General features: G+C 42.0%; 2 protein-coding genes across 3 annotated transcripts in view; one reads left to right on the top strand and one right to left on the bottom strand.

The window, feature by feature from the left end:
• The window catches only part of wrnip1 (WRN helicase interacting protein 1), a 7,467-nt gene extending 4,958 nt beyond the window's left edge, over nucleotides 1-2,509 (bottom strand). For both annotated transcript variants that reach the window (XM_061693192.1, XM_061693191.1), the window contains exons 1-2: nucleotides 1,894-2,509; nucleotides 291-485 (exon numbers count right to left, since the gene is read on the bottom strand). In XM_061693192.1, the coding sequence (XP_061549176.1) occupies nucleotides 291-485; nucleotides 1,894-2,508 (810 nt within the window). In that variant the 5' untranslated portion in view covers nucleotide 2,509. The remainder of the gene's footprint in view (nucleotides 1-290; nucleotides 486-1,893) is intronic.
• Nucleotides 2,510-13,458: 10,949 nt separating this feature from the next.
• Nucleotides 13,459-24,364, top strand: mylk4a (myosin light chain kinase family, member 4a). The gene is made up of 15 exons (XM_061693185.1): nucleotides 13,459-13,920; nucleotides 17,571-17,708; nucleotides 17,882-17,966; nucleotides 18,473-18,875; nucleotides 19,432-19,793; nucleotides 20,185-20,290; nucleotides 20,734-20,827; nucleotides 21,134-21,243; nucleotides 21,948-22,089; nucleotides 22,176-22,246; nucleotides 22,326-22,454; nucleotides 22,887-23,039; nucleotides 23,114-23,192; nucleotides 23,372-23,426; nucleotides 23,873-24,364. Exons 1-14 carry the CDS (start codon nucleotides 13,459-13,461, stop codon nucleotides 23,423-23,425), a joined length of 2,388 nt encoding a protein of 795 aa, XP_061549169.1. The 3' UTR covers nucleotide 23,426; nucleotides 23,873-24,364.
• The last annotated feature ends 47,725 nt before the right edge of the window (nucleotides 24,365-72,089 follow it).

The raw sequence follows: 72,089 nt of genomic DNA on the forward strand, positions 1-72,089 counted from the left end.
CGTCGTTTCGAAATATAAGGATTTTCAAAAGAAAAGGCCCACAACAGGTGCGTATACATTTTAAAACAGCATACGGTGGTCTCTGTTGACATGCCTCGTGTGACATTTGGAGCGCTTATATAATATAGCTCAATACCTGTGTACAATCTAATGAAGTAGGCCATCACAAAGTTCAGTTTGGATCGACACCGTCAGAGAGGAATTCTGTTGCCTTGTAGTCGTTAACTAAGACAACAAACACCAGAGGGAGCGGCGTGTATTTCTGGCCCACATACAGTACCGAACCCCACCTGTTGGGATTTGTTGAAGCGGTGGATTTCGTCGATGAAAAGGATGGTCCTGCGCTTGCACAGCCGCAGCTCGTTCTGCGCCTGCTTGATGACCTCTCGCACGTCGGCCGTGGACGCGCTGGTGGCGGAGAGCCTCACGAAACGAGCCGTGCCTTTCTTCTTGCTGTTGCTGCCGATGATGTGAGCCAGAGTGGTCTGACACGGAGAATGCAATGTTAAAAAAAAAAAAAACATGCACAGCATTGAGAACCAGCAGACAGAAAAAGCAAAAGCATCCCTCTTCATAAGAATTTAAGGTTACAATTGAACATTGGAGCTAAAATGGTCTTTTTGACTGGGACTGCATATAGAATTTAGAGCAAGGCCGCCTTGGATTTTAAAAGCTCCGACTGACATCGTGAAAACTTTTATTATCTGACCAATATCGCACAAGCTGGAACTTATTTTTGAATACAATTGCGGTACGGCGTTGGAATCTGGATCAACAACAGAAGTCGCTCCTAAAATTGTCAAAGAAGATTCCTTTCCTTTCCAACCATTGCATGGATTTTCAAACAAATAACATTTCTTTTCTCCCAAAAAAAGTACAATAAACAAGCATTACACCCTTTGTTTTTGGCTTTTCAGAGATGTCTCGTAAAAAAAATTTAGTTTTCAAGGCAGCGTTATTCAGCTGAGGAATAAAAGCCACTGCCTCAATCTGAGCCAGAAAAAAAATGCAACACTCCCCCCCCCCCCCCCCCTAACCTTTACTGTATAAACAAATAGCATAATGTTATGCAGTGGTGGGAAGTAAAGTAAAAATTGTTTGTTTCTGTAGTTGAGTGTTTATTTTGCTGACTTTGGACTTTTAATTCTATATATTTGAAAATAGATATCTGTACTTTCTATTCCTTAACTTTGTCAAAACAGGCTTGTTGCTTTTTGGTTTTTCAGCCGCCGCGGATGACGGCACTCGGTTGAGATCTTGACTGAATCGTTGAGATCTTGGGGAATTATCAGGTGGGAAAAACGGGGACAGCAGCGACACGGAGGAACGTGAAGGAGGGCGCATTCATGACAACATTCAGAGAAACAAGATATTCCCCATCCGTGGCTTTATGAAAAAGAATTGCCTGACGTTATCGGTTCCGAGAATAATTCCTGGCGAATGCTTGTCTTGTGCCACCCTGAAAACCACCAACTTCCAGCGTTCATAAATTCTCCAGCTAATGTTAAGAAAAAGAAAAAAAAAAACACATAAATTGTATGTTTCTAGTTGGAACATTTTGTTTTGATATCATGTCTAGTGCTCTTGTTTTTTCTTCTCAGTACAAGCATTATACAAGTTCATAATGGGAAACTAAAGTATTTTGTGTGTAGGTTTTTTTAATTGTACTAAATTAGTTGTACATTATACAATACTGTATGGTATTGTATTTTATTGACAAAAAAATATTTTTTTTACCCGTGTACATTTCAGAGGCTGGACTTGAACTTTCACTCCAGTGATAAAGTTCTATCGGTACGTCTACTAACATCAGTCTTTTGCCTACATAAGTATCTTTGACTTTTGTACTTCTGATATTGATGATTCCTAATGGCGATAAGGTCACCGTAGCACCTTTCCACATCCTGGTGGTCCCCAGAGGATGAGCGAGGGTATTTCCTGGCAGTCCAGCAGGGACCGCAGAAGGGTTTGTTCGCCGACAACTTTATTCTGACCAAAGTATTCCACCAGCGTGTTCGGCCTCAGCATCTCCGCCAGCGGTCTGTTTGACGTTAGCAGTGTCCGTAGGCACAAAGCACGTGTTGCGTTCAAGTCCTGCGTCGCGTTCAAGGTCTGTCCGCCATTCTTCTGCCGCGTCCCGGAGCATCCGGGTTCAAATTCGGTCTCGGCCACAAAACTACGCTTAACTGCCTTGTTGACCGCGCCGCCACCAAGTCGTTTGTTGGGGAATGACGTATTCGTGTCGCGAAACATGGAGAATGCTCCATGCGAGGCAGAGGGCGCCGCCGTGCGGTGCTCTCCACCGGTAAGCTTCTTGGGCGCTGCTTCGTAACAAAACTTCTTCAGCGGAGCTCCAGCGTCGGAGTCCGTCGACAAACGACCGTCGTGGGCGTCGCTCTTTGTCAGACAAACGTCGAGGTGACCATTAATAGCGTCGCAGTTGAAGTCTTGAAAACAAATTGGACACTGCACCGTGTCCGACGCGGTGCCTGTCATGTCGCTCGCCATCTTGCCTCCCGCTAAACCTTGGCCACTGGTCACGTGACCAAGACACTCTTTCATTTTATTTATTTATTTTTATGTATTCACGTTTTGCCGTGTTCGTTTCAACCTTCGTGTTTAACACTTCCTGTTTTAAGTTCAGGGGCAATGGGACGTTCAATATTCTGGTACCAGGTGGTGCGACCACTTTACACCACCGCAGTATTTAATTTCGAAAATATTCCACACGTTTTATCGACTTTACGATTCTAAATCTGGCATGCATTGTCAGTGTAGTGTCTGTCCCTAAAGAGAAATTAAAGCTCATGTGAAGTCATGGGAGTTTATATTTTCCTTTTGTTGAAACGCATCAAATGTTGTCCATTGTACCGTAGTTGCTTGCAGGAAATGCGAACACAAGGTAGAAAATGCACACCTAAATTGTTATGCGAACAATATTCCACAATGTCAAAAAAGTCCACAAATCACATTCCCCCCCCCGCCCCCCAAACATTTGAGACTATGCACTTTCAATAAAGAAGCTTTCATTATAATGCAATTACCATTATGTTACATTACTGTTCATTATGCTAATTTGCAAAGTGTATTTTAGGTATAACCTTTAACATTTACCATCAAAAAGGGCCACCAAATTATATTCCCTCCTATCCCTGCATTTAGCACACACTCATGACTATTGCATGTAAAAAAAAAAGTACAAAGGTTTCCCTTATATCATTATTATTATTAATTCATGTCGCTTCTGCTTGTAAAGACAAAAGACTGCTGTTGGTTTCCGGTGTATGCTTTTCAAAATAAAAGGCCACCCTCGGGTGTGCATCCATCGCAAACATTATTTGATACAAAATCGTCACCGTTGGCATCCCTCGTGTGGTATTTACAACAGTACTATAATACGACATAGTTCAGGCTATTTATTTTACACCAGTTCCAGTTGTGCGACCACATCTTTGTTGTGCGTAAAGAGACTTGTTGCCCAAGCGTGACTTCCTCTTTTCTCAATGTCAGTGCTTTGTTAAAGATTTATTTGAGCAGCTTTAAAAGAGGGCTGTTTTTAATAAAGGGCCACTTTTTTTGTGTGTGCGTGTGTGTGTGTCGTGCAGATGAGGAGCGATTACGCAGGATTACGCACGCGCGTCATAGCTGTCACACGCTTCTTGATGGCACCTGTCACTCTTTTGTCACAGGGACAAACCAACCGTCACTGGGGCTCTGCGTGCTGATATGAGCCGAGGGGGCATGACTGAATTAACAGAGGCTCTATAGACGACTATTCACTCGGGTGTCCCTTGCACGACACCTTGCTGTCATCCCTTCAAACCCGTCACTTGAAATTGTCCTTCAACCCCCAGCACCCAATAGCAGTTTGCAGATTGCAGCAAAAGGGTTATAGAGGAGGAAAGAACATGTGGGATCTAGTTAAAGCAGTGAGGGACTTTGCCAGCACTTGGGATGTTTGGTTGATCAGCAGCATGTGTGTGCTTGCAGCCTACATCTGGTACAGGCTTTGGGATTTACTCTGCTTCAGGAGAAGTCAAAGAGCATCCCCGCACGACACACAGGTAGTAAACACATGCATCTTACAAAGATTTATGTGTAGTGATGTTACAGAGGCACTTGGCAGTATAAACGGAAAAAGCTGTTGTTGTTTTTACACCCAGAACAAGCTTGGTTTTCACCTATAGTATTCAATTATTGTTAACCGTCCAGTTATGTTTGTTAATGAGTCAGTCTGACCGGCATGGAAAGTCATAAAATGAATTAACCAAAAATGCTAATTAAAAAGTTATGAAATTTATATTACAATAATGTGGCCAGTATAATATATATATATATATATATATATATATATATAATTATTTTTATTTTGTTTCTTTCCAATTTTATTTAATTTTTTTCAAATTTACCTAATACTTTAAAATCTAATTTGACCAAGAACTTAAAATGAGGGTTAACCTTCTGGCAAATGGTACAATGTTTTATGCAAACGCCTCTTGCCTTCTGTCATAATTGTTTTTCTTCAACAATGCTACAATGTCAGCATCTTGCGAAATATCGAACACTTCATGACGAGTCTTGCAATTTGATCGGGAATTGTCATCAATATAGGGGAAGTTGTTTTTCCCTGAAAGTTTTTTTTTCTGACACATTTACACTTTTTTCTTTTTACGCTCATAAACGAAACCCTTCCCCCCCAAAACCAGTTCTTATTGCATTTTCTGAGAGGAATTCATAGTACTTTTGCACGTACGCAAATACTGTATTGTATGACATGGTAAATTCGTTTGATTGCTTCTTATCATAAAATATTTATTACACTTTCAACTGAATATACTCAATGTGGGCATCGCCGTGTGCCATATGTTTCGCATATCTGCCTCACGTTTCCACTGCGCTATAAGTACAGCGTGTGTATGAGATTTGAATCCGTGACATCTCGCGTCATAAGCGAGCCCTTGAGCAAGGCGCCAAACAGCCTCAATTGTGCCATCACTGAATAGTGTTTGAATACCGTGATGCCTTAAATACAGAAGTCCATTTTTGTGCAATACATGTTAAAATGTGTTTGGGTCAACAAAACAGAGGTAAAAGAAAAGTATCAGTGTCACAAAAGGTAAAAAAACAAAAACAGTAAACTCAAACTTGGATTTAAAAAAAAAAAAAGTTTTGTTTTCTTAAAGTTTATATTGCTTAGGTCAAAAGAACACTGATGTTGTGGTCAACAATGTGGACAGGGCAGACTGAAAAATATATCAATATGTTAGTTTATTTGACTTAGTTGTCCGAAATAAATTAGGCAAAGTTATTTGTTATTTAAAAAAAAAAAAACTTAAGTAAGGTTATTATTTTTTTTTTTTAAAAAGGAAGCAACATGATATTGAAATTTGAAGGTAACAGAAAGTTTGCTATGAAATGGTGGGCGCTCATTCCAGCCTTCATCAGTGTGAACGCTTGTGTGCAAGTGTTTAACCTGCCTGGTCATTCTGTGCACAGCAGCTGGAGGAGTTAAACGTGAGCAAACTAGGCCACTGGCGTTTACGAGCGAGTGCGGCGTGTCAGGCATTGTACGGTACAGAGTTTGAGTTTACGACATGCGTTTACCGCCATCTAGTGATTCACACTGCTGGTGCTTGGCAGCGTCCAACGCGCTGCGATTGAAGACACTCTTTTACACAGATTACTAGAAACAGGTTCTTTGCCTCTAAAATCGTTGAAATAGATTTTAATCAGCGCATTAAACGCGCTCATTCAGCAGTTCTCGGTAAAGCCTTAGTTAGGAGTGTGCCACCTCAGAGACAAGCCGCCGTTCTCTTGTTTCCATTGCTCCTTTGACATTTAGGAGCTCTACAATGACATTTAGCACAGCAGATCCATCACTATGTGACAAAGCTCTTCCCATGCGACCTCCCGCATTCTGTCATTGACCCGAAATGTCTCGTGTAGCATCCTCGAGCGTATCGATACCGTAATGATGGAATGATAAGCGCGGCACGGCCTCGTCCTCCGCAAGAGCGCTTGACTTCAAAAGCAAGTGTAAGACGAACATCAATGTTTATCATATTTAAAAGAGAGAAACATTTGTTGCACATGCTGGATAATAGTTATCATTCAAAAGCTAAAAGCAGTAAGCCGAGACCAACATTGCAAGCAAGAGCTAGCCTCCTTAGGTTAGCTGGCTAATCTTGGTAGCGCCACAGATGGCAGGCACAAGTGATCATCCAAAACACTTTATCATTAGTAACTCATCATAAAACATTACCCTTCAAAATAAATGGCTTACAGATGATTTGAGTTCCCCCCAAAAATGTGCATAGGCGTATGTTGCTTTCGCGGCTGGTAAAAATTCCTATTGTCAAGCAATAACGACACGTTCTTTGCAAAGAATTAAGAATATATGCCTGTGCATATTCTTATTTGGTCCGTCTACATGTGTTTCAGCAACATTTGTGTTCAGATAGCTGTTAAAAGGATACCAACACTGCCACATAGATGCTAATTATCTAGAGTTGTGTTTCCCATCATTATATGTTAGCATTCAGGAAACAGGCTATGTGGTTGCTTTAAATACACAACATGTAAGTCTTTGTTTTACCGTATGTTTAGTCTCACAGTAATTCTCAGCTGAGGGTAGCAATAAAGAGCTGTTTTGTTGAAGAATTATTAGTAATTATATTGGCGAAACCTCTGCCACTGGTGAAGCAAGTTGAGTCACTTTCCACCGTACAGCGCTTGTATCTTAAATTTAAGCTTGTAAATCAAAGCAACAAAGCTGGCGGCTGACGGCTGTATCTGTATGGATTGGCTCGTATCTCGGAAAACTCATAAGTCAGGTCATTCGTATCTCAAGGCGCCTGTGTACATCGCTCCAAAAGGCTTTGAAGCATGAATGGGAATAAATCCATCAAGTCAATGTAGCGGTTTTGAAATGTAAAAAATATGTTTGCATGCTGAGAAAACACACAGGGTGATAGCAAAAGAACAGTGGGGAGACATTAGCGTGGGGGAATTAAGGTTCATGGGTGCCACACACACATTTAAGTGCACGAGTTTCCGAGGTAAAGTAGAGCCAAGGCTGGCAGGCAGAGCGACCAGAGCGAGGCTAACTGGAGAGAAGCCACGCAGATCAGTGGCCCTTCGCCTCCCGGGACATTTTGTTCTTTGACCAGGAGGCCACGCTCCATTTTTAACTGATCACATAGACCCCTTGCCAAACAGCCTGATAGCAGGGGGTCAGGCATATCACCAAATACCGAAAAAGGAGATTTCCATGCGAGTTACAATAGCGCTGCAAATGCAATCAATTAGATAACTCGTTCAAATACTGTATAGGTAATGTAAATTGCAAAACACTTTGCACAGTAAATGCTGTCAAGAAACATAGAGACACAAGCATTTCCTGAAGTAAAAGGAAACAGCGTCATCGATGGCAAACTGACAGAGGCTTGCAATAAAGGAACAATAAGACCCAACACAAATCCAAAATAAAAGAGGCTAACAAAATAAAGCAGATGAAATTCTCTACTAGCAATATGAAAGTCTCAGTAAGATGAAGTAAATAAGCAAGGATATTAGAATAAAAGCATAAAATGCAGCTTGACACAGACACCATTTTAAAATATATGTAAAGAAAGAAACAAAAGAAAAAATGCTAATGTATATTTTTAAAATAATGAATAAAAAAATATTGTAATGATTAGCCGGATAGAAAGAAACAAAATATAAATATATATATATTTTTTAATATTTACAAAAAAATAAGTTGTTTACAACAAACGTTATGTACTACATCTCTTTGACAGTTTCCATTTTTCTGTGAGTGGGTGTTTTGCGCTCATGGCCAGCGCTTTTGTATCGCTTCCTATTAAATTCCCCTGAGATCACATGGAGACTTTAGATATCCTAGTTTATATTTTTGAGAATCAATCAAACCAGGAATAAAAAATTAGCACAGTGAGAAATAGCAAAAACGGCAAAATTTAAATATAAATATATATTTGCTAATATATATATTTTATATCCTTTTATTTATTTATTTATTTATTATTATTATTATTATTTCTTTTTACATTGACCAGAAAGTGAAAATGACTTTGCAGGAAAGACGTACTATTTACACATGATATGTCCAGTTGCACCTTGGCGGTCACATGCACAAAAGCGTTGTACAGGATAGCATTTATTCAATGGACAGTGTCTCCAAACAGAACGTAAGAAATGTTGCAGTCACAATAGCTAAAGATCATTTAATTGCACACCAGCTAATTGAACAGCTGCCACACTATGCGTTGAGGTTGTTTGGATGTGCGCTTGTGGGTGCACACAGACTCGGATGAGGGAATGCTTAAAAGACATTCATGATAACTTATTTTCTTTGGTACTGGTTTCGCTGTAATGAGTGAGTGACACATACTATATATTTGTCAAAAGTCTCAACACCGCACGGGTGTGTTTATATCCCCTGCTGGGGGCTAAAAGAAGTAACTAAAATATCAAAAGCAGCTCTTAGTGCAGTTTTTCACCACTGCAGACTGCTGTACAACCACAAAAATTTACTTTGTTCAATTAATACCTCTGCGACAATGTTAACTCAAAAACTAATGTTCTTAGCCCATCGCTACAAATAGTGACTGGGGTCATATTTAAACAACTGCTGAGGGGCATTTTGTGCAAACATTTGACACAATCAAAAAGTTATTAGTGGGTACATTACAATGCATGTCAAAGGGGAGTTTAAAATAAAAGCAAAAATATAATTACACATACAGTAAATCATGAAGAGTAGAATAGGCGACCATAAGTTTAAGAGAATATGTGGAATAGGCGACCATAAGTTTAAGAAACTTTCAAATAACACGCAGTAACACTCCATACACACAAAAAGACTGCTTATGTGATTCAGTGCTGATGTTTTGGTTAGCAACAGAGTTCAAATGCGCTCGGCATCCATTCATCCATTTAAACATTTTTTTTTTTTTTTTTTACAGCATTTGTTTTCATCAGGGTCACGCTAAACTGGAGCCTATCCCAGCTGACTTTGGTACAGCCTGAACTGGTCACCAGCCAATCGCAGGGCGCATAGAGACAACCATTTATATTCACATCCACACTTACGGACAATTTCAAGTCATGCATTGCTTTTGGAATATGGGGAAATCCGGAGTACCCGCAAAAACAAAAAACAAAAAAAACAAACAAAAAAACCCAGACACACAAGCACGGGGAGAACATGCAAGCTCCACAAAGGACGGCTTCAACCGAGATTCGAACCGCAATCCTAAAACTCTAAAGTTAGATTGGCTAATCCCTCGTCAACCGCTCAATATTTAACTGAACAATAAGAGTATGTGAACAGATAATTACAGTTACTACTCTTTCTTCCTGATGGGCAAAAGGGAGGTGTTTAATTGAGGGCGGCGTTTATATTAACTGGATAACGCACCTCGTGACTAAGTTAATTAGATTTTTTTATATAATTCCATTCTAGTAATATTTTAAAATCCAATACATATTGTTAACCCTGTCTCAGTTTACTTAAAAATGTACTCATTCAGTATGAAATATGGCCCAGTTTCGTTGATCACAAAGCTATTCTGTTGTATGAATGGCAAAAGGTGAATATATAGGTTAGTTTTACCATGTAGTGGAACAGCATTTAATTCTTATGCATGTCACTATATGTCACTGCCACAGATAGATGAACAAAGATGCATTGTTTGTAGTAGATAATATTTTGACCAATTAAGTGGAATTTGACAGTTTGTGGCTTCAACTACAACCCAATTCCAATGAAGTTGGGACGTTGTGTTAAACATAAATAAAAACAGAATACAATGATTTGCAAATCATGTTCGACCTATATTTTATAGAATACGCTACAAAGACAAGATCTTTAATGTTCAAAGTGATAAAATTGATTGTTTTTAGCAAATAATCATAAAGAATTAGAATTAGAATTTTATGTCTGCAACACGTTCCAAAAAAGCTGGGACAGGGTCATGTTTACCACTGTGCTACATCACCTTTTCTTTTAACAACATTCAATAAACGTTTGGGAACTGAGGACACTAATTGTTGAAGCTTTGTAGGTGGAATTCTTTCCCATTCTTGCTTGATGTAAAGCTTCAGCTGCTCAACAGGGCGGGGTCTCTGTTGTCGTATTATACGCTTCATACTGCACCACACATTTTCAATGGGAGACAGGTCTGGAGTGCAGGCAAGCCAGTCTAGTACCCGCACTCTTTTACTACAACGACATGCTGTTGTAACACGTGCGGAATGTGGTTTGGCATTGTCTTGCTGAAAAAAGCAGTGGCGTCCATGAAAAAGACTTTGCTTGGATGGCAGCACATGTTTCTCCAAAACCTGTATGTACCTTTCAGCATTAATGGTGCCTTCACAGATGTGTAAGTTACCCATGCCATTGGCACTAACACAGCCCCATACCATCACAGATGCTGGCTTTTGAACTTTGTTAATGATTATTTGCTAAAACAATACATTTTATCAGTTTGAACATTAAATATCTTGTCTTTGTAGTGTATTCAATTAAATATAGGTTCAACATGATTTGCAAATCATTGTATTCTGTTTTTATTTCTGTTTAACACAACATCCCAACTTCATTGGAATTGGGGTTGTACACTAATATTTCAGTTATTGGTTCAAGTTGATGACGTCATTCTGTAACCTGTTTGGTGTATATTACCAAGTAATGGGTACGGTTAAGCAAATGCTCTTTTTGTACTGTAGATAAGTAATATTCCTGGCACTTGGCAGCTCCTGAAAGTAATTGAAAAAATTACTTGTAATCTAGTTTAGTTATTTTCAAATCAAGTAATCAGTGAAGATACTAAGTTACTTTTTCAAGGTAACTGGCAACACTGGTACCACAGCACAACGGTTGGTAATACTAAACTTTATCAAGAAGGATAGCCTCTGAGTCGATATTGCAAAGGCAGATTTCTTTTCAATAGATACACTTGTACCGAATAAGTAGAGGTAAACACAGTTTTATCATCATTTCATACATGTAAGGGACTCCAGCTTGTCCCATGCACAACACAGGTTCCATGTCTCTTAAATTGACCCGACATGCAGCAAATGACCTCGCCGTCTGTCATCTATTGGCAACCCAGGGCAGGTGTGAGCGTCAACGCCGTCCCTGCCGGCGTGACGGATCTCAGCTCTGTTTCCGTCGCGTCAGAAGTGCGTGTTCTTTCCTGACGCTTTTTCAAATAAGCATAGGCTACCTTTGTCATTAATTTAATAAGAGTCAAGTGTCATACTGCTGGGTCTGCAAAGCCCCCGGTCATGGCTCGCTGCACCGTGAGCTCCGTTCTTGGCTTGGACGACAGCAGTGTGGCAAATTTGGCCGAGGTCACTCTGGCTCAGTTTGCAGTGCGCGCCTCCGACATTGTCAAGTGTCATCGCGGCGGCTCGAGCGAGCCACATTGCCGCTGTGCTCCACTGGGATTTAGAATGTCCGATTATTTGAGTCACCTCGACTATGGCGTCTGCAGAATGTCGGCGAGGTTTTTCTTCATGACTTTAATATCAGCTTCTACCTTGTGTGCTGAGTCTGTTTGGATACACCAGCATACATTGTGTTTGAGAGGGAATGTGGATTACATTCATATTGCGAGTGTACAGTTAAAATTAGCTCTTCCATGCTGGTTATCAGTGGATGTGTCTGTCAGTGAGCTGGCTGATGATTAATCATTCGTGTCAGCCATCTCTTTTTTCAGCAGCCAGGCCAATCATCTTAACTGTACTGTATGTCCCCTAAAGATGGATGGAATCAAGGGCCCCTTTAGACATTCCTCCCGATAGTGTTGGAATTGCAACATGGCTCTTCGTTTGGAACATAGAGTAATTATATACACTGTTTACTCAAGGTAACTTGAAGAAAGGATTAAATCTGACTACTTGCATCGTCCTTAGTTGTAAACATGTGTCTGAAGGAAACCGTACAGTAGGCCCATGTATGGATGCCTGCTGCTAGACTGTAGGTGGCGCTCAGCCCTCTTCAAGTTGATATATTTTTTTATTAATATCTGTTTTGATAACTGTTTTCCACTTAACATACTTGACTTCACAATATCGGTGTTAGCAAACAATTCCTGCTCGTGTTACTGTTTTAGTGGCATATGATGCAATTGTTAGACTCTTCCAGATAAATTCTGTTTCAAACAGGACAGACTGCCATTTTGATTCTGGAGTGGATTGTACCATTGAACTAACTAACTAGCTAAGATGCTAACTAATCTGCTAGCATAATAACTTAGACGCTAATTTCCATAACTAACTAGTACTTATACAATACTAACAAACTAACTTGCTAAGTAACGCCATTGCTAGTATGATCACTAGCAAACTTGTTACCCTACTAGCTAGTTAAATTGCTGTTACGATGCTATAACAAGCTAACTTGCTAACGTGCGAACTAATTTGCTAGACTAATTAACTAACTAATAAGTTCTTGACATGCTAACTAACTCATTTCCTAAAATGACAACTAACATATTAAAAAGCTAAAGGGCTAACTAATAAAGTTGCCAGTATAACTAATGAACAACCTTAGTAACATGCTAACTAGTGAGCTAAGTTTCTGGTATAACTAACAAGCTAACTAACATGCTAACTGGCGAGCTAAGTTTCTACTATAACTAAGAAGTTAATATCATGCTAGCTTTCTTGTTACGTTGATAGCATGACAACTAATTAAAAATCTTTGTCTGATATTTACATTTGTTTGATGATCTTCAACATATATATATTCTGTAAATAAAACTACCTTGTAACACTGAATACAATAGGTTCCTAGTGTGACAAAAGTGCTGCACAACTTGCATTTAATATGCTCTGGCGTTTGTATTCAGTGGTTAGAAACAGGGCTATCTAATCCTCACTTGTTGTCTCTGCCCTTTCATTAGCAAGCAAGCTTTATCATCCCCCTGTGCCACTCAAGTAGTGTGTGCAGTGACCATTTTGACACTGGGCCGGCGAGTGATACTGGTGGGCTTAGCACTTAAACGCTCTCAAATGTCTCATAGCCCGAGCAGTGCCAAGCCCCCTCCCCAAACACTTGACCCATGCTGACGCAATCTGACCATTTACATTTAGGTCCGCTGGCTCACTGCAATCCCAATAGTGTGGACAGGAGCAGGCACCAGGAATATTGCGCGAGAGACCTCTAGGTTTACTGGATGGTTTACTGCAAGTTATTTTTAGGTTCTTTACTGATCTTCCGCAGTCGTGATTACTTGTGACTGATCATTTTTCATCCTTAAACCTTTTTTACCGGAATATTAATTGACAACGCACACTTGACGGGAGCATTGAAGGGTAGAGCTGGCTCCGATTGTAACAAAAGTCTTTCCGTCTGTTTCACGGACGTTACCCTTCTCGCTATTGTCTAGAGTTGGTGTCTTGACGTGATTTTTCACTGGAAGAGCCATGAGTTCGTCTATGAAGACAATGGTGCTAGGCCAGCGGGTGGGCGACCACAGCAGTTTTGACCTCATCCAAAATCGGATTGAGTCATTGAGTGGCAAGATGGACAAGCTTATCAACCTTCAAGAGAAGGTCCTTTTTCGTTTGGATGCCAAGTCCAGTGGTATTGAAAAGGATGAAAAGGAGAACGGTCAGTCGCAGGGACAAGACGTCAAGGAGATTTACCAGGAAATGAGCACCATCATGTCGGCGGTCCACCAGCGCTCAGAGATTCACGCTCAGAAGTTGGAGGGAATGGAGAAACTGGTCCTCAGCATGCAGCAGGTGATCAGCTTCATCGGGGAGACGGTCAAGAGCTCCAGAGTTATGGAGCTCATGTTCAAAGGTCCTACTGCGAGCAAGGGTAACAAAGGAAAGCAAGTCCCAAAGAGGAAATCATCAGACACAATTAAAAAGCCAGAGAAGGTGAGGAATACTGAAACAACACAGTCTCAAATGTTGGTCACCATTCCAGTCTTACCATTACTTCTGACATCTTTGGGTGATTTTGCTAAGATGTGAAATGGATCACAGCAGCAACACTATTTTACACGCGATCTGGCTTGTGAGATAAATTTGCAGGGCTTATATGCATGTGCACACCCTTAGCATGGCTTGGCCCGACTGGCGTGAGACGAGCCAGCGCGACTCCAAGCCGGGCACGTGTGACGGCTTGGGGCCAGTGGTGAAACGCGAGTGGCCTCTTTAGAAATTCTGTTTTTGGATAAGGGGCACAGTGTTTGTGGTCTTAAAGGGCTCAAATCCCTTGGACACATTGGGAGTCTGGTGTCAGTGGAGTGTGATGAGTCAGAAATCCTCTTGTTCTCCCTTTGGCACACTTTTGACAGTCTTTGTGTCTCAGTTGTTCCTTGATAAAGCGCTGCAATCTCTAAGCCTAATTTGGGTAACAATGGGTGTTGCTCACTGTTTCAAACTTCCGCATTGTAAAATTGCATCTGATAAGAGTGCCAAAGTACTTTGCATACCGCATACCATTTCATCATCATGCAATGAACTTCGATGGCATTCAGTAGAGTGGAAATCTTTGCCGAGGCCACTGCACATGATTTGGATTGGCGCATTCTGAGCTCTTTTCTTTGGCTCATATTTTTTCTTTCGGAAAAACTCCGTTGTATAATTCTGACTTTACTAATGCATTTACAAAGGTTATTGATATGTGTGTTCCTACGTACAAATTTGGGTGATATCAGGAAATTTAAGAACTGAACTCTGGTCATACACCGAGGACCCCCGTCTACATTGAACCACACTCAGATGTTGCCATTTTCACACAATCAAATCAATACAAATTCCAGCAAAGAACAAAAAGTGTGGCACACTTATGATTGTTTCGGGAAGTCCAAACAACAACAACTTTTTTTAAATATTGGACATCTGCCATGAGAAGGATTAGCCAGTGGACAGATGCAATGCTTTGGCAATGACGTCAAGGATTTGCCAGAGTATCGTGACTCTTACGTAAGTGGGACACACACATTCCGACTGCAATAAAAGTAATCAAAAGCCCAATTATGAAGATGTCTCTAAAATATTATCCTCAGTGATTATCTTGTGGTCCGTTGACTTTTCTTTCCCAAACTGATCAGAAAACAGTCAGGGCCGACAATCGTAAATGTTTAATCTGTTCAATAGTTCCGATCACCATGCATCGTTGGATCATACTGCCTCTCACGGCTCAGTTTTTGTTTGTACTACAACAGAAATCAGGTTGTGGGGAGGAGACTTGCGATTGTCAATGGAGATATCGTTATGTGTGGTTTGCTGTGTTGGGCATCTCGAGTACACCACACAGCAGTCAGAACACGCATGGCGATTTTTTCCCCTGTCACGTTTGTAGGCGTCCCTTACATCTACAAATTGGTTAAGGTGTTAAAAAGCAGTGGCGTTGCATTTGCAAGCGATCCAGGAATTCCTATGATTCAAAACAAGTGAATAGTTTATATGCAAGAAATGTTCCTCGTCTCATGCCCCACCTCGCCACAAAATAGATTTTAGGCCAATGCACATAATCAAGTTCCCTTAAAAGCCTGCTCTTTTCCCTTCAGTTGCTGCCAATTATCAACCTCATTGGAAGGTCTCTAAGTGTTTTTTTGGCATCAGGAGTGGCATTCATTGGCACTCTGAAATGTATTATCAGTGCATGCCTATCATGACTTGTGTAACCAAGAAACGAGCATAAACGATAAGGTTGTCACCTACTTAAAACATATTTTATGTCGCAGTGCAACGCAGTGTCATGAAGAATGAACATAACATCAACATCATACTAATTGAATGCACATAATGAATCCAGGGTTACAAGCAAAAGAACTTGACACACGCTTCAGGGAATTTCTGTTGTCGTCAGACCTCTTAGAGTCCGTCCTTGTCTACCACTACAGGTGTGACGTTCCTAAATTTCTGCCGAGGAATTTGTTTCTCCTTGCTTCTCTCAATCAGTGATTTGATCTGCAGCAAGTGTCGCTGTCACCGGGGAGACATGGCACCGTAAATATCCCCTGTGTGCTGTTTACCTCACGGCAGCAAATGTGAGACCCCCACAGTGGGTTCAAGACAGTTTTTTCCATGTTAACCTGAGCGCCCGGTGTTTAGTGAGTTTCCTCAGCTGTGGCATTTGGACCGAGGCCTACGGTCACTTGTAATATTTTCCATTCAAGGTTGGACTCCGACGTGTTGCATTCTGTGACCGAGCGCAACGAGCGATAAGCTATAAATTCACTGGCCTTCTGCCGCCGATCCATCTGCCACAAATAATCAACGGCATCCTGTCGTACCGATCAGCGCGTGCGTGAGTGGAACTTGAAAACAAAGGGAATTGTTGCTTATTTGTTTGCAACAATAATCATCCATGTGTTTCCATTGTCATGTCTCTAACGTCATCAGGTTTACCTGGTGTTGTCATTCACTACCGGAAGATTCAACCATTCATACTTGTGCTTTTTACGTGTAAAAAAATATTTGTTTGTGTCAAGCATTGACCCTGCGATAAAGAAATGTTAACTGCTATACATTTTAGAAATGTAATATGACACAGGAGTTGAACTGGATCAGACCAACTTAAACCCTTTGAAATAACAAAACGTAATTATCCATTTTCTATAGTGCTTGTATTTGTGACGGTCGCGGAAGAGCTGGAACTTATCCCAGCTGACTTTGGGCCACAGGCGGGGTATAATCAAGCCAGGCAATCACACGGCACATCCCAACAAACAAGCATACGCCTTTACATTCACACCTATGGACAATTGTCTTCATGATCCTAATGTGCATGTTTTTGAATTGTGGGAGGAAGCTAAACTACCTGTCGAAAACCCACGCAAGTACAGGGACTGTACTGCTGCCCCCACATGTAGTTAACTGGGTCCAAATATTTTATTGCCAAATGTTCTATTTCCCCACCAGAATTAGATGGTTAAAGGCAAGAAAAATCAATCCAGTCGTGCCATCAGCTCATAGCACTGAGTTGTCATCCTAAAGTTTCAGGAACGTTTTGTTCTTGATACGTGTAGTTCCTGAAACTAAAACGTCCCAGTCAGATATGTTTCAAGATACTGGGATCAGGCCAGGTTTCTGGAGCCCTCGAAGCAAGTTGAGTTCTACCGTCACCGCCTCCCCAGCAGGGTCATGATAATTTACCCCAGAAAATTAAACAATAGTTACTGCAGTCCAAACACACAATGGTTCTCTAAAAGTCTTCGGTTTGTCACGGTTTCAGAGAAGGCACACTCAGTTATTGCAGTGCTTATTGTTTTTCCTCAAAGTGTTTTATTATTTATTATTTCTAGCCTGGAAGTAATTGTCATACACACATTTATTGAAAGTTCCAACTTGCAAATTTCTGTTATATCGTCACCGTAGGAAAGGAATTTTTATCTACGCTGATTGATCGTCCGAACTTCAAACAATTTCTGTTCTTATTGAAATTCTGACAGGCAAACTTGTTTGTCCTGCTTTGTGTGTGTTGTGCCACTCATCTGTCTTTATTCGTATGCGACGTGATGCGATCGTGTATCGTCGTAACCCTACTAAGCGCTACAATCTTGTCTTTTTACTAGAAAACTACCTCTAACAAAGCCCAAAAGGGGAATGCAGAGATAGCCGCTGTTTGTGAGCCAGCTATGCTACCGTCATCTCACAGGACAAAGTTCCACGGACCAAAGCATTTCCTCGCCGCTCGCAAATGTGGAAGCCTCGTAGGTCTACTGACGCTCATTAAGAGCTGTGCCTCTGTATTATTTATAAATTTGCACTTTTCTCATTCCTTATTTTTACACTGTACCGTTTGTAGTAAAATCAGTGCAATTTTGCGGATTAAATGCTGCACTTTTGAGAGCGTCTGTGATTTTTAATGACTTTTACTTCACAGTTCCAGGACCACAGTAAAGATGGTGCAGAGAAGACCTGTTTGACCCCCATAGGCCAAAAGACGATGAAGCCACCAGACACACCAGGTAATTACATAGTAATAGGAGTCATTCGTACCGCTTGATACCTAAAATATAAATGTAAAATATCAATCTATTATTATTCCTTGGATAATTTTATTTCCCCTGTTGAGATTGCTTGATTACGGATTTGAAATCCATAGAATAGAATCGAAATATATTTCTGATTTTTGGTTATATGTTGAACTGAACCTGCCATTTCCCAACATGCGCACTTAAATTGCACGCTATTTTTCTTTTTCTTTTTCCCTTATGTAAGGCACATTCCAAATAAAAAAAACATCTAATTTAATACATTTTAATATATTTTAGGAAATTACTCCTGTAGGCAGCGGTGTTGCCAGGGATTTGGGGCCCTGTTACGTCACCCCTGCCTGTAAGAATTAAAAATCTCGAGGCTGAAGTTATCTTATCATAAAAAAATATATATTTTTCTTTATTTTTCCTTGAGCTTCTACGTTCTTATACGGGACGCTCAATGTAATACTTACTCTCCTTGGAACGTTTTGTAGCTATCTCATTGAAGAAGCAGGAGCTGCTTCGAGAAGAGGTGCAGAAACTCAACAGGGAGAATGCAGAGAAGTCAGCTCAGCAGCTTAGCGCCGTGTTTTTGAATCCGGAAGCTGACGTTCCCGACCCCGACTCTGACAGCGGCCTGCGGGAAGATTCCCAAAGCTCCCAGGAGGAGGGGCTTGGCGCTGAAGGCGATGAGGAAAAGGTGGCTGATGAAGATGTGGACGTTACCGAGGAGGTGCTTAATGTGCAGGAAGTAGTTGAGGAGGAGGTCAAAGAGGAATTTGAGGAGGAAACACTCGAGGAGGAGGAGGAAGAGGAGGTGGAGATAGAGGTGGAGGAAATCACGGTGGAAGAAGAATCCTCTGAGTCTGACAATCAAAACGAACAAACAGATGCAAGGTATAGTAGCTTCAGTATTTGCGAAGCACTTTCAAAGCAAGCGCAGTGCACCACAGGGCTCCACGGCAATAAATACGGAACACAGTATTTCTTTTCAAGTTATTTCATGTATTATTTATTTTATTTTTATTTTAAATGTTTTATAAGTAGATTATTTTTCCTATTGGTGGTGGGTCTGGAAGATTTCTGCCGCAGTGGGGGTTCACTGTAAATTTATATTAGTATTACCACAATATTAACACGATATTTCAGCAGTTATAAACTGTAACTGTAAATGTAAAATAAAGCAAAGCAATAATTGATAAAAAAGTAAATACAACAACATTAAACAGAAAATATAATCAGTTTAATTATAAAATTTGAAATTATTTTAGAAATGTATAATGAAAATTGTTTTTTTATTTATATAATAAATACTCTAATAATAATACATATAATAATACCTTTAATTTATAAAGTACAGAAAATTATCTCTAATTTAGTCCTTCTGTCCCACAGTATGTATCCATAACTACATGTACTGTATATCCGAAAAACATTGATGTTGTTCCATTAGTGACGACTGTGAGGCCACTTGCCCATCTTCCAAAACTGAGCCGGACCCTACGACGGAGCTCTGCGTCGCCGCCGGCTCCTTTGAGACTGAAGAAGTTGTGGGGGTGGAAGAATACACCAAAGTCCTGGAGGCTGAGGAGGAAGAGCACCAGGAGCAGGAGGTGAATAAGGAGCAGAATAAGGAGGACGAGCCGGAGCAGGAGCAGGAGGAGGAGGAGGAGGAGGAGGACTGGGCCGTCTTCCGGGCGGATGGGGTTGAGTTCCAGTTTGACCTGAGAGAGAGGTTGGCGCAAGAGAGGAAGAAAATCAAAGCCGAGACTAAGGAACAACAAGAACCTGGGGATGTAAAACAATACTTGATCGGTAAGTGCCAATTATTTGTCGTGCACTCTCGCTCACACGCATCGTGGGCGCACCTCTGCAGCCTCACGCTGACCTGTTACCTTGTGACCCCAGAAAAGCACCTTATTCATAATCAAGTGTTACTATAAGTAGATGTTATCGGTTCCAAGTTTCATTTTTTGCGAGGCTGGGGTACAATAAAATGACAGCGATTATCACAAGTATGGAGGACACTGACCATTGAGTTTGTAAGTAACTGATATTATTTTTTTTAACTGATTCCTGAAATGAGCAGGGAACCAGGGCAAAAAATAAATACAAAAATGCTCAGCTAATTGACAATGGCAATCGATGAAGACGGAATGTTGTCGCCTGACTTCTGAGCACGGATGATGTCTTCACCCCACTTTAGACACGACTCCACCGCCGGCAGCGCCGTTCAATCACCGCGTCGTGTCTGCCAAGCCCAACCAGATCAGCAACTTCTACACCATCAACTGGCAGGAGGTCCTAGGCGGGTGAGAGACGCTCTTCAAGTCCTTTATGAATTGAAAACAAAAAGAAGGATGATGGCATGTTTATTGGTCAGTGGAGGGGTTCCTACATCCCCTGTCTGTGACTGACGAAGCCTTGTATAACCCGCCCCCCCCTACCCCTCGCCTTATCTGCTTCATAACTCTAGAGTCTTGGCGTCTATTTTTACTGCCGGACTGAGCGGTATGTGAAACTGTATCTCTGGTGCCAGCTGCTTGCTAATCACCAAGTGTTAATCCGCATCTTCAAAGCAGAGGCACCAGCGAGCTCCGATGTAATGAAAAAAACAGATTAGACTTGTTTGTTTGCACGCAGATCATTTCTTTGAAGTACCACGCGAGAAGCCAATCAAGATGTCGTTGCCTGGTGAGCGAAGTGGAGGTGGCCGGATAGATGTGATTTTCTTCTGTCTTCTCTTTCTCCAAAGGGGTCGTTTTGGCCAAGTGCACAAATGTGTTGAAAACTCATCTGGTCTGACGTTGGCAGCCAAGGTCATCAAGGCCAGGTCCCAGAAAGAAAAGGTATATCCCCCCCCCCCTCCCCTCATTCGCATCACCGCCATGATGGATGAGTCCTACTTGATACGCAGACGTCTACTCGAGTGCGCAATATAAAAAGCGAAAGGCTCATTTACATTTTTTAGCACGCCCTGGTATAACAGGAGACACCGGAGGGATCTTAATCGTCGAGGTGCGAAATATTTGACCTGGGACGATGACGAGGATGATGATGCATTGTGTGGCATCACCGTAGCTGAGAACAGCTGACGTTGTCCTGCTTCTTGCTGTTTAAACATCTTCCTGACGCCTGTCTTGTTTCGTTACCAGGAGGCGGTGAAGAACGAGATCCAGGTCATGAACAATCTGGACCACGCCAACCTGATCCAACTGTACGCCGCTTACGAGTCTAGGAATGACATCATCCTCGTGCTTGAATAGTACGCCATTACTTTTTGTTAAGATATTCTTCATTGAAGATAATAGAGATCAGCTTTAATCCTCTGGTTTTTGGTGCTGCTCTCCAGAACTTTGCGGGCATCACATTTGGCAACTCAAGTGGGTGATCAAAATGTACCTTACATGCATCATGATGAGACAAAACAGAAAGAAGCAATCGAAAATAGATTATGGACTGTTACTAGATACTGTAGATGGAAAGCTGGATAGATGGATGATAGATGGATAGATGGATGGATAGATGGAGGCTAGATTGATGGATGGATGGATGGATGATGATAGATTGATGGATGGATGATGAATAGATGGATAAATGGATGCTGGATGGATGATGGATAGATGGGTGACATGGATGGATGGATGGATGGACGGATAGATGGATGATAGATGGATGGATAGATTGATTGATGGGTGGATGGATGATAGATTTATTGTTAGATGGGTGATGGATAGTTTGATGGATGACACATAAGCGGACATGCCTCCAACAGGTCTCACTACTGATCCATGAAACAGGTCGGTTTTGGAGGAAGGTTTTTAGCTGCTGATGTAAAAAAAAAAAAAAAAAAAAGTCTTGTAATTATCCAGGGTTGAGTTAATTAGTACTTCCCTGATTTTGCCTCCTTTGCATGCAAGTTTATTCATTTGATGCTGAGATGCTTTACGCGCTGTTTGGTTTCGCCAGCGTTGGAGGGGGCGAGCTGTTTGACAGGATCATCGATGAAAACTACACGTTAATGGAGCTGGACGCCGTGGTGTTCATCAGGCAGATCTGTGAGGGCCTGCAGCACATGCACAAAATGTACATCCTCCATTTGGACTTAAAGGTAACGTGAATACTCCCAAACATCTTTCTTCCTGTATTCATTACATTAAACTCTGTGGTGGATTTTATTTTGTTTTTAAACTGCAGCCGGAAAACATCCTTTGCGTAAGCAGAGTCACTAATAAAATCAAGATCATCGACTTTGGCCTCGCTAGAATGTAAGTGTTCACCTTCTGCTTGTGTAATGTTGTGGACCTTTTCTTTGAAGTTTAATGGTAGGATTCTATTCCCCAATAGATACAAACCCAGGGAGAAGCTGCGCGTCAATTTCGGTACTCCGGAGTTTCTGGCCCCTGAAGTGATCAACTACGACTTTGTGTCATTTAATACAGACATGTGGAGCCTTGGCGTCATCACCTACATGCTGTAAGTAGGCCACACATAAAAGGAACCCCCCGCGCACACACACACACACACACACACACACACACACAATTTAAGAATATTAAAAGGTCTCTGATGTTCTGTGGTCCAAACACAAAGGAAAAGGAATCATAGTACACCTAATTCCCACTTGTCACACCCTGGTTGAAATCACTCAGTGTTGGGGGTGTGCGGTTCTGTTTATAAAAGTGACTTTTCCAATTGTTTCTCGTGACTTAAAAAATAATAATAAAAGCATGAAAACACGGAATCTCGTCATTTTTTTGTGGTGTTATTGGAGACTTGTAACGCCATTGGCTAATTTAGCCATACCCGCCCCTCCCAATGTAAGCTGCGATACGAACCCAGCTGACAGATGTAATGATATGTCATCATAAAATAAACACGGCTGGATGTCTCTCTTTCCCCGCTCAGTCTGAGCGGCCTCTGTCCTTTCCTGGGCGACGACGACAATGAGACGCTCAACAACATCTTGGCGTGCCAGTGGAACTTCGAAGAGCAAGAGTTTGTGGACACGTCTGAAGAGGCCAAAGACTTCATCACCAGACTCCTCGTTGTCAATAAAAGGTACACCATCACATTCTGCTGCATTTATTTCTCCTCCTGAACAACGATTGATTTGTAAAATAATGTTTCTTCAGTTGGAGGATGGGAGCGTCCGAGGCCCTGAGACATGCTTGGCTGTCTGACGCTAGTCTTCATCACAAACTTAATACCAAGGTAGTACACACAGTCCTAATGCTGGAGTCAACTAGAATCATAGCGTAACTTCATTTGATGGTTTATGTGCGATCAAACACAACCCTAAAGAACTAAATTGGGACAAACGTACGTTGTAAAGTTAACGCTGTATTGATATCTGATACAAGAATGACCCTTTTTTTGGTCTCTTCTCACAGAAAACCATGTGCCGATCTCGCCGGTCATCATGTGTGCCCTCAACAGACAGTTGAGGTAATATCGTTCGCCATTCAAGATTCGAACCCTGTATCACTTCACTGTCAGGCGCACGTGCTAACCGCTATGGCCAATGTGCTGCCAAGTCTAAATTATTTGTATGCAAACTCCTCGGAGAAATGTTTGTAGGCTAACCACTAGAGGGAAGCATGACGCAAGATTAGACAGATAACTGGACGTCAGTATATCAATTCTGTGCTGTTACTGTACAAGTGAATGAACAGCAGCGAGAGAATAGTCAGCAGCATTGTATGTATCAATGTATAGTATTTATTTTTTGAGAACAAAAATGAAAACACCAAAAAACAAACTCTCAGCGTTGGCGTGACAGCAATACATAATTGAGGAAAAATTGATAAACAGCAGTACACTTTTACAAAGCATACTGTACATACAATGGGAATTTTCATGGTCATTGTATGTGACAAATGTTTCCTTGTCAGGGTGCCAGTGTGGCACGATGGCTCGCAGCTGTGGCCACTCCGGACCAAGCCTCCTGACCCCTCGGGCACGAGCGTCATGTCACCACCGTCGAAATGAGTGAAAGTGTGGCTCGTAGCGCCATGTGCTATCTTTTGTCTGTTTTACATGTAAAAGCCTCTTTTGGTTTAGTTGGGATTCATAAGATAAACACACTTTTTACTGTAATCTACCCAAACATATATATATATATATAGACACATATATACACACACAGGTATATATCCCTGATTAAAATAATTGTCTAGCTGGATTGAACATGCGTTAACCTGTATGTGAGCCTCACTTGGTGTGTCAGCATTGCTTTGAATGTAGACTGCACATTGTTCTGCTGGTGTTCAACCTCACGTAAGAGTTCTCTGTTGAAGGCGTAAGCATGTGTTCCGTGTTCCTCCATGACAGCTGCAACATGATTCAGCTCATGTCTTTTGTAACATTGTCCCCGACAGCATATACTGTAGGTACCTTTTTTTTTTTTTTTTTTTTTTTTTTTTTGACAAATAAGAACTATATCAGTTCCATGTGGTGTTATGTTGTTGGTGTTTGCGCACTTTATAATGGTATTTATATATGAATAATAATTTAGTTGAGAAGCTTCTGTAGGTTTCACTGGTCTGTTTCTACTTTACAAGAAAATATGTCTTATCAGCTGATTACTTTAATTCTGTGTCTGCATTTTTTTCTATTTTTTTTTTTTTTAAATCTACTAAAAAACGGTACTGTATGCCTGCACTGTCAAGCCACCTTGGTTCCACTTTGCCGTTAGAAGTTTATTTTTCGCCGGCGCCACGTGATGGAGTCGCCTTCTGTGAAGGTTCACTGTATAACTGAAAGAACACACTACCTACCTACTGTTGCCTAATAAGTGGAGGACACTTGACTTTAAATGTCATAATGTATGTATGGATTCTTGAATAGGTTACTCTCACGCGATTTGGCATGTTTTCTTTTTTCTTGTTTTTGTTGAGTGCATACACCCATTAAACTGATCAATTGTCTTCAATCTGAGTGGTTAATTTTCAGCTTGACTCCAAAATCATGAAATCCAAAAGGTCCTTTTACAAAAAAGAACTTGGGTTTGTTTACTTTAACAATATGTTTATTGTGGTTGGAAACAAATTGCTTAAAAAAATGCAAACAATCTACTGGCCATTAGTTATTTTTGGATTTTTTTAATATTCTTTTGACTTACCAATACCCATCGCACCCTTTTTTTTTGGGGTGGGTGGGGGAGGGTGGGTTTGACCATTTAAAAAACAAAATCTTTAGTAAAAACAAATGCTGACCTTAATTTGCATATATATATATATATATATATATATATATATATATATATATATATATATATAGTCAGAATTTTGAAAATACCCTCCACCCGAACTCTCATACATGGTGCAATATATTAATGCTGCCTTATGTTGTAGGTAAAATTGGCCTTATGATAGCTTTTTTTTTTTTTTTTTTTACAATGTAAATGTGTGTTAGGATAAAACATCATCTAATGGCCTTTGCCATTTTCTTTTTATTAAATGTTGACATTATTTTTGGTCCTGCCACCCCTCATACATGGCATACCACTCCTGTTGTGGTGTGGGTCAGATTGACCTGCTTAGAAATATTCCATCATAAATATGACCTTTTGCCATTTTCTTTTTGTTAAAAATATTTGAATGGTTTTAATTTTGCAACCACCCACCAATTCCCACCAGACAGGGTCAAACTGGACCATTTACAAAATAAGATAAAATTTTTAATTATATACTTATTATAATGAATAAGAAATGTTAAACATCAGGTAAGACAAATTTAAGACCGTTTCAGAAAACGAATGTATAGGAAGAATATCGGATACAGCTCTTGTCTCATTAGATTCTGCAGGTGTACCTAATCTTCTGCCCAGTGAGTATTTTCTTGTGAAGCTAAAAGAGTGCTTTTCTATAGAAATCTGTTTTTGGTTGCTGGGAAAGTGTCCAATGAAATATTTTTTTTTCGTGCATTGTCTGGGACATTCACAAGCTTTTCTGCTATTTCTGCACAAATAAATATACATTTCTCATGGTTCTCCGCCATTGAGTGTGCAGCAATCCCTGACTAATGTTGTAGCCAGCGTAAAATAAGACCTCAGTGTCCTTTTTTTTTTTTTTTTGACAGGACACGGCTGCATCAAACATACTGTATACTTTGTGGCAATGTAGCTTGAAATCGTCACATTCACCTCACCAAACTCTCGCATTTCCTACCCTTCCTGTGACCTCAGCAAAAAAAAAAAAAAAAAAGTCTCCTTTCTAACTTTTTTTTTTCTTCCTAGGCTGTATACTGTATACTGTATCTCAGTCAAAGCCTTCTTTCTAAACCATCACCGTTCCACACACTCACCGTATATTTGCTCAGGTGAACAAATTGTATCACGCACACGCACACACACACGGACACGCATACACACATACACAACAAGCTCCCTCAGATGCTCCTTATTAGTCTCCAGGAGTTAGTCATATGCGCTTTCATCTCCGGCCTATAAGGAAGTGTTTATGTGCTTCATGTTTGAACAGATCATGGCTCAGATTACGCGCAGGAGTTTGTATGTCGTCAAAGAATTAAATACACCCCAGAGAGAAGGAGGAATTCATGCAACAGCAGCAACAACAAAAAAGCTCTGGACACACAAATTGAACGTAATGTGGAGTAGCAGTGTGGCTTTAATGTTTGAATCCTGCTGTTTACTTTGGATGGTGATGAAGCTTTTTTTTTTTTTTTTTATGTCTGCCTGTTAACTGGGGTGAAACAAGGTGTATGACACATGAAGGCAAAGAGCGCTTGCTTGTGTATTTCTCACTCCCAGTTGAAGCGTACTGTGAAACTGACACATAAAACAAGAGAATCAAACATTGTATATTTAAATACCAAAAATCTTCACCCAAACCATATAATTCCGTCGAATGAAAGTCCACGAGTTTAATGCTAACATAAAATGCAAAAAGCTGTAGTTGGGCTCACGGAAATTAGCATAGCTGTTACGGTAATTCTAAACATTCACTAACTGCTACTTTAACAAAGCAGCAACACATACAAACAGCGTACAACAATACTTACAGACATACTGTATATTCTCTCTGCTCTGCGAATAATATGTATATCAATGTACAGTGGAACATCAATAGAAAGGACTAATAGGGCCCGGGGGTTGTCTGATATAGCTGATTGTCTGTGACATTCAAACACACACAAAAAAAAAAAAAAAAAAAAAAAAAGCTTGAAAATGTTTGAAAGTTTCACATTTTATCCAAACTTAGCACGAGGGTATGCTTGGTCCTGGTGACATTGTTGACGTACAGTACTCGTCGTAGGCGAGTCACTTTCATGAGCCGCGAGGAATTAGAGTGCTTCCTAGTTCCAAATCCGTTGCCGAAGGTGAACGGCTTGACAAAAAAAAAAAAAAAAAAAAAAAAAACGGTCCTAAAAATAGCATGTTACAGACTCCAAAGACTTTTGTACTCCGTAACGCCGTATCCATGCCGCTCTCTCTCTGCTCTATTTATAATAGGCAATATATATTGTCACATGGGCGCCACGTCAATGCCCCATATACAACATGGCCGCTGCGTAGGCCTGGGAGGATCTAGTATTATTGTATATCTGTGACCTGGAAATAGGTCAGTCCCATTCTCTGCCTGCATTGCGCCACAGCGCCAGTAAACAACAGCGGACAATTCTGGAACTAACAAACTTTGTCAATGACATTTTTAGTGACCAATGGAAAAAATTTTTTGACACATTGTTCAGTCCCGACGGTCTGTTTGATCCAATATCCGTTATATTGTGGTCCGTTTTATTGAGGCTCCACTGTATATCAATATGCGGAATGTCACGTGACCAAACCCGGAGAACAGGTTCGCAGACTTCTTGTGTATGCTGCACTAATGCGCATGACTACAAATTGACAATATGACAGTTTGAAGCTGAACTTGCTAAAATTTGGTTTTCTTTATGGGTGGTGTTTTCGGGCAAAAGTTAAAGAAATGGACGATGGACCATGATATAGCAGGGGTTCACTGTATAACATGTTCATGATGTGTTTGCTACATTTTTTTTGAGAATATAAAGAACTTTGCCTGACAAAACAGGTGATACTGATTTCTTCCAAATATTCTTTTCCAAAGCCCGAGGCCCGGCAGCCAGCTTCAAGCTCGCGGACTCCCCGGTTCGAGACCCGGGTCAGAACGGTGAGAAATTCAATTTGGGAGGAGCGAGAGGAAAAGCGAGAGTGAGAGAAAGCACTGCCCCTCCACCGCCTCGCCGTCCCCTCCATCCACATCTCCAGGGGCGATCTCCAAGAGCCAAACTAAAACCAGATGGACTTATTGGGCCTAAAGATAACAAATAGTGCTTGAGTTCCTGTCAGTTAGAGACCACCGGAGCAAAAAAAAAAAAAAAAAAAAGATCCTAGCGCTGGAAAAGGGGAAAAAAACATGGTGATGTGGAAATCTTGATCCAGCTGTATAAAATTATATTACGATGTGAAAAGAGACACGTTGACGCTGCAGTCAACCATCTTGGCTTTGGGGAAAGAGAAAAAAAATTAAAATAAAATCACCATTGAGCCAAATCTACAGGTGGTACGAGCTGTACCACCCACACACCGGAGAGGCCGCTCGGAGACGAGAAGTTCTCACAGCCTCCCCCTGCAGATCCACCAAGAAAGTGTCCTTTGTAACAAGAGTTTCCTGTACCTAATTAAAAAATACGGAGCCCCCCGCTGCAGAAGGGAGGAGACGGGGCCAGGAGGAGTTTTCGGAGGGTATGGGAAGGGTGAGATTCCACGTTTCATGTAAGATCCCCGGAGCGGACCCCGACGTTAGTCCAAACAAGGAGTGTTCGCTCGCTCGCTACAAGAAGGTCCGCAAAACCAGCGAGGACCTGCCGACGGGCAGGTGGTTCTGATTTGAGGGTTGGGATTGGGTTAACCGAGGGACCGGTGTCGTCACACGCTGACATGACAACAAGCAAATGTGCACTCGCCGGCCATAACATTAGGCACACCTGCACAATTTGAAGGAGCCATATTATGCAATTTATCGCCCCGAGAGTCTTTCATCATAAAAGGTCTCTGATGTTCTCCCATTAAAAGATGTCCACATGGCATAAAGAATTACACTGCAAATAACATTCACACTCTGGTTAAAATCACTTCGTTTTGGTTCTGTCTCATGCAAATGCACATTACGGCTTTCATCGCCATGACCACCTGGGGGGGTGCTACGGTATGCGATGAAGCGGGCCTAAATCAGTTTTAACATTTAAAATAAGTGATGAACCGCCAGAGCAGGTGCTCTACACCCCTTCACTACAAATGGATGGTCGCCTGAACCAGAGGTTTCTGGCATTTTGGGTCCTTCTTTCACCTCCATGAAAGTTATTTTTAGAAACAACAAATAATCTAATAAGCAACTCTCGGTCAGCGTCAATCAAAAGTGAACATTTTTGTTAAGTTTGATACCGTTTTTGTATTGGATCTCAATTAAACATCCTACACTGAGTGAAATATACTGTTACATTTTAAATGTAACTTTCAATATAATCTGGCGTACAAGCTCCCAAAAGTTCTAACATGTTTTGCATTCTGGTTCGCATAATATTTGTCATAATTTCTCCCATCCATGTTCCACCCTTTCATGATAAATATGGTACATAATATAATATGGTATATGCAATATGATATATTTCATGATAATTGTTCAACGATCCTTATCGACTCACAAGACTTCGAGTTTAGCAGCCCATTTAGACTCAAGGTCAAGTTAGCAAAAAACGGTTGCCTGCCTTGTGTTTGTTAGTTGATTTCACCGTAGAAGCGAAGCAAACTATGGGAAACAGCTCTGAATGCGATCGTGTCGTGTCGTGCAGTTCTACACCGCTGCGAACTACAAGCACAATATTACAACTGCTTTACAATGCCCACTGATCAAAACTCAGCATTATTTTCTTTGTAAAGTGAGAATTTCTGTATTTTGTAGAGTGTTTAGTACATTCATATTTGTACAGCTGTCCAAAAGGCACGTGTTTTGGTATACAAGTTAAAGGCGAGCGGTCTAATGTACATGTAATAAAAAGAGAAGCAGATGATGCGGTGACTCGCTCCGTGGGGTGTTCGGGTCATCCGCTCTCATCTCCGAGTCGAACCCTCGCCGCCGGTCGGGCGCTCCCACGCTGCCGGCGCTTTTTCCATCGGGTTTCTATTTACTCGTCCCTCAGACTCACCCCGACGCCCGCACGGGGTCTCTGTTCAGTCTGCCGGCCCCGCTGAGCGTCTGAGAGAGACGCCATCCGTCATGGCTGCCGCTGCGCGCGTGTGCACGTGTGCGCATGTCACCCTTTTGCATCCATTGCTTTGTTCAAACACGAATTCAACAATCTTGTTCTTGTGTCTGCGCTTAACAAGATCACGTCATTTTGGAGCTCTCCAGTCAGACGGAAGAACCCATCCTCCACCCCTCATCCGTGACGTATGAACTCTTCAACCTGTCGTGGATGGCGTATCGACTCCTCCCCCTGTCAACCGAGACGTATGAACGTGGCCTCTGCCCGTCCGCCACGACATATGAACTCCTCCTTGACCACTCGGCCATGATGTATGAACTCCTCCTTGACCCTTCCACCGTAACGTATGAACCCCACCTCAACCCGTCACCCGTGACGTCTGAACTCGTCGTCCACCCGTCAGCCGTGACGTCCTCCTCCACCCCAACATCCAGCTTTCCTGCCACCAAAAATCCCCTCAGCCACGTTTTATACTGCCCTCAAATGCCTGGCCCACACAACATTCACGTGTCACAGTGGCGCAGATGCGGGTCACACGTTTGAGTGTTCGTGGCGTACATGACAAACAGTCGCGTTCTCCCGTCCCACCTGCAGCGGGTGTCCTCCCTGGGGGATGAGCGGCGTCGCCGCAGCGGGGAGAGGCCGCTGAAGACAGAGCACAAGGCAGCCCGAAGGCCGCAACGTGACGGCTTTACCACCGCGCAAACACGTGATGCATCCCGAGGACCGGTGATGAGGTTCATACTGAGGTGAAGAAAATGAAGGGATGGAGATATAGTTTTTAAAATAAAAAGTCTCTCCTTCTGTCCGTGCATCCCTTTCTCCATCCCTTTGTCCACCCATCCTTCCCTCCCTCTGCCACGATGTGTGAAGTCCTCATTGTCCCCTCATGCATGTTGTATGAACTCCACCCCTCATCCATGACCAAGGTAGAAGCGACACAATTCAGAGAAGAATTAGCAGCAGATTCCAACTTTTAGGACTTTTGTAATGAAAAAATATAGAGTAAGGTATAGGTTTTACATCCTAACGTCGTTGGGATTCATTTTCTCATGTGAAAAGTTAAGACAAGTAGCGCCGCCGTAACATGCTCCACAAGCATGGCGGACACGCTGAAGTGAAAACGCCCCATTTTGACACCTTTTCAAATTGGTTAGGGCCTATTATTTTCGTAGCATTCAATCATAAAGATGTCAATTTTATACTGATTACAGAGCAAGACGTACTAACTATGGAAGCCTACTGGATTCCTGGGAGGACGGGGTCTATTGGGACATAATTCCAGGTCCACTTTGCAGAACCGCAGAAGCTATTTGGTCTCATTAAAATGTAAAAATGTATTTACAGGCTGTTCTCAACCTAAAAAAAAAAAATTAAAAAAAAAAAAAAAAAATATATATATATATATATAAAAGCAACATCAAAAAGATACATTGCCTGGTGTGCTGTTTGTCTGGCCTTGTTGCGCCCTGCCATCGTCTGAACCCATTTGACTTTGTAGACAGAGGAAACAGGAAAATATTGAAAAAGTGGAGCGGTGCATTCTTGGGCCCAAATCCACTTTTGACCGCACAAAGATTTTGACGTACACGCTTTACCTGTGTGCAAAACTGGAATGTTTGTGTTTATTTAGACGACAAAGATTACGAACGGGTGAACAGGGAAATGTCAGCAATAACAGTAATGCAGGTAGCATGAAAATAATTCATTAGGCTACCTTTTGTGCAGTGTAAGCACTTTATGGAGTACAATATATCCTATTAACTATTTAAAATTAAATATCAACAACAATATTGACTGACTGGCAAACAGTTCGGGGGGCAGTCGAAGTCAGCGGGATTTGGGTCCAGCACCCCGCGACCCTGAACAGGATAAGCGGCACTGAAATCGGATGGATCTGATCATTCATTTGCTCACTTATGGTGGAGTGGTTCACTCCTCTGCAGCATGGGTTCAGTTCCCACTTCGTGATGATGTGAATGCTTGGCTGTCTCTGTGGGAGATTTTCATCATCATAGAATCATCATGAATTGTTGAAAACGTCTAAATTGACATTTCGAGCCATTGTTTTATTTAGCGGTCGTGCGGAATGTGGCACAATTGGTTGTTGTTTGTTTGCGTGTGTGTGTGTAAGCTGGTGGGAGAGGAGGAAGTTGTACCAGTCAGGTGCCATTTGGAGTGACTAACAATGGTCCACTCGCATCCGGCGGCTGTCAAACCCCTAAAGACTCAACACAAACATTTGGAGTCCTTGTTCCAGCTTTTGTCTCACTTTTTGGGCTCACTTTTGTTGTTTTTCAAACAGACTTTAGTTGTGAAACTTATTTTCTACTATAGCATCGGTGGAGGTCTTTTTGCACGTTCAAGCAAGAACTCTTGGGTCATTCTATACAGGGGTGGGGAATTTACGGCTCGGGGGCTATACACGGATGCAAGAACATTTGATCTGATAATGCCATACAATTCAAACAAATAAAACCTCAAAGGACTGTATAAGGGTAGCACAAACAAAAACAACAACAAAGGCGCATATCTACATTTGCAGACCAGCGCAAACTTCTCCTTGTCTCACCTTTGGGCCAATTAAAAGCTCTGATATGATTTGGGGGGAGAGGAGAGGACAGTTTGAGCTGCCAATTCTTCAAGGAGAGCTTGAGGTAATGTTCACATACTTTTAATCCTGTTAGCAGGCAGGCAACGTAGCATTGTGAAGCTAGCTATGGGGGTACATTTTAGCACAAAAGAGGGTATTGGTCATTTTAAAAAACTCCACCGACTTCGCCTCTCCCACCCCCTCCCACACGGTCCAACTGGCTTCCTCTTAGCAAACCTCAAGTCTGACAAGCAGAACCCATCAGAACCATGCAGCAGACCCATAACGAAATGCTGCTGATTGCCCCGAAGCAGGAAACCACTTTCCCAAAAGTCAGCAGAAAATGAGCGCGCACAGACTCACACACACCTGCCACCCCCGTCCCACCGGCCTTCTCAGCGCCCTCGACTTCCTCCGGCAGTCTCTCTTTAACCCCACATGACCATCGACTCCAGCAAAAGTAGCCACAGAGCACCTCTTATACAACGCCCTATTTTACTCTCCACTGGCTACACTACTCATTACATCATTCCACAGTGGCGGGCCTCTCGCAGAGAATACAATGTCTTGGCAGTGAGCTGTTTCGAGAATGGCCTTCAATAGGCGGGTGCGCTGCTTTGCTTTTCGACGGCTCGCTGACAGACGGACACCAAGCGGAACGTTTTTTAACCGCCCTCAAATTGGGGCCGTCGCTATTTTCTTACATTTACGAGGGCTCGCTGTCACAGAGTTCGACGCAAGGACCACCCGGGGCAAAAATAGATGTCATCATTGGGGGCGGTGGGGGGCGTTTTTGCAGCAGAGGGCGCTTGAAAGTCTGGGAAAGAACTTTTGCCGAGCGAAAGGTGCCCCCTGCCAGCTTTCTGTTAAAAACAACATATCTCCTGACTTTCATTACTGTAGAGGGGAAACCCAAGCAGGATGGTAAGAAAACCTCCCGTCAAGCAGAACTTATAGAAAGTGTATCAGTGTATAGAATCTGCAGGAAGAAATCGCTTTGACGCCTGACGGAGGAAGATGTCCGATGTGGCGTTTTAAAGAAATTACAGTTCCGGTAGTCACTCTCATATGCATTTTCACTCCTGACAGCAGTTTACGAAACAACATCACAGATGTGCAAATTTCTCCCAAAACCCAATTACACTCATCCTTTTTCCTCATCACGTAACCACTTGTGGCGATATAGACGGATTAGGTAGAGCAAAATCATCATTAGAAAAGGATATATGCAAGCCATGCTCACTGGAAAGTTTGATTGCCGCAAAGTCGAGCATTCTAATAATTTAAGCATTTTCTTTTTTCTCTCCCTGTCATCGGCCCAATTATCGGCGGCTTCTTAAACATTATCCTGAGCGATGATCTTTTCGTGTGGGGTGAGGTATGAGCTCTATTGAATTCTAACACGACCACTTTTTTGACGAGTAATCTAACGTGTTACTATTTCCAGACCGGTAATCAGATTAACGTTATGTATCCAAGTCACTATGCATTGCTATTATAATTTTCCTTAGCAAAAAGATATGTTTAGTTGCTTTCATTTTCCGTGTTGGGAAGTGACTTCAAGTATGTCCCAAGTCAGCAGCCAATCATATTGCAGCAGGGCGTGTCCTGCCTAGAACTGGTACATAGTGGTACATAGCGGGCAGGGAGAGAAGAGCACATTGGCGCGCTGGCTGCGTGTAATTTTATTTACCAAAACGCACTCTCCGGTCACGTGATGGTTGTGAGGCTCCACGTACAATATACTGTACCGTACTACATTTGATAGAACCACAAAAACACGGTGCGATTGTCAGGGAAGGAGCGGATTGCAACAAAGACAGGATAACGGGTGACCATAAAAGGAGAGAGTGTGGATATATTGAAATATATGAATGTAAATGCCAGTAATGAAGGTTTCATGTTGGTGCATTAATTCACTTCACATGATTTTCTCAGGTTTTGAAATGAAAACAATTTCGATTATGTGCAACATCTCAGGTTCCATTGTACGTTGCTTATTCACGCATCATCATATGCATTGATTCTGTAACTGAATCACTGCTCTGTGTTAAATATGAAATGCATATCGTAAAGCGCAGCACCGTTGTGAGGGGCATTGCACCCTTTGCCTCCCATTTTGCAGCAAATGGTGCACAACGCTCACTTTTAACGGTCATGTCACTCACATTAGGCCACACCCACTCCCTTCTGTTCCCATGGCGAGAGGCGTCGTCGGCCGTTCGGGCCCGCAGGACCTCGGTGGTCTGGATTGTCTCCGAGGTGGCAGAGCCGCAGCGTGTAAACAGGACACCGGGGGATAGAGGGACGGAGGAAGCATAGAGGGATGAAAATGCCGAGTCAGCAGCCTCTGCGGGCCGCCCTGGGAAGAAGAAAGCCACTAGAGCTCAAGCAGTGTAGCGCCCTGAGTCGCGGCTTAGCTTTCTAGTCAGCAGATGGAGGAGGAACTCAAAGAAGTCCTGAATTCATTTTCCAAACTTTTTCTTCCCAACCAGAGGCTGCTTAATTAATTAAGCATGGTTATGTATCAGATCAGACCATCTAGGATGATCCGGCGTGCAAAATTAAACAATTGACTATAACGTGTGCAACTATGAACAACCTAACGACAGCAAGCGATGCGACGGTCACTTAATAGTCAGTATAATGAATAAATAAACACCCGTCTAAATAACTGCTTAGATTATATATTAGTTCACAAAACATTGCTGTCGTCGGGCAGAACTACAAATCACTTTTCAGGATATCCCCCCCCAAAACATTGAGCAAGACATTTTCCACACTTAAGATTGGTCAAAAATTTTGAAAAATAACAGACCCACATGAAGGACTGACCAATAGTATACTTAGTGAAAAAAATATGAAATTAACCAAATTCGGTCCTATGAGCTTTCTGCACGAGAGTGACAATAAACTGTATAACCAATACCAATTTTTCATATGCTTTTGGCTGGAATTCAAACTTCAACCATGAAGCATGTCGGGGCGACAAAAAAAAAACACTTCGACCACAAGGTACCCCAGCGGGCATGTATCATAAAAAAATCATTAAACATATCGATTCAGCTCAATGACACTATGAGGGGAACAACGGCATAACGATACTGAATACCATTTGTGGCCCATGTTGAGAAGCACGGTTACTTACATTTGAAATTTGAACGTGATCCAAATCAAACAAAAATCGAATCTAATGTAAAACCACATGTTGTGCACGCCGCCTGTTTCACAAATGTAGCCCGCCTGAGAAGTGATTTACCTGCGCGCACCTTTTATTACACGTCTTTGTTGCCACTTGAGGTAGCCACCGCGAACTACCATAGATGGCCGCCAACTGCGCTGGCTCTCTGGCGATCAAGACAGATGAGGTGAGATTTGCACCAGGGGCCGGGGAGTGATTTAGTTCATTTGTGGAAAAAGATGAAAGTTAGTCGTGATGTAGTGCAGCGGTTAAAACTGTAAAACGGGAAATATATTACTTTGCAGCTAGTATGATCGAAAGTCCATCCATCCATTTTCTAGAGTGCACGTCCTCATTTGGGTCTCGGGTGAGCCGGAGCTTATCCCGGCCGGACTTTGGCGAGGCCGTGGTCGATTCCAGGGCACGTGTAGACGAACAACCATTCACACCTATGAACAATGTGGTCTTGGAATGCGGGACCAACACAAGCACGGGGAGAACACGGTAACTCCACGCAGGGATGCCGGAGCCGAGAGTTGAACTCAGAACCTGGGAGGCAGATGAGCTAACGAATCACTTGCCTGATAGAAAAGTCTATATATATATATATATTTACATACGTGGTTTTTAAAATTCAAAGTAGTGTACTAATTTTTCATACACTGAGAAGCAGTCATCAGGGGTTTGTCGTCCTGGATCGTCTTCCGATCAACTCACGGCTTCTCCTACAGGCAGCTGTAAAAAGAGTCCGAGCAGTAACGTTCTGCTCACACAAGAGGAAGCATAAGAAGAAGACATTTGTATGACATATAACACACGTGGAATTAGGATGGACATTTGTGTGATTCATTTGAGAGGTTAAAACAGGCCACAGCGTCGGCAGATAATTCGAATTAGATCGTATTTCAGCGAGACATATGCTTTCCCTTTCCTGGATCACTGAGGCATGTAATAAAACACACACACACCCACACACACACAGTGATTTTTTTTCTGTCTAACCTCAAGCATCTCCAGCCACGTTAAAGTCGTGTGAACATTTGTACCCAAGAAAAAAAACATCTTATTGACTGTATAAATGACTTGTTTGCATGATGTCTACAGGGGACATAGTATGGAAAATGTACTTTTTAATGTTTGTATACAAACTAGTTGGGTCTCTGGAGTCCCTGACCACCCATCAAGTGTGACTCAAGTAAAGAGTCGAGTAAACCTTTTGTTATCGGCCCAAGTTCACAAATGTTTCTTTAAGTGAGCCATTCATGGGGCTAATTTACCAAATAACTAATATGACCAGGACCTCATGTATAACGTGTAATAATGATAACAATAATGCATAAAATGAATTGATTTCTACTGGGATTCAGAGGGTTTACATTTTCTGTCTGCCTGTGCCCTGATCAAATGCACCAAAATTGCGTTAGACCAGCTGCGGCAAGATTTAGATGTGGTTTCAGCACACGTCAGTTTAGACTGACTTCCTGCTACCAAATTGTCACTCCGCCGGGCGCATGTCGTAGACCGGTCTGCCAAATTGGCAAACTCTCGAAGCGAGCCTTGCGCTTGCACAAAATTCAAAATTCGCTAGCTTTTGCTATGCCAGATGTGTCGTCTGTGAAAATAGAGACCAAAGAGTGTTCAAATGCACAATCTTTGAAGTCTATTTTCTTTCAAGAACAGCGTCTGTCACGTCATCAGAGTATGTTTACGTTATTCATTTTTTTTTCCATTATTCTTTGAATAACTTTTATTTATTCACATTTGTACGACAGATTAAAAATCACAAAGCATCTTTTTGTACTGGTGTGTTGCGTTACTATTGTTAAAAGGTACGACGCGTGAAATCTACGCATCCCAGAAAGACTGAGAAGTTGAGCAATTTGACTTTATTTGTTGTTTTATATTGTATTGATACACAGCAGCGGACTTGTTTTTGCACAGTTAAGAATGTTAAAAAACAAAATTGAGCAGACCTCAGAAAGCCTCCCTCATCATTTCGGTGTGCAGCTGTCGCCTGTCATTTAAAGCCGAATGGTTTGACTTGCATTTTGTTTTGTGTGATTGTGTTGTTGAGCAGTTGACGTTGTGATAGGAATGTTAAAAAGCACGACGTGCAAAGTCGACTTGCACCTACTTACGTGTCATCATCAAAGGGTGAACATTTTTATTTTTCTGTAATTCTATTGTGCTGTGGTCAACTTTTCTTTACGTTTGGAAAACGTTCAAATTTGACTCAAAACATGGCCTGTACAGTAAATAAAAGTTTTATGACGGCAATTATTTCCGGAATTTGACTTTAGCGGTTGCACTGTATGTGAAGTTGAAATGTGTTTTGGTTTTGACCTTTGTGTTTTTTAACTCATAAAAGATACTGTCATTCAGTGAAGCCCCCCCCACCCCCTCACCCCCCTCCAGCTTTACAGAAGGCAATTTGAAAATGTGTTTAAGCTCAAGTTCTCTGGTGTGTTTGTATGTATGTATGCGTTTTTGTGTGTGTGTGTGGCCTCCATCTTTGTGTGTGCTGAAGCGCAGAGCATGAAATGGTTCTAAATTGGCTGTGTTTGCCCTCAGAGGAGCGTTCTCCGCAGATCATATCCAAATCCCTCGGAGAGGCCGTCCGCAGGGTCGCCGCTTATTTAATTAGCTTGAAGTCGTCGCTCCTTAACACGGTCGACTGAAGAGTGTGAGAAATGCGACGGGATAAACACATGGCCGTACGCTTGCCCGACACTTCATTAGGTAGACACAACACAGCCGAATGTGATGAATAGAAGAAAAAAAAAAAAGATTTTTTTTTTTTTAAACCCCCCCCCCCAAAAAATAAATAAATAAATAAAAAATAAAAACAGGCATTCATTTAACAATAAAGTGTCACATTCAAAAGTGGCACAATTAGGAGTTCAACCAAAGTCTTCAAGAAGAATATGCCTCAATCTTCAAGGAGCTTTTTCTTTTGCTTTTTTTTGTTTTGTGATGGCACCACAGAAGCGTACCAGTGATGGTAAGTGTGACAATAGTGCGTTCATTATCATGAGGGCGTTTCTAAATATTTTGTCCCTCTCACGAGGAGGAACAAGATAAACAACTGTATATATATATATATATATATATATATTTTTTTTTTTGTTAAATCTGCTTTTGATACATTTTGATCACTTCATCAGCTCTGAGCTCATTAGACTTTTTGTGTGTAAGCGCACATGGATTGTTTGGCCTGTGGGTGGCGCCAACATGACAGCCCAGGATGGGAATGCCTTTGGGGGCTTTGTAAGAGGAACACGAGTGGCTGTGGGTCATTTCACTCAGTTACCTCAAGCGCCTGTCTTTTCCGTTTACACGCAGTTCAGTATCGAATAGGAATGTACAGTACTTCCAAATAGAGAGTGATACAGAACAGTAGCCTCAGTCATTTTGGGATCAGATTATAATTAAAATCAATATGGATCTTGACGTGAGAGGACAAAAACCTTCAAAGAAGACATTGCAACTTTTGAAGAATTGAAAACAATAATAACACGTCTGTGACATGTTTTTGTTAAAATACCTCAAGGATCAAGAATTATAGTACACTTTGTAATGCAAGTGAGCCAGCCCTCGTCACCCCACTTATTGCAGGGCCAATGGTGAGTACAGATTTTGTTACCATGACAACTAGGGCGGGAGCCAAGGGTGGCTGCCCGTAATTGAAATAAGCGACATCTAACTGCGACGAACACGCTAGCCGCTACAAGTCGTCATGGATTCAATTTTCACTTGTGGACGCAGCACTTCATCACAAAGCTGCCAAATTACACGTGTCAATTACGAAAAGGACCCATGTATTTGGCGCATGCAATGGACACTTAAGGCAAATAGAAATTTCTCCCCCGCAAACGCTGCGTCGACAATGACACTGAGCAATCAAGTTTGCCCCTTATTAGAAGCTAATATTGTTAGCTAACGCTATTCTGTGCATCGAGCAAAACTCAGGGCAGTTCTGCTTTACTGTTTGGATTTGGTGTAGTTTTATCCCCCCTGCTAATTTTACATTTGATGGGTGGGCAGGCATTCCAGGGAGCACAATTTGTGTAAACAAGCATTTAAGAAGCACACTTTAAAGATGTGAATTTCTAAACTTTCCAAAATTTACTTTTCAATTTGAAAATGCATATAGGGTTTATGCACGGACAAGTTTAAACATTTGTGAGATGATCATTCTTCATTTTATTTGAAAAACAAGGTGCGGAAAAAAAGGAATGCTCTCGCAGCATGGGGAAATTGCTTGGTGTATTTCTGCAAATCAAGGTGTCAGTCAAAATGTTGTTTACACACAATCCACAGTTTTTATGCCCTTCAAACACAAGTCTGCATCAAGACCACACAGAATACCGCATGCTAGCTGGCGCAATGCTAATAGCCACCAAGCTAATTGGCGCGGTGGAACTTCGAAAGCAGAAAAGCCTCAAGGGACACCACAGATTTTCAGGGACAACAGCAAAACTCATACACAAGGTAACGCAATGTGCTTTACATGATTAAAAGAACTCGGTTCAGCGAGAACCAGAGAAATAACTCTATTTGTTTTGCTTTTTTATTTTAATTTTGCCACCTAAGAATAAACGCATATTCCATTCAATGCGTTGTGAGTCCTCTCAGTGAAAAGTGCTGTATAAATAAAATGTCCTTACTTCACGTACGTCATAATAATTTTAGGACAGCAACAATTTGACCCAGGAACACATTTTAATTGTCGCAATTATACTCTATTACCATCGTAAAATGTATGAAAAATACCTGCAAAAGTTGAAGGACCACCTCACAAAAGATGACATTGAAAGCATTTTTTGGGCAGGAAATGTGTACTAAGGTGTTTCTTTGTTTGACCAACAGGTGAAACGTGGCCACGAAGGTCTCACATTTCCCGCTTCTGGTTTGGTTTCGCGGCGCTAATGCGTCTCCGCGCGGCGGTGAGCTGATAGCCGCAGACACGCAGACTAAACAAGGTGGGGGGTGGTGACAGTGGACGTGGAATCCGAGCATGTGGACGACCCACTCTTCCAATATTGTGGAGATGCAAGTTCTTCATATATTGCCCTTGAAGGGTTTCACATAAGATAAGAGTTGGGAAACACATCTGCTTTTTGTCTGGCTACAAGTTGGTGTGTTCTCCTAGGAAGCGGGGGAACCAAGTTAGCAACGCACAAATCAAGCGACCAAGCTAGCATGCCTTCATGCATTTACTTCACCGACACAGTAGGTACGTTCGGACATTCACTCCAAGTGCGCCCTCGACGCTCAATTAATGACATTTATACCAATTCAACAAATACACAAAAATACTGCTCAGAAGGCCAATTCCTACCTAAGTTCGAAAGCAATATTTTTTTGCTTTTTTGAATTTTTATTTTCCACATTTTTTTCACATGGTAAATTGTGGGTTTTTGATCCAGGTGCATGCTATAACCACCAAAATTACAATAACATCTTATATGAAATATTTCACTCTGTTTGTAGTAACTCTATATAACATTTGAATTTCACTTCAAGAGTTTATTCATTCATTATTCATCTAATTTATTGAGATGAACCTTTATAATTCTGCCTCTTTATGAGAATTCATTCACAAAACATACCAAGGATAAAGAAGAAGGCTTTCATTCGAAGAATTGATTTGACCTAACTATACTTTTATTAGTCATATACAGTAGTGTAGTTATACTTGTATAGCATTCGCAAGACTGATAGTTAAAAACGATATACAGAATTAAGTAAAAAAAACTGCAGGGGCTCCTCGGTTTACAATGTCGGTCCGTTCGTAACATGATTCGAATATAGAATTTGGAAGACTTAATGCGCCGCAGTCTATTACGAACCTACACTAATGCAGCAGTAGTCATAATTAAAGTAAATATTTGTGCAAAATACTTCTGAGCCGTAAATATAAAACAATCAAATGAAAAGTAGAAAGTATGCTGCTAACTGCAGGGGCGCGCAAACTCGTTCATAACCTCGAAACCTCATACGGTGGGATCGTCGTCAACCAAGGAGCCCCTTTGCAAGAATGGCAAAACATTTGGACACCAAATTTCACAACAGTGTTAAGTCGCTTGCTTCCTTTACTCTCTGAAAGCAAAACCATAATTCATGTTATTGCTAACACTAGTATTTTTCCTAGCTAGTTTCATCGTCCTGTGTAAACTGACAGTGGAGCAAAAGTGGTTTTACGTGTTCATTTGTTTGTTTGGATGTCCTTTAAAACATGTTGATATTGGCCTCTGCTTTAATCCCAATAATTAAGCAGTTTCACGACGCTGTGTTTAACTTCACCAGCGCTTGAGGTTTTCATTCACTTCAACCCAATCTATTTTTAATCGCCGGATAAAAAAGCAAGCTTTGTGTGGCGTTAACCTGACTGGAGGCTTCTACTTTCTTTGGCACATGGCAGCAGGGCGTCGGGCACATTTCTTTTGCCCGGCCGAATATAAAGTGAAACCTCATCCAGACGAGGTACAAATGAGCGTGGCGGTCTGAGGGAGCCAAGTGCGAAGGCTGACCTGAAGCCAGGCAGTCTTTCAGCGAGCCAGCCTCTGTCAGGCCAGGCGGGCTCCGAGTGCACAGCGTACCGGAAACCGGCCTAGTTTGATTGAGTTCCTGTTATTGACTGCCTTTTTTTTTTTTTTTTTTTTTTAAACTTTTCAGCCAGGCTAATTTTTTCCTCTGCCTGCTGTCACAATCCAGACTACAGAATTCAAGGCCTCACTCGCTCACACACACCTTTAGACTACAAACAGTCATTCATCACACTATGGCAAGCATGAAGTATTTGATAAGCAATTGACCTTTCGCTGAAGCGGGATACACACGTAGCCATTTTGAAAAATCACTTTTTTTTTTCTTTTCTTTAAAATGTATATATATGAAGGAAAACCTCTGCATGTGTATTCTTACTGCTCTTATATTAATATTTGGTGTACTCCAGATGATCAACACAAGACACCACACACATAACCATGTCTGCACTGTTTAAAAAATAAAATAACGATAATTAATTAATAATTGAATGAGGAATATATTAAATTAAGCAAAAAGCATCTGCCAATAGAACAGGAGAATTTCACTTTGCGATATTTCTTAAAACAAGTAAACATTGTTGACTTTCTTTTGCTACCGTAAAAAAACACACAGATGACTTAAAATTTGTGTATTTTTACTACCTACACCTACAGAAATATCATATTTATTCATTTAGACTGACCTTACTAATTACCATTAATCCAGTAAAATGCTCTTGCATAAAATATGTCCGATCAGAAATATGTCGGCACATAAAGAACAAGCATATGTTGCCTTGATCTGAGATCTGAGTTACATTTAAAAAAAAGAAAATTTCTGCACCCAAAGCAGATGTCTGTGATAGTAACGGTGCGCTTGTCGATTTTTGTCGGATTTGCACGACGATGTGGACGGCCGCATAGCTTTATCCAAAGCCTGTATTCATCTAGGTTTATTTATGGATTTGGAAACAGAGCAAGAAATAAAAAATCAGTTTGCGCAGGGTACACAGTCACACGTACTGGTTTTTAACATCTTAACTGTTTTTTTTTTTTAAAGTTAGTGCAAAGCCTCTATCGCCCTCCCCAGGTGGGAGTTCCGCATTACAACAACAGAGCGTTGATACGACGTCGGCTATGCTTAGCCTCTGCCTCCCCACCACGTTTTGAAGGATAGCTGGTGTGGCAAAAAGATGGATTCTTCAGATGAGCTCACTTTTGTATGATTATTGTCTGCTACAGAAACATCAAATAATATATGCGGTTAGCTTTGTACAAATGGGAGGCAAGGGGCGGAGCAGAGGAAAGATCACCTTTCAGGAAAATCACTCAGGATAATCTTTTAGTGACATCTCATAATCGGACCTTTGCTGACTTATTAAATGTTTAAATTCGACCCAGTTATCAGTAAGTAAGTAAGTAAGTAAGTAAGTAAGTAAGTAAGTAAGTGTACACCGCATTCTTGTTTGAAACAAACTGGCCAATCACAACATAGCGCATGAAAGAATTTAAAGATACATTTGATCTCTTTAAACAGGTAATTATGGTAAAACGGCGTGTTTGGGCCACTTGCACAGGACATAAACAGAGAGGATGAATATACGGGCAAACGCTTTATTGTCGCGCTTTTCAAAGGTAAACAATGAGACACGTTATCATAGAGGTTACTGTTATGTGAAAAGGTGAATTCAAAACCTCCAGCTCGTGTAAGGATATTAGTCTGCTTGCAACAGGAACGCTCCCAGCATCCTTCGGCTAGTAAATCAAGCGCACTCTGTCGAAGTATGCGGAGGTTAGGCGGTGAGAGGTAACGCGGTGTTTTGGCGCGCATCGCGCTTTCGCAGAGGGAGGGAGAGAGGGAGAGAGAGAGAGAGAGAGAGTGAGAGAGAGAGAGAGAGAGAGAGAGGGAGAGAAGCCTGAAAGATGTGTCTGTGGTACAATACGTCGGCGCACCATCGCCATCTGGGCAGCTCAGCAGACGCGTGTGCGCGCCAGAAACAATAATAAAACAGAGGTTCTATTTAGTCCTCCTCGGCCAAGATAATATTCTCTCAGTCATGACATTAGCGGTTTGCGTTTTTCTTCTTCTTTTAATGTCACTGCTGGGGGCATCAAATAACATTGTATATATTTGAATAGGGGCCGTGTGGATCGGTGGTGCTTTGAGTATGAAAAATTAGACCACTGTGGTAGGCTACTTCAAGGAAAAACTCGTCCGATGCTTCTTCAAAAATAACATCCAGCGACAATTTCATCAAGGGTCCACGTGATTTATTACAAAAATGTCACATCTGATAGCGTTGGGAATCCCAGAGTATACTCGCGATACAATATCATCAGCACCTCTTGCCAACGATAATATCATCATACCGTGATTATGTGAGAATCGTTCTGGTCTGAAAAGTACATTTGAAATACATTGCGGTACAGGCAATTTTCATAGTATTTTAAAGTAGAAAGAAGTTCAGTTGTCATTTTGAACATTGGTCATTTGTGGTTGGTAGCGTTCTACTCCAGCCCTGTAGGTGGCGATAATGCACATTACAAAGTGGTTGAATCCAAGCAAGGACATGACACTATGTCAACAAATATAGATGTTCTTCTTAATGCTCAAGGAATAAAACCCGGTAAGGCCGTGTTGCATTTCAAGAAGATACTTGGACTATTGATTTTGAGGCACCAACATGCCACCTGTCAGCAAACACACAAATCCATTAAGAGCGACCCGGTGGTGCTGATTGCTTTGGCCCTGACCTCAGCCGCTTATTTACTCAGGGCATGGTTGCCAGTGGGGGGCACGTGGGGGCGGAGAGAAATAATTAGAATTCCATCCGGTAGATTTGTGGCGGGGGCGCTGGTTCGAAACGACCCCACCACACCACACCCCTCCAACTCACACAAACGGCCAGTCAGTGTCTGCGCGATGGGCTGAAGCCAGACTCCTGACACACCGCCGGCCCACCGCCTGCCCGCCCGTGTACAGAGCCGCCTGGTGTTGATACAGCTGGGCTAGGCCGAGGTGCCGAGAAGTCAAGTGACTTGACCGAGGTCACCTCTCTCAGCCACACACGCGCGCACAAACGCACACACGCACACACTGGGAAGGACTCCTCAGTCACATAACAGCCTGGACTGCTTTGCTCAGATGTGCCACTCATCCTTTCTTCTTGGATCGTAACCACCTTCCCATTTGAACACACTTTAAGGTCGCGTGTCTTAATGGCCAATTCCAATTTCGCGCCTTCCTACCTTAAAATGATCGGACAAGACGTGATATGGGAATTTGAAATTGAATTATCGCACTCATCTTATAACGCTACACTAGAAAAGAAAGGACTCTCAGATGATTTGATTGAAAAACAAAACAATCACCAGAAGTGCGGATGATACGTGCACACATACTGTATGGCGAAGACTCTGTAACTAGTAACAACCCAGGCTAAACGTAACTCCTCCCCATCATACAAAGCTGGTCTCTCAATCGAGAGTTTTGTGAACAATCCCCGTTTCAAAATCAACTGAATAAGAGTTGAAGACACAATTTTTTACTGGCTTCTGATTTCAAAACTAGTTGTCCATTCATTTTTTTGGGTGGATGTATAATAATACGAGGGCATCATACATTTATATAGCTTCACAGTCAGAATGGCCCTCCGAGGGAATATGAGTTTGACACCCGTCATATGAGAATATTTGTGTCCAGATGAAAGTGAGGGGATGTCAGAAGGGATGGATACATTTTTTGGGTGTACGGATTGAGCATACGGGAAATAGGGTGAGGTCACACATCGCAAACTGTGACCACTGAATTCCAAGCTCTTTGAAAATATTTGTTTTTGGGTGTTGATTGATCATAATCTGACCTCCGTATTCTGAAGTCTGGGGGGAAATCATATTTGAGAATACTTGTGTCCAGATGAAGGTGAGAGGATGTCAGAAGGGCAGGATCAAGTTTTTTTGGGTGTTGGGATTGACAATAAGGGAAATAGATGGAGGCAACAGTGATAGATTAGAAGCATTTTTTTTGTAACCAATCACCCTTTCAAAATAAACTGAATAATAGTCGAACTAACAACTATCAACCTATGCCTCCACCTGTTGGCATTCATACAACAAGATAATAGCTTTGTGCTCAACTAAACGGGTCCAGAGTCCACGCCCAGTAAGAAAATCTGGGAGCAAATTGTGACATCATCATCAATATTTCAGTATCTAGTACAGCATATACTTTTGGGGACTGTTTTGTTCGGTGGTGTAAAATGTGTGCGTGCCTTGATTCAACAATGAATTCAATTGGAAACACTGCATTAAGGTGTCACGTTACATATGACCTCGTCTTCATGTAGCTAGCAAAGGTGCAACACGTGTAGCATGGCACAGCTTCAGTGAATATTCAAGAACTTTTTTGTTTTCTCTCTCTCTCTCTCTCTCTCTCTCTCTCTCTCTCTCTCTCTCTCTCTCTCTGCTGTCTCGTGCCTGTTTCTCTCCAGAGTAGCTTTGCAAAAAAAAAAAAAAAAAAACATATAAAGTTTCATTGTCAAGGTCTTGTACTCTGCCCAGGTCTCCATCTCTATCTGTCTGCGCCTTCGTTAGACTGGCCGCTCTTCCGTCTTGTGACAGGCCAGCAGTGTGTTTCCACCTCATGAGTTGGCCCAGGTGGTTTTAATTGAAACCCTGAAGAAGATTGATGAGCCTTGTTACATATGTCCAGACAAATCGTACCAAGGGCTTACATTGGGCTATGCCAGACAAACGCACACACACACACACGGCACACTTTTTTGAATTATTATGTGATTGATTGAAAGGGGGAGGGGGGGAGGGGGGGGGGGGCTGCAGGTATTTGCTCGATAACGTGTAATGGTGTGTGCGTGTCATTTAAGAGAGGTGTTGGCCAATGTCGGAACATTCTGCTCAAGTGGCCTCCTCTCATTTCAAATGACTTCATCAAAACAAAAATGATGACATTGACAGACATTTATTATTTTTTTTGCTTAATTTTGTTGATTTATTATGCAAATTTTAATCCTGGGGGGGGTATTTTACTTCTCGCTGTGCTGCATACAGAAATATATATCTTACGAGTTGCATTATGCGCTAATATTTTAACTGTAATTCCGATGGCAAGAAATTGCACACACAACTTGTGAGCAATTATGAAATTTGAGCGATTCAACAGGTGCACTAACATGCATATAGTTAAGCCCTAATAAAATAAAATACAATTTGCTTTTTCTTTAATGTCTCCAGCACGATTTCAGAATCAATCATCTTTATTGGACAAGTATGTCAAAATATACGAGGAATTTTTCTCCAGTACTTGGAGTCTCTCGAGCACTACAGCAAAAAGCTGAGTAAATAAAGTTGATAGTAAATTCAGATGAGATCACTAGACCAAAAACCCACGATAACAAATTATACATTTAGGACATAAACACTAATGTTGTAAGTAAAAGAGGTCCTCAAACAATATAAATTATTGATTAATAGAGTATTACTGATCAACAACAAATGTGTAAATAATGCCGAGTTTTATTTCACTTAAAATTTCGAAAATAATTGTTTTGGATCGCTTTTCCTGGTTACGTCACACTTGTTGCTGGACAGATTTCAGTCTTTATGCCTAACTCCCTCATAGGCCAATTCAAAATAAATTTAAAAAATGAAAAAAGTTTGAGTTTGAGTTTGAGTGACAAAATAGAGATACTGCCCGATACAGTGTAACCGTAGGGCAGCCCGTGGGCTATTTGCATCCCGCCGTCCATTTGTTTTTCGTGGCATATTGTAAAAATAACCTTTGACATTGCTCCCGTTGTTCGCCTGCATTTTATGACTTACTACTCAGTGCAAGGGGCAGACATGCGAAGTATGGGTCTTGGTTTCTCCGGGTGTTCCGGCTTCCTCCCACATTACAAAAACATGGACGTTTGGTTCATCGAGGCGTGAAAGTGATTCGGTTGTGTGTATGTGCCCTGTGATTGGCTGGCAAGCAGTCCCCGCCTCTCTCCCCAAGTCAGCTGGGATAGGTTCCAGCTCATCTGCAACCATAATGAGGATAAGGAAATTGGTGGTTTTATACAGAGCTTTTCTAGATGTGCAATGACACAAATACTCAATTAATATCTTAAATAGTATTCCATTAATATTCATCATGTGCCGATGAAAAAAGACAATTCTGCTACAGTAGCAAATCGTGTGAATTACGACTGTGATCTCTGCTTTCTGCTCTGTGAAAAGCTCCAATTTGTGAAAAAAGATAAATGTCTTTTTATATGTTAACCGACACTGATCGATTGATTTTCAGTTAAATGACTTGAAGGTGCAGAATATAGAAGTGGCCCTTCAATTTTTCTGTTTTTCTACAGTCCTCGGATGAAAACGCTTAAATTCCCCCGCCATAGGGTAACTCTCCCATGTTGGGGTATTATTATTCTTTTTTTTTTTTGAGCACCTATCCTATCAGTGACACAGCGCGACTGGCTTTGTGTAAAAGGGAAGGGCCGCCACTGGGCGCTGGGCACCGCAGCTGCCCTTATCAGCAGGTCACGATGGAGCCTGGCGGGACGGGAGGAGGGGAGGGGGCGACAGCGCATGAAAGTGAATGGTGGGACTGCCACGTACCCACCCGTGTGGTTTTGTTCTCCCGGGGGACCCCTGCTGTGCTGCGCAGGCATGCCGAGGGCAGATAACCACGCTGGATGATGAATATGTTCAAGCTCAAACAACACAGTGCAACAACATCTACTGATTTGTGGGGGGTGCATTGTTTTTTTTACACGTTTATGTTGACACCTTGTCCCAAACATGTCCGTCAACAACTTAGTGTTTGACGGCTGATAACATGTTTCTTTCAAAACAATCATACACAATATATGTGTGTGTAAAAAAAAAATGTAATAAGAAGAATGCACAGTAAGTGCGCGCTTTGCGGTCTGCATACTTTACTGGCACAACCTGCTTCTCTTCGTCTCGCACTGGTTATTTTCCAGCCGTTTTGGTGGAGAGCCTGCACTTCCTCAGGCCTCCGCTTACGACGGAGGACGGGCCCGCAGGGAGCCACCGCTGTAACGCTAAACGGAGCCGTCTACCGCTGCGTCTGCAATGTGGTGCCAGCGGGCCTGCCTGCCTGCTTGACTCGAAGCCACACACACCAACGAGATGGCCTTTCCAGAGTCGCTGCTTAAACGCGATTTAATTAAGTCGGCATTCGAAACCATTCGATCGCTTGTTGGGGGCGGATTGTTTGTCTGAATGGTGATTTACGGGCTCATGTGTTTCCTCCTGAATGTCTGGAGCGTACTTGCTGTTATTTGCTGTGTGGGTTACATCCTGCAACACAGAGCAGGACGGCGGGGCTAACGTGGATGGAAAAAAAGAAATGGAAAACGGTGAGCTTTCAAGGTCACATATAGTGACTCTATAACATGGACTTGGTATAAAAGTGTCAATTTCATTTCAAAAAACACCTTGATTTTGTCATACCTGTCTAGAAAAGGCCCCTCTGACAGCTACTTCTGTTTGACCCAGTTTTGTATCCGTTTTGTCCATATTTGGCTAAGACCGCCCTCGCACGCAAGTACGAACAATTTAGTCAATTTTTTAGTAAGCTAATGCGATGTTAGAAGTATAAAACGGACATCTTTCATTCATACATTTAAAAATATATATGGCTTGAATCTTACCTCTAAAACCTGCTTTAGCTAATCAGTGGATTTTTATAAATGCTATTACCTGGTGATCAGTCAAAGGTGTAATCAGCTGGCATATGCGCCAGCTCAGCATATCAGAAAAATGGATGACTGGATGGAATTTTCTAAGCAAATAGGCCTTAAATTGTACCCTCTAAAAAGGAGATTTATTTATTGATTAATTTTATCTAAAAAAAAAAAAGTTGTACAATTCATTTGATTAATGCATTTATTACACAGAAAGATAGCCCAAAATAACCATTGTTATCACTCTAAAAATAGGATTATTTTGCCCAATAATAATAATAATGACAACAATACAATGCATGACAACAATTTTAATGCAAAATGTTTCTTACTGTCCAAATGATTGTACGGTTTTCATGATACAATAGCGCCTAGGAAATAAATGGATCCAATAATTGGATCTACACCAAAATTAAACTGCCCCTGTGACACCCCAGCAGAAAGTTTAGCAGTGTAGTATAGATTTTGACTTATAAGACTCATGGTAACAAACAAACAAATAAATATTGTATATGCAAACAAGTAAAAAGTAGTGACATGCTCAATTGTGCTTAGCACGCGTTATAAGGGTTAGACAAAAAAAAAATCAAAGTGGATGACAAAATGCTAACAAGCATTGACACGTGTCCAGGAGGAAAATGAGGAGGAGGGTGGGGAGGAAGGAGGAGGAGGAGGGCGGAGGATGTCTCAAAGGGGGTCTGGGCACCGCAGCTTCCTGCTCAGGATGTCAGCGAGGAAGGACCACACCATGTTTGTTTGGTTGTCGAATCTTCCTTTTGTCTCCACCAACATTGATATCATTCCATATAAAGTATTTGTTTTATTTCATAAGTGAAGGCTTTTCAAATGTGCATCCATCCGGTGAAGTATATGCAGTACAGTACAGTACAGTACAGTACAGTACAGTACATGCTGTATGTATAACACTATCCTAAAGGGGACGTATTATGGAAAATATCTTTTGAATGTGTGTATACAAACTAGTTGGGTCTCTGGAGTGCCTGCCCACTCATCAAGTGTGAAATGAAACAACCGAGTAAATCCTTTTTTCATTTTTATTTTTTTTTATTATTATTTTTTAAAAATCTGCCTATTTCTGTAAATGTGTCTGTGACCGAGCTCTTTTTTAGCAATACGCTTCTGTACTTTTGCACTTCCGCCGCCCACACTTAGGCAACAGTGGGATAATTTACACAATAACCACACCCCTACACCGAGTTTCTCTGCTTGTGACTTGAGCAGCTAGGCTGGGCAAAGATCCAGAGCCACTTTCAAGCGACAGACAAGAGTCCAGCTTCCGGACTACATCGTCTGAAACGTTATCATGTGAAAGTGCTACATATTATTGCTTTGTTTTCCATCCCACACTCCGGGCTCTGCTACGGCAAGTAGAAGACGCTTGCTTGCATCTTCAAGTCTGGTCCTCTCGCTCCACGTTACGACACCCTTGGAACTGTTTTAAATTGTGAGCCCAATATGTCTCCTAAAACTCACCCACGTTTCGTGGAGCGGCCATATTCAAAGTACACACCACAGTGGAGGTCTGTGACTGGGAAACAATCCATTCAAGTGGGCACTTGTGAAATTGTCCCAGACCCTGTAATGAATCATCCAGTGCGGACCCGTGCAAACCGCAACCAATCTGCTATTTCTAGGGGCAAAACAGTTTGAGAAAGAAAAACAATATACTCCAACCAGTGGTAGGTGAATTGTAAACGATTATGTAATCTCCACAAATCACACGGCTCTCCAGGCTGTGTATTGTCACGCCGTCGTGCCAAATAGTGCTCGTAGATACGCAGCCACATGGTATAAAACACGCCTGGGTCTACGCCTCCTCCAGCTCTCTTTTATCAGTCAGCAAACAAGTCAAAGCCAGCGCCTGCCCCGTGCTCGCAGTATGGAATTCCAGCCATTCCCCCGCGTGCGATTTTCCTGCCTGCTAATGTAATCGGAGGGAAACAGAGTCGGCTTCCCAACGCCGCAGCCTCCAGATAAGAGCCATTTATCACGTATCGTTCCGCGGCGGCCCGCTCCGCTCCGGGCCCAGCCAGACGGAGGCCCGGACCCTGTCAAATCACGGAACCAGTCTGCAGAGGGGCGCGCGGGGCGTTTAGCTGTCTGGAATTTTGGCCGGGCTCAAATGGAACGTTCACGATAACGAGACACTTCTCAGTCACGAGCGGGGCTTCTACGCTGAAAAGGTCAAAGAAACATAGGGCTGGCACGTTGCAGGTTTTTGTGTCATTTTTATTTTATTGGTTTTAACGCACTGTGGTGGAAAGGGAATCCAAAGGGGAGTAAGAAGTTGGCACGTCGCTCATGTGAACACGGGAAGCTGATTGAAAGAAACATGTTTTACAAAATGTTAAGGCAGCTTTTTCACAGTGACGCATAACCGTGTCATTTTTCTGTCATTCTTTGCAGAAAAGAAATGTTAAAAAAAGGACTTCAAAGAAATTCAGGAGGATACTGTACTATGCACTGTTTTTTCTACAGTTTTATAACCATTCCCAGGTGTCTTGATAATGTCTGTGACATGCACGTAAGCTAGCCTACATTGTGCCCCACATACTGCTGGGCTAATGTGGACAATGGATTTTGTTACTATAACAACTAGAGGTACTGTAGTTAGAGCCACGAATCTAAAAAAAAAAAAAAAAAAAAAAAAGAGCGAGTGCAAACTGCAAAACATACGCAAGACATTATGGATTTTATTTTCCCTCATGGCGGCGCCACTTCACATCACCGAGCCACTGAACTACATTGTGTCAATTAATGCGCAGTTACGATATCTCCACCGATAATCGTCTCGTCCCCCAAACCTGATGTGTGTCGTAGTACCAAGCGTAGGCATTTCTGGACCTTTCTTTTTTTTGGGAGGAGGGTGGGTGTTCAAGTACCCCTGAACTGAATCCCAGCACTTCTAAAATTTGAAATATTATTTATTTATTTGATCTTTATGCCCTTTTTAAATACAATACATAAGCACTACAAAAAAGTGCCCTCCACCTCTGAGAGCAATACGCTCCCTTCCTCAGTCGTGGTGTAAGCACTTGGCTTAAACCAGGACATTTTTTTTGAACTTCTACCAATGAATGCCATACCCACTGTTATCATCACCATTCTTCATTTTTGCTGCATTTAATTGTAGCTCACTGTTTATGTTGCTAGATAGTAGTTCGCTGATGTTTTTCTAGCTAAACCGTGCTCTGTTTAAATTGGAATGAGAGAAGCTAGATGTTGTCTTAATATGAAAGCCCAGATGCAATCTGACTAGATGCCCATTAGCTTTTTTAAAAATGATTATTCCCCCACCCTCCCCCCACCCAAAAAATAAATAAAAATTAATAAATAAATTAATAAATATTATAACTCTTATCAGGACACAGAGAGAGGGAGGAGAATTCCAAGTATTCGCAAAAGTCCATTTCTGTCTATGGACTATAAATAAATAAGTCCAAGGTCCATTTTTGGTGTTTTTAGTACGAACTACAGAAGGCTTGTTTACTCCAGAAAAAAATATACTGTACTGTTAATGTGTATTTAGAAGTGCTGCTGTATCCAAATGAGTCGTCTTCCCCCAGAAATTAGAAGGATTACAATATTTGTTTTATAAATCCAATCCGTTCCTCTTCTGCTGTGGCACATTTGAACAACCTTCATCAGATTTGATGGTTTAGTCACAGACTTTCCTCAAAAGTGTTCCGCTTTTCCTTCACAGAAACCGTGTTGAAATAGACAAAACGCTGCCCGGCCGGAAGCTCAGCAAACCCCTAAACTGATCCTAGAATCGTCCCTGGTAACAAGACTGACGTGTGAAACGCGAGACAGGGCCACAGGGCATCCAGACTGCCAGAATAATATAAAAAAATAAAGTGTAATGGTAGAAGAATACATCAAACAATCTAGGCTAACTGTTAGCTATCTGGTAACTACATAACAAACTTCTGTTTTTCCTTTTTACTACGATGAATGACTTGTGACGCGTTACACAAACACTCAACACAACTCGATTTGTTGGCTGTTGGTCCATTTCCCGATACAAGTACGGAGTCCGTGGATTGGCCTAACTCGGTTTTTACCACACACAAAGATTTGCCATTGGAAATATAGAATAGGTTTAACATTTAAGATCGTAGACCTTTTTCCGAGCAAATCTGGGAAGAAAAAAAACCTGTAAAAACCATCCCGCATCACTGGTTGATTGGTCATTGCGAAGCACTAGGCCCGCCGTGTTTTCGTGTCTTTTACGTTTTGATAGCAAACGATGGAATTTTCCTTTGAAAGTGTCAGATATGTCTGAGGATACGTAACAGAACTCTGCTGCGGTCTCCCGTGGAGGACGCGTGGCAAAGCTCCAGCGGTCCAGCAGCCGCACACGCTCTCTCCTTCACAGCGAACAAACGAGCGTGACAAACAGGGCGTGCGGGTCCGAGTGATCCGTGTCTGCTTTCTAGCAACCCTGATTGGATCCAACAAGGTCCAGTGTTGTTCAAACGTTGCGGAGAGCCCTAATCCTCTCACCCTTGTGCTTCCAGGTGATCCTTCATCTGCTCACCGTCTGACACGCCGGACGACGACATCAGCGACAGTCTTGGCGGAAAGGACGTCTTGGGTTTCTTCAGGGGGGTGGGCGACCACGGGTTGTTTTCCTCAGTGCGTGGCATTTCTTCAAAGGCTGGCACGGCATCAGGAAAACGTTACCTGCGGTTTGATTTTGCGGTGGCGAGGGCACCCCGTGCCAGCTTTCAGCCCGCCGCAGTCTGACAGAGAGAGTCACCTACTTTGGCTTTCCATACTTTAACCTGCAGGAGATCCAAACTGCCCGCGGCTGAGGCTGGAAATAGAATCTACGATCCCGCAGCCCTCTGAAATGACTTCCATGTCTACAATGGGGACGGGTGAACGCCTGCAATAAGACCCCTGAAGACGTCTAAACATGTCAATCACTGACAATGTGACACTGTGTACCGAAATGTCCTGCAGTCTGCTCAGCAGCAGGGTTAAAAGTACTACAATAATGCCTCGTGTGTTTCGTTAGCCAAAACATTAGGCACACCTCATGAGATCCTTTACAAGAGTTTCATCAAACCCTTACAGCCTTTACAAAGACAACAATGCCCAGTTCTGACGGACACTGTCAAAGACGTACGCATTCTACCGTACTTATTATCGTGCTATTAATTTTGTTGCCGTTGTGTACATTTCATCATAGTAAGGGGTGTTCCTATTGGTTTGCGTCGCGACATAAGAGGGACAAAATATTAGGAACACTAAAAATGTTGATTGTATCAAATCCCAAATTTTCAAATGTGGGTACCAATGTCACTTCTTTGCTTTTTGACCCCATTTGTGAAATGAATGACATTTGTAATTTGTGAAGTTCCTCTCCGGGTGAAACTCTGCAGTCGTGCATTTCACCAGCTTGCGTGTCGGAATGGAATGCGAAATCTCGATAGCGTCTTATGGGATACGTTGTCATCATATGTACAACCATGCGTAGCCTCAAAATGAGAGGTGTTCCTAATAGTTTGGTTAAGTTCTGGAGCTTCATTCAACTCAAGCAAGTCAGACTAAAAAAATCCATCGATCCGTTTTCATCCTGGAGGACTGGTTGCAAGTCAACCACAGAGCACAAAAAGAGAGATACAACCAATCACAGCGCGTCACAGTGCGGCACTGGACCAATGCTGCCTGCACCGAAGTCAGGCAAGTGCACCGCTACGCCGTCGGTGACATTGAAAAGGTCTTCTTCTAACTATCGGGGTGGAGGCATGTCTGATGACCTTAATTGTGCATTTGGTTCTACAAGTCAAGGGCGGACCCAAAATCAGTCACTGTTGGTCACCTGACCCACGTGCTCTGGCAGCACAGCAGCAGGATGTTCCTCAGCAGGAGACTGTTCCCTCCTGTACTTACGCCATCTCACACTACGTCGTATTGGTGATTTTTTTTTTTTTTTTTTGTAGAGGAAGGGTGTCAGTGTGACAAGGCGCAGTAGCTTGACAAGGATTGGCCTCGTGTGTCCGGCGTGGACCTGCAGAGGGGCCTGCATTTCTTCTCTGAGTGGGCGAGCGAGCACAGGAGAGAAAGAGAAAAAAGAGACAGAAAGTGAGGGAGGCCGGGGAGGTGAGTGAGCACAGCTGACAGGAGCTTCCTCTGGGTCCTGTGCCTGTTTTCCAAAGGAAATGCAGGAGGCCTAATCTGTGGCCTCCAGAGTAGTTAGTGAGGGGCGGAGCAGAGCGGGTGGGCGTGAGGGGCGGGGGGGACGGGGACGCGGTGGCCTCCCAACTTATTGTCCACTTTATCATCTGCTGCTTCGGTCGGGCTTCGCTCCCTACGGACTTATCGTGGAAAACAATCCAGAGGAGATGATGAGAGTAGCTTACTGGGAAGCGCGCACGTGCCATGTAAACAGATTTATGACAAGATCGCATTCATAACACGAGAAGGGGGGGGGGCTGTCACCTGACAGCGATCCTGGTTGCAAAAAAGAGAAGGTATTATTACTTACTTGCAAGCTTGAATATTACTTATTCAAGCTTGCAAGAGGTACAGTGAGCTCTTGCTATTCAAGTCCCGACACAAACAGCAAAAAATTGCAAAAAATGGACACACCCCCTAATAATGTTGTGTTGAAACCCTAAATGTACCCCAAACTATGATCCCCCAACACTTTAATATCACTTCAAATTCATCTTTCAACATTACTCTTGAAAATAAATGGCTAACAGATTGTTGGATTTTTGAGTGTGGGGGACAATAGCGTATATGCAGCGAAAATCTGTGAGGAATTAACGCCCCCCTCAAAAGGTCTACTATTGCTGTTGCCACAAGATCAAGGGCAAAACATTACTTTTCTGCCTAAATGAAGCTCCTCCCCTCACTGCAACATAGTTTCTTGGCACTAAGATGGCAGTGAAACAATACAGATGAAAGAGAGATTTCCATCATGTGATCGGTATTTGTCTGCCATGTTGGAGGTCAAGATTGGAAGGATAAGCTGGGCTAATCAACCGGCTTTTCGTTCGTTGTTATTTATGTTTTACTTTTTTTCCTGTGTAACTGTAACCAGTTAACCTTGGCAATTTTATGAATGTTCCGATCTCCTTAGATGCGTTAAGATGAGGGCTAAAAAGTGGACCTCTGGAAGCAGTGGCAAGGACACAAACATGTTAACAAAGTCAACAGTGGCGGCAACACGGTTGGGTAGTGTTTAGCATGTCTGCCTCACACTCAGATGATCTGGGTCCGAAAGTCCATGAGAGTTGGCGTGCTCTCCTGGTGCTTGCGTGGGTTATCTACGGGTACCATGGCTTCTTACACACATTCACACTTTGATTAGGCGCTGCTTTTTATAAATGCAACTTTAATTTGAATACATTTAATCCCCCCCCCGAACTTTAATCGTTCGATGTAATACACGATTTGGTCACAGTAGCTTCTGGTTACGTCGCCAGTTAGCAATTGTTTTGTCATCGGATTTAGATTCACATCGCAGACGGTGTATATTAAAACCATAATAAACATAAAATACTTATATGACAATATTGCACCTTTCTCTACCTTTCCTGTACACTAGCAGTGATAGAACCTCTGACCTACGACTAATGCTTGAAGTCATTGCATCAGATTTCTTACATCCTTCCCTGCACAGTGCACACACTCTTCGTGCTATTTCGGGAAGTCGCAAAAAGCCCCTCCCCCCTTTGTTCCCACTGATTAGGGGGCTCTTCTGGGATGTCCGACAGCCAGGACCTTTCCTCTGAGGGTCGCCGAGACGCTCAGGTGTTCGCATGGATACGCACACGTCCTCCCTTGTGCTCCACCTGCAAGTCCACTTGTGCGCCACTGGAGCTATTATTGCCGTCATCGGCATCATCGACATAGAGTTTATGACTGCCGCTAACCTAACTGCCATCTGTTGCTGTCCCCACTACAATATACCGCGTAGAAAAGAAATCCAAATGTTCCTTGTCTCTCTCTTCACAAAAGGTGACTTTTCTGGCAGGAGACTACCGCTGAGCTGGTCGACCAGCTGTGGAACGCACAATATGGCGGTGGTGTGCACAACAATTACAAAACAGGTAACGTGCATGTCATTGGTAAATGAATTATACAGCATGTAACCAAAAGTGCAGAGATGTTCAAATCAATGTTGATTGGCTTGTGGCAGCGACTAGATTCTTCACTGTGAGGCCAAAAGCTAAATACTATGTCTGGATTTACACCGCAGGTCCAAGTGCAAAATTCCAATTCAATGCCAATGGTAAAAAAAAATAAAAAATGTCCATGTAGATTTCAAATGACACAAATCCAACAACACATACAGTACGTTAAACTGCTTGAATATACGGCAAATTGAATGTAAATAACTCCAAAAGAGTCAATACAGGGCAGTGACAACATGGAAGAAAATATTATACATAAAGAATACATATACTAAACGTAACAAAGCGTTTTGTTGGCCTGGGCCAAATTTATTTTTAAAACACATCTAAAAAAACAACAGGGGTTGGACAAAGTGTTATACATTTCATAAAACAATGTAATAATCCAGGAGGGGAAAACAATAAAACATTACATAAAACCAAGGTCTGATTTTGATCTGAAGATATTAAATACCATGTGTCTTTTTTGTCCGTACCATTTCAAGGTGTCCACCAGTTTTAATCTACTGGGACGCCCTGTGACGGAAAAAAAACAAACCCTTCCTTTATTTTCAATGTTTGCGAACGTACGGTTTGTGTAAGAGGTATATTCAATCGTTCAGTGCTGATACTTTTTCGAGGTGGAAATTTCATCGAATGTTTTGACTTTTTAAAGACAAAGGGGGTGGCTCTTTCAGCCAACGCTGCCGTGGTCCCCCGCTATATTGAGCGATTTAATTCAGCTTTTGCCTGAATGAGGACATAGCGCCACCTATGGTACCGGAGTCACCTTGCGTCCTTCCTGAGCCCGGCTGGCGGTATTCCTCCGGCTTCGAGTTGTAGCTCCTCTTGGTGAAAAATGACAGGTGAGAGAGTCTCTCTGATCCCCGTTGACACCCTGTAATCGAGTTGAGGTCTCTGGATTAGAGGTTCCTTTTGAACAGAGTTGAGGTCAGCTCTCTATTTTGCCTGGTGCATAGTTGAGAGAATGAGAAAAGGGGCTGACATTGATTTCGGGAATGTCTGCGCCGGCGGGATTGTGACAGACGGGGACATCAAGGGACAGACGTTCATAGGACTTGTAGAGGGGATTTTGTTTGGGAATTAGTTGTCATTGGTGAGCAAACATATTTGGTTTGGATTTTCCTCAGGCGCTTTAGCATTTTGTAGCAAATTTCCGTGCAATGTTTCAGTGTGTCACTCGTATCAGTTCTTAAACCTGCAATATCATCCATCTATCCATTCTATAGTACCTGGCGTCATATGGGCCTCGGGTGAACTGTGGCCAAATCAAACTGTGACTTTGGGCGAGATGTGGGGTACAACCTGGACATGTTGCCTTTCAATCACGTTTACCCCAATCCATGATTGGGGTAAACGTTTGTATGAAAAACCATTCTAGGTGGCCATAAATATTTATCAAATAAAAACCCTGTGGTTCTTACACCACAGGGTAAACTATCATTCTGCGGCGTGGTTACATCCGAACCGCTACGAAAATGCTTGTCTACAAAGAAATGTTGCAAAAATGCAGCACTTTGTTGAAACTATTTGACCTCCAGGTGCATAAGAAGCATGATGAGATGAGCGGACATGTACCAGTCGAGATGCATCACTTCAACGTTTCTGCCTCGTCACCAATTACTTCTGTAGCGCAACCCGATTTCTAACGTTACACGTTATTTGACGTGCCGAGGAGAACGCCTGAGCAGCAGCGGTGTGCTTCCACGTCGACATTTCAAGTTGGCCCGCCCGCTCGCTGCCTCGCCTGCCGTGTTATGCGAAGGCAGGAAGGAGAGAGATTCACTAGTGGCTCATTAAAAGCCATTAAGGAGCCGCGCGCAGACAGGATACGGTGTAGTGAATAGAGGAAAGCAGGGCATGGCCGAGGGCACTGTTACTCTCTCAACTCCTCCTCACCCCCCTCCAACACTCCCACACTGTTATCTTCGCCACACAGCACTTCCTATGGCCCCACGCGCTTTCTAACAAGCTCCTGCTCTTAGCCGTGCCAGCTAATGCCTCACACCCTTTCTGACCCGACGGCCAGGAGTCCGGGCATACTGATAACGCGTTTTTCATTGCCACTGCCGTTATCTCTTTGTCGAACACTTTATCTCTCATTTGTTCCCTTTGTTTGGACATATCTTCACCTCGACTCACCTCACGCTCGGTGTTTCTTTTGATATCTGTTGGGTACGGCGCGTACGTACAGTGAAGGACCGGATGAGACGCTCTGTAAAAGCAGAGGGAGCTGCGGCATGCAGGATGGCCTACCGTCCGGGGCCGCTGGGTCACCGAGGTGTTAAAAAAGGGCTCTGGCGTGGTTGCCATTGCAGCCCAAACAGAAGCTCCACCTCAACGTGACCCGAGGCCTGGGAGGGTAGCGACGTGACCACCATAAATCAAGGGGATTCTCTGGAATAAACAGTGGTGAATTTCCATGTCCCCCCGCACCCCCCCCCAACCCTTTTTTTTTTTGGTAGAAGGAATGGAAGGAGAAATGTTGGTTGAGGCTTAGCTCCGGGACAACCATCTGAAGTCAAGCTTGGGGCGTAGCCTAAGGTGGAGAAGGCTCGTCCTTCTTAGTTTTATTCCAGCTGACTTTGGGCAGTGTACCACCCTGCACTGGTCACCAGCCAATTGCAGGTACAACTTTATCAAAAGTAAAAATCAAAAAGGTTCAAGGGCCACTTGGAATGGTTCTGGGTACATTTTTCAGGAACCCATGGACCTTTAAAAAAAACCGAGCAAAATTGAGCCCCTTCAAAACTTCGGGATCTATCGCCCCCTGTAATGATGCGGGGCCATCAAGCAATTCGTTTTCTTGGCACCTGCGGACCTGTAACGGCCAAACTTAAGACCCCTGCCCCACCATCTCAATACTGGAAACCATTTACGGGTGCTCAAAGGCCGCCCTCGTTGTGTTTGAAAGGTTCTAGGTTTTAGGAGGCAACTCCAAATGATCCGTGGGGGTGGAAGCATCTCGACGCTGAATCTTATACTTAGGGTCAACAGTCTACTGGAAGTTTTGGAGTTGCAGGTGTGAGTCTTGCCTTGCTCAAAGAAGGTTTGCATTCTCTAGGACAGAAATCTTCAAAATGTTAACAAGCAAGCCTTTCCCGTTGACTTTAGTCGATGATGCTGCAACGGTATGTCAACACCATTACCGAGGACCTCCGAGCCTTTGAGATTTTCCCCATTTGTTTTTTCAATCTTGGTATATATATTTTTTTTTTAGTTTTTTAGGTAGTTTTAGTGTGGGACCACTTGTAAAATGAAACACCTTTTGTCTTCACTTTCCAGGTCTGTCCTGTCAAGCACATTATTAAGCCGACTCAGTGACGTGCGCTAGAAGCTAAGCCCTCTTTCAAGGAATTCTCAGTCACTTGACACCCTTGACCCTTTTAGTGTTTGGACTCTCTCCTGTTACAGATCATTCCAAATAGGATTTAAACCTCATACTGGCACATTTCAGGCCCCCAAAAAAAGTGTTGATGGTGAATACTGGGACAGCTCAGTTGTCCCTCGTCAAATATTAAAATAAATAGAGCAGTGTCATTACTGCCGTCAGTTCGGCGAGAATCATTTTTCTCTTCCGCGTTTGAGGTGTTGCCACAGTGACTAATACTGTTTTCATAACTGGTCGGCTTGCGCTGACAGAGGTTCTGCGTCGGAGTTTGCAGGCTTTAGGAAAATCAAATGGAAGTCAATCGCTGTTTTGACAACCGAGCGGCGGCGTTCAGCGCTGAATTGGGCGGCAAAGGAGCGACTGTGCACACACCGAGGTGTTACGTTCAAGGTCTGCAGTTTCGAAATGCTGCCGAGAACGGGAAGGTTGACAAGCTCAAATACCCCCCACAAAAAGATGCTGACCTCTCACGCATTTTTCATTTGTCTTCCCCCAGTGAGAATTTCCATGGTGTCGCCTTGAAATCATTTCCCATCGCTTCAAACTTCCATTAAAAGCGTTTACAGTTGAAATTCTTTACAGAATGTGAAGCCAAGGGAATTGTAGCCATTTGTTTGGAGGAATTGTGAAATAGAGTCCAACGGTGCTGGACTGGAATAGGAGGTCACAGGCGCCGCAAAATGATGGAGTCCGTGCAACACAGAGGCGAAGCACTCCGAAGAAAAAAAGTGGTTGGGTGAGTCGCAGGAAAGCAAAACCTTCAAGCGTTTTACAGTTGATACAGAAAACGTTTGTGAAGACGATCCAGTTTTCATGTTATCATAAGGACCTTGAGCTTTCTCCACACGTTTTTAACACTAATATAATTCTGAACACAACTGTTTGCACGAATCAAGCTTTTTTCTGATGTGTGCTCAGACGAAAAGTACTTTCTGGGTTTCTAAGTTCGGACTCCAGTCAGATTCAAGGGAGGGCACATCGTTTGGGTTAAATATTCATTCCTCTGTCGTCAGTGATGTTTCATCCGGTTGACTTTAGGATATAGAAACTACAGGCTGGCAAAATAAAACAAAATAAAACACATTCAAACTGATCATGATGACCCTAATTCGCTGAATGTGACCATTAAAAGTGAGAGCCATCGTAATATTTGAATAATTGAAATGCTGAAATACAATTTCTGATAAGTTTTTTCCTAGTCGCCGCAGCTTCCAGGCAGCAGCATTCAAAAACAATTTTATTGATTTTTAATCGCAGACTAAGTTAATATTAGCGACACGCAACTAATTGAAACACTAAATGAAATGGGATACATTCTGCAAAAAATACTTTTTCCCCCGCTTGACTACAAACAGTGACTGGACCCACGGAATGTGAACTAGCTCCACCCCTGATCACCATGGTAACGAATGCCGTATTCACCAAGACACAGAACTGCCCCACCAAACTGAGTGATTTCAACCAAAGTGTGGCCAGTGCACTGTAATCCTTTAGCTTGTGCGCATGTTGACGGAAGAATGTCAGAGACCTTTGATTTCGACTTGCATTTCTATTTGATCATTTTCTATCATGCGATTTGCTTGTCAGGGGGTTCAACCATGAGATGCCGCGCCATTTTGAAGACCTCCGAATGTCAATTTAAGCACAAAGTGTCATTTTGAATTGTAAGTGAGGTCTTCCAATGGGACACATCTGCATCTAGGGAGCATCGTCGTCGGGAAGAAGCGCGTCCATTTTTAGCTCTCAGACACAATACAGACGCGATCTAGTCAGCCAGACGAACCGCATTTTTCTCAATATGCGGTGCGTTTGTGTCCCCTTATTTTCTCATTTCCTGTACTTAAAATAAGAAAGCCATGTTTGCTTTTACGCCAAGCGCTAACTCATTCCGAAGCTATTTATCAAATGACTAAATCAATGCAACGCGGGGCCTGTTTTCAATACTTTGCGGTCGGGGAAGTGTTGTCACATGTGCGGACAGCATTCCATCCTCCTACTGTATCGGCCCTTCGTGCCACAGCAACGCAACGGCGCACGCTGTCCGTCGGTGATGAGCAGTACAGCTGCGTGGATTTCAGATTTGGGCCTCCTCGGCTACAAATCAACAGCCTCGCGCCCCGCCGGCATCCCCCGGGTGGGTCGGGGGGAAATACCTCAGTGCGTGAGTGCTTTGCAGATGGACGCAGAGGATGGAGTTGTACTTGAAGTCCGCCAGTCAGCTGTGTGAGCGCACGGGAGGCCGACGGGTCGTCTTCAAAACAAAACAAAACAAAACAAAACAACCTCCGGGAAAGCCTGCAGGAAGAAAAGACCAATTACAGGAAGCACAATGACATAATCTGCCGTTGTTTATCGTCGAGGCTTTAGTATACAGTGGAACCTCAAAGGGCGTAATCATACTAGGCTGAAATATTATAATTATTATTTTTTTCGGCTGTTTATTAAACAAGAGCAAAACACAGAAAAACAACGAGCACACTCAAGAAGGAGCTGCTGTCAGCCGCAGCTCACGCCCAGACACTCACACGCAACCCATCGTCACCATACATTGTTCGAGTTAAGGCTGAATGGTTAACTGCTTTTACATTTTCATATCAAGAGTGCTTCCAATTTTTACAATTTTACACCGTTAGTCATCGTAAGAGTTAAGACGAAATGATCGAGCGCTTTCACATTTTGATATCGAAAGTGTCTAACGCTTGTCGGCCTTGGAAATTTCACTTGGAATTGCCTGCTCGAAGGTTCCTCACCTAAAAGTCAACACAGCAGCTTGTTTCCTGGTTTCTGGCGACCATTTGCAAGGAAAGGGAAACCCATTTGCTAATTGATTGAAGCAAAGCAGCTGATTGGTTCATACTTGGCAGCTGCTTTGTATTTATGTTACGTTTGAATGGCTTCCTGTGGAGCTTTCCAATCAAAGCACGGCTGCGTGCTGCAGATTTGATTCAACACGAGACAAAAACAATAACGCTACGGCTTTCGAGAGGTACATGCAACTTGTTCGTGCATTTTTGAAGTCGCGAGTCACTCCAGATGATGAAATAAGACGGAATTTCAAGTATTTGACACCAAAATCAGCCATGACATTTCATGAGAAACCTAGAAATGCCATTTGTGGAGAGCCTGCGCGCTACAGATTTCCCAGTTGGAGAAGGGTTTGAATCGTTTGACAGATGGTGAAATTTGATGTGAATTCGTCTGGATGTTATACATTAATTTGGGAATTTTCTCATGGAAAATGTGGAACCCTTTCCCCCCCCATAAAGTAGGATTTTTGTTCAAGTTAGAATTGAGAAGTTGTGAAATTGAGATATCCATTGTTCAGCATTATTTGAATTGGTTGAGAAATGGTGACTTATTCAATTTCTCGATTAATGTGTAAATGTCTTCATAAAATGAAGACTTGATCAAAAAGGCAGGAATTTGGGTGAACTAGAAATTACAATCATTTGAATTGGTCAGGAGACGGTGAATTTGAGGGGAACTTAAATTTCTCCGGAAATTTGGAAATACAGAATTTGGATTTTTGTTTTTGAGGTTAGAATTGATTGATAAAAAGTACATTTGTTAAATTTCTCCATTAATTATCTTTTTTTTTTTTTTTTCTTCTCATGGCCATGTGGAACTGAAAAAAATCTGAATTGTATTTGACTGTTGAACATTTTGACGTCGGAATGATTTGAATTCGCTGAAACATTTTCAGTTGGAGGCTAATTTGTTACATTTATCAATTCATTAGAATCTTGTTGTTCTTCTCTTGTGGCAAGTGTGGGAAATAATGGGAAAAGCGCACATTTTTGGAATGTGGGAAAAATACAGTAGCCTTGCTGAAGAAGCGCAACATTTTGACACAGTAACGCTTTGAATCAGTTGAGGAATATGGACATTTTGCAATGGAATAATAATAATTATTATTATTCTAATTATATATATATATATATATATATATTTTTTTTTTTTTTAATTTTTTTTTTTTTACGTGCTTGAATACTCTTCAGCTTTGACAAGTCAAGAGGCTCCCGAGCTTTACACAGCACATTCTGCAGGTCCATTCCACCACCGAGAGACAGGTGGCAGCAGAGAGCCGCGCCGTGCCGTGCGGCCGGACCGGGCGAACAATACTGTAAAAAAAAAAAAAAAAAAAAGGGGGCTCTTACAGTACACAATTACAAATGGTTTGTTCGTTCCCTGGCATTCGTTTTTCCTCACTGCTCACGATTTGAGAAGGCAGCGATGAAGTCTCAAGGAACACAAGCAGGATGTTTGGATGGGATGAAGGCCTGGGGTAATATATTTTGAGCATTCAAATAATCGGCATTCGCAGTAGGAAATTGATTTGAAAACGTGAATGTACTCCTCTCGAGTAAACTGCACACTTGGCGTACTCTTAAACATGTGTGTCAGCCGTGTCACGGGAGTAATGTTTTTTTTTGCGCTTTTCTTCAGTCTCAGCATTTTTGCCACCATGGGAGCGATTTCAAAGAAAGGTGAGCGCGCAGGCACCCACACGCACACGCACACGCACGGCTCTTGCAGGCAAACAAATAAGACGCACAGGGCAGGGGGTAAGGTAGTGCCGCCCCCCCCCCCCTCCCCATTTTGTTAATTAGCTGCAGTCCACAGATTGACAGCCGCTTGTGGTCGAGATAACACAATATTTGCTCCGTTGCGTGCAATTCAGTCATGCAAGCCAATTGGGATTTTTCTCGTCAACGCACAACAAAAAAATGAAGTCACTTGGTGGAAAATGCTTTATAAATGACAAATAATAATAATAATAATCATAATAATTTGCGTGATGATGTGGTCACATGAAGACTTTGAAACATGCTTCAATGTTGTTGTGCACGTCTTGATGTTGTCAAAGCTTTTTTTTTTTGGGGGGGGGGGCACGGATGCGTTGGGGTGCCATCAAAGTGCAATCACAGAAACAATTCAATGACATGCGCCGGCTGGCTGTCACGTTCCGCTCGGATGGAAAGCCACGGACGACATTTCTTTCTTTCTTTCTTTCTTTCTTTCTTTCTTTCTTTCTTTCTTTCTTTCTTTCTTTCTTTCTTTCTTTCTTTCTTTCTCTTTCTTTCTTCCGCGCTGCGTGTCCTTGATGTGCGACATGAAGTCTCTGCATCCCAATTGGAGGACCAAGCACGAGTTTGTCACAATCAAAGTCACGAGCATTTATTGCTGTTCTTAAAAAAAAAAACATAAAAAAACTCACCATTTCATTCGTTTGTTATTTTTAAATGTTATATTTATTAGTAAAATGTTACTTGTACAGTGTATTTAATTTTTTTTCCTCATGTGGCACTTTTGAGATTTTTTTTTCAAATAAAGCGCACTACAAATACAATGGTTATGACGTTGTTATTACCCTTCTTCTTTTGCACGAAGCGGTCAATTGCCAGGCTGCCCCTGCAGATGACCCCACCAAACACTTTCCCATTCAGCTCATATTTGATCGGCCTGTTGTTTGTTCATTCCTCAACTTAAATAGGTTATGATCGTATGACATTTTAAAAAAATATATATTTTCATTACATTTTGTATGAATTCTTTCTGTGGAGTCTCTCGTAAAATTGTGCATTATACATTTCCCACATTCAACGCGATGTGTTCATGATTTAATCATTTAGAAATTGGAATGTAATGACATTTATACTGTAATTTCTTTCAAAAATGCTCACACTGTATTCAGAAACAAGGAAATGATCACTTGGTGGCCTCATTCCTAAATGTTGAATGTTTATTGTACTCTCATATTAACACATTTATTGCGCATATTTCGTGTGTTTTATGTGTTGTTGTTTTTTTTGTTTTTTGTTTTGGGTGGGGTGAGGGACTTGTGAGAATAAAAAAAAAAACGCATTAATGGATTTTTCTAATGTGGTCACGAAAATAGAAGGAATTCATTCCCAAAATGTTTTGTTAAACTGCATAAAAGTGTGTTAATGAAAATAATACAATGACTGTGCAGTTTTCCATTTCACTGAATGAAACAAACAAGAACAAGTCGGTTTTTAGTGCGTAATAAGATGACATAAACAGGACCTTCCCCCCCCCCCCCTCCCCCCTACTGAAGAGAACACGACTTAAAAAAAAAAACATTTATTATGGAAAAATATTCCAAGCATAACGAGGAGTTTAACCGCAAAAAAAAAAAAAAAGAAGAAGAAAGAAGATCCCAGCATAATAACTTTGAACTTGCACGGCTGCAGCGTACAGAGCTTCAGTTTATTTTCGTCTTCCTCCTCGATTGCACCACTGACGAAATACAACTCGCTCACAAAACGAGAGAGGAACAGAGAAATCGTCTTGCAACAACCTAAATCATATTTCTGTTAGATTCTGCGCAAATAATTCGCACGTACTGTAATGCAAACAGTAAATGACTTCATAGTCATACGTCAAATACGACTTACATTGTGTAATAAGCAGTCTCACACCAAATAATGCATGTGAAAGAATATGATGTCTAAATGACCCTTTCTTTATAATAATAATAATAATTATTATTATAATAGGTCAAATCTGATTCATAAATATACAATGAAAAATACAATAAAAATTGTGCACTAAATACGAAAGAATAATAATAATGATAATAATGATGCTACTAGTACTACTACTAAGTAGTGCTAATCATCATCATCATCATCATTATAATAATACGAGTATTAAAGCACACACACACACACACAAAAACACAAGATGAGACATTTTTCGTTACTGCTCGGCTGGCCTGCGTGTGCGCGTATATGCGCGCGCGCGCGCGTTTCCAGCATGCACGTCAGACAGAATTAGAAGAAGAAGGAGAAAGTGTGGCCGGGAGTGTCAAGCCAGTCGAATTTCGGAGTGCGTGTAATGAAGCATTTCGGATGCAGACAGACTAAACAGCGTCTGCGTGTGTCTGCCCACTTCATCCTCTCTCTCTCTCTCTCTCTCTCTCTCTCGCTCTCACACATACACAAACAAACACTGACACCTTTTTTTTTTTTTTTTTGCAAATGACTAATTTAAACCCACGTTTAGCAAAAAAAAAAAAAAAAAAAAAAACAAAAAAAAAACAAATACAAATATACATTTGATTGCCAGCGAAAAGAAATTCCTCGGAGTGAATGGAAATGCGTGGAGAGCAAATGCAAAGCGGGGCCTCTGTAATGAGAGGACTTTCCGTACGAGAGATGGACAAAAAGGTATCCAGACACACTTCATAATTCATTAATGAATCAATCAGTCAGGACTTGGCCCTGCTCGCTTATTTCCCCGTGAATCTTAATTCTTTGTCTTTCAAGACATTTGGAACAATTGTACACAGTTTGGTGAAGGCCCATTTTTTCTTTCAAGATCTGTTCAGATGAGTTTGGTAAGGAAGAACCCAAAAATGCTAACATCAAGCGCATCGCTTCCCTCACAGTTTAAAAAAAAAAAAGATTTTCTCCCTGAAAAAATATTCCAAAGTCTTCCCAGAAAAATAAAAGCTGTTCTAACTGCAACTTTGGGAATCAGCTACAAGCATCCTCGGGTCCCTAGAAATGCACTACATGAATGATTGTTATGAAGTCATTTTTACACTCTTTATAGCAACAGTAATTACATGGCCAAACACTTTTTATAACGTAGAAACTAAGTTTGATGTAACACATATATGTCAAACTCAGGCCCGGGGCCCAAATTTGGCCCACAAAATCATATCAAATGTGTATTAGAGCTGGCCCGCCAGTACATAGCACATGCGCCACTAATATTACAAATCCCAGAATGCTTTGCTCTTGTGTTGGCCCATCAGTCTAGACCGGCGAGCGCCCCTTCCCTTTCTGTTGCAGTCGTTAGCAACTACGCTATGAGTGTCCTCGGGCAAATTTACACTTCCCCTTCCCAAAAATGGCCAAACGAAAGATGGAAAACGGTTCACTTCCAAGACTAGTGGGAGGCAGATTATCTGTTCACTAAAGTAAAAGACAGACCTGCTTGCCGTGTGCGGAGCAACGTGGCTGTAACAAACAATGTAACATAATTGAATTAATATATTTTTTAATGGCCTTTATCAACTCCTAGGCAGGGACTGGTAAGAGTTTGAAGTTTAGCTTTTTATTGAAGCAAATTCTTATTTTTGGGGGGGGTTGTTTTGTTGTTGGCCTTTGAAAAAAGAGTTACATCAAAAAGAAAGGTAGTTGGAGATGGATAAATAGAAGATGGAGAGACAGAAGAATTCATGTTATCTATTTAAATACAAAACAACAAACAAATACCACTGATGTCTTTTATCGCAAATTTGATTTCTCATGTGTTTATAATATTAAAGTTTGTTCATTCCAGATTCAGTGTTGAAGCAAAATTGAAGTTTGTTGTCATATGATAAGCTTTGACGCTACAGAGAAGGGAAACGTGCACATCACAGTGATTTTTCATTAAATATTGAATTTGGCCCGCAACGTTGTCCCAATTTTTAATTTTGGCCCAACGTGAAATTGAGTTTGAAACCCCTGGTGTAACAGGTTTGGGTGGAGGGAGTGGCCTATCGTTCTTAAGGGGAATTTGTACGAAATTTGTTTTTATTTTTCTAATAATGTTCATTTTAAAAATGTATTATTTAGAATTGAAAAATAAAGAATTAACCAATTATTTGATCAAATTAAAATGAAATATAGATGTACATTATTTATTTGACTAATATTTGTTTCTATTATTTGCAGTGAATAAATGAGTACATTATTCAATCAGATACATGAAGAGAAATTAAATTAATGAATTATGAGAATTTCATTCATTTACAAAAACTAACCAATTTTAGTATAAAACAACGCAAACAAATATTTATGGGCCTTTTGATAACGTCGGATTCAAGACCGGAGCAGGCCGTATTTGGCCCGCAGGCCATACTTTGCCTACCGCCGGAGTAGAAGGTAAACTCCTTTAGGGTTGGGGGGAGCGGCCTATTGTTCTCCGAGAGGAGCGTGCACTCGGCTGACAGGGGAGCTTGAACCTGGATGAGCTTCTCCACTGCGCCACCGTTGAGAGTTTCGATGAGCGTTGCCAGTCCCGCCAACTCGACGCTCGCCGAGTGAATTCTGAGCATTCCGGTCGGAAGAGGGGACTTGTGTATTTTTGCTCGACGAAACATTGGTAAGTCGCGTGCATCTGACCTCTCACCTCGGACAGGTCCGAGAGCCCGCCCATTTCGTCCACCGAAGGATTGTTTGCCGAAGTACGGATGGGCTCAGCTGTCTTACGTAACAGAAATGTGTGTGTGTGTGTGTGTGTGTGTGTGTCCTCCTGGCACATGAGGCGTGATGGCGCCAGCTTCAGCCATATGATATCACTGACAAATCAAGGAAATTACTGTATCTACAATCTTGCGTGACTTACACAACACTCCAGGCCTGTAGATGGCGGTAATGTGTATGAGAGAAGTGCGTATCAACTGCCACACATAATAAGCCTTTTACATCACAGCGCCATCTACTGGGTGTAGTGGGTGAATGTCCAACCCGACCGCAACGCAAGCAGACTGTAACAACTGAAAGTGAAAATACATTTCTGCATTGCACCTTCATCCAGAGCTCCACAAACATTTTACAAAATTTCATATCGTGGAAGTCAGTTGATTTTTTTTTTTTTTTAATGTAATCCTTCCATAATAAAACTAAATCGAACTAAAGCTATACAACAAACTACGGTGGCCTGGAAGTGCAAACCAATATAACAAATTGTGAAACACTTTAACATTTCAGAAAACAAATTAACAAAACACAAAACACTTTTTTTGCGAGCCGTGTTGCCGCATCGCCTCGGCTCAAGCCATATAATATATATATTCCCAATTTGTCATATTGTTTTGCACGTCCAGGCCACCGTAACAAACCAACCAAATAACTGCAATTGAAACATAACCTTGTCCTTTTTTCTTGTTTGGCGCAAGTAACAAACATTTATTAGAAAAACAACGTCCTTGGCAGAAAACAAACAGCAATTAAAATTGTTCATATTCTCTTCTTTTTCAACTTCCTTAGTGACATAAATTGTAATTAAACTTGATTAAAAATCTTATTTTTTGAAGAATGTTCATTTAAATCCACGTGACTCTAGTCCTGTAGATGGCAGTAAATGTAATTGTCAACTGCCATGTATTATAAACCTTTTACTCCGCAGCTCCATCTGCAGGATGTGTTGGGTGGCCAAAATGCAAGCGGACTGTAACACCAAAAAGCCAAAAGAAGTTCCGACAAAATGTGTTTGTTCTTCAGCACAAGTGTATCATCCTGTAATACTGAAGCAAAA

This window comes from Phycodurus eques, chromosome 13, assembly GCF_024500275.1.
Source record: "Phycodurus eques isolate BA_2022a chromosome 13, UOR_Pequ_1.1, whole genome shotgun sequence".
Taxonomy (NCBI): Eukaryota; Metazoa; Chordata; class Actinopteri; order Syngnathiformes; family Syngnathidae; genus Phycodurus; species Phycodurus eques.

Bases quoted from the DNA above. Each gene is read 5' to 3' on its own strand.
- mylk4a (XM_061693185.1), top strand. From the start codon at position 13,459: ATGAGTTCGTCTATGAAGACAATGGTGCTAGGCCAGCGGGTGGGCGAC. The intron at 17,709-17,881 runs GTAGGTCTACTG...TTTACTTCACAG, and splicing joins CTCGCAAATGTGGAAGCCTC to TTCCAGGACCACAGTAAAGA. The intron at 17,967-18,472 runs GTAATTACATAG...AACGTTTTGTAG, and splicing joins GAAGCCACCAGACACACCAG to CTATCTCATTGAAGAAGCAG.